The sequence below is a fragment of the Lontra canadensis genome, unplaced genomic scaffold (assembly GCF_010015895.1).
Source record: "Lontra canadensis isolate GAN:19392208 unplaced genomic scaffold, GSC_riverotter_1.0 scaffold10, whole genome shotgun sequence".
Classification (NCBI taxonomy): domain Eukaryota; kingdom Metazoa; phylum Chordata; class Mammalia; order Carnivora; family Mustelidae; genus Lontra; species Lontra canadensis.
Genome location: NW_022631004.1, coordinates 27,579,129 through 27,642,632, shown reverse-complemented (window position 1 = coordinate 27,642,632; position 63,504 = coordinate 27,579,129). Strand labels below are relative to the sequence as shown.

Below are 63,504 nucleotides of genomic sequence, written 5' to 3'. Positions count from 1 at the left end.
CCTTGTCTTTCCCTTCTGTAAAATGGGAAAAGGCATGGGATGGGTGCAGTACCCCACTTCCAGGCTCACGGACAAGTGGGAGGAGGCTTGGCTGAGCGCCAACAGATCCAGGTCTTGCAGCCCTGGGTCAGGAGATGCTTAAGCGCCCCGAAGATGCTGAGTTGACCTAGGGCGAAAGCAAGAAAAAGTAGGAGAGGGAATCTGAGGGACTCATCACCGCGCCCCACCCCCTGCCCTCTCCCCGGAGTCACCCTGAAGAGTGGGTTTAAGGAGTTGACTTCTCTCTCTAGAGCCCACCTGTTTGGGTGGGCTGACCATGATTATTTGAGAGATTCTGGACAGAGCCCCCTGCCACCACTCCCCCACCCATGCCCTTTTCACCAGAAGTTTGAAGTTCTATTCCTGTGAGTCAAGAACACAAACATCCTTGAGAGCTGAATCATATCAACAATTGCCACTTTGTAGCTAATTTTTGTGTGCAAGGTCTTGACCCTTATGAAGATCCCCTCCAACCTTATTTTTTACCATTTAGGAAATACATTCCTTCTGTGGCATTGGTTGCTGGATGATGGTGAATTCTCCACTGATCCATCTTCTGAGCACAGCCCAGGAAGGGGAGAGGGAACAGAGAAGCTCCTCTGGGGGCAGGGGTATAAGGGAAAGAAAGTGGGAGGCTCGAAGGAGAATGCAAGCTTTGTTGCTTCTAGAACTTTATACGTAGGATTGCATTCTTTGTTCTCACTTCTGCATAGTGCCCCGTTCCTCCCTCTGACAATAAGGACCATACCTCTCCACCCTGGGCAGCCACCCCCTCTGTTTCACAGAGCTGAGGTGAAGGAGACAGCAGAGTTACCCTGAGCCATGGGGATGGGAAACTTGAACAGTTATTAATTTTTATTAGAGCCATAGTTAACACCCATCATCTATGGAAAGGATGGCATAGGTAATGATGGGGGCCAGGGAAAGGAGGCTTCCTGGGAATAAATAAACACCAGGTAATGATGTAGTCTTAATTACTATCATCCATTTTATTGGTGGTGTTGGGTGTGAGAGCTAGCAGTGAAACCGACCCACAGGAGAAACTGCCCTGAGGCCTCCCTCTTCCCATCTAACCATCCCCTCACACTAGGACTCACTTCTACCTTATGTTGGAAGAACAAGAGACTGCAAGGGCCAGAGTCCCACCACCCATCTCTAGGCCCAGACAATGTGATCGAGATGAAAGTTGAGCTTAATTGAGGAGCCACATTCTTGTCTCCTGGGAGCAGAAGGATGTGAGTGACTCCTGGGGACAGCTCAGGAGGAGCAGGGGGTTGCAGAAGAGGGAAGGAAGCTCCGATCCTCAGGAGATGAGGGTGCCTGGGCTGACGGTGTGTGTGCGCACCTCTGGTCCTTTGGTACCTGCTGCACGGCCACCTCCTCCCTGGCTACCTTCCAGAGTCACCTGACCTCAGCACCTACCCCCACTTGGTGGTGAAGAGCTCTCCTGGGCCCTCTTTAAGACCATCTCCACGGGGGGCTCCTGGGTGGCTCAGTGGGTTAAAGCCTCTGCCTTTGGCTCAGGTCATGATCCCAGGGTCCTGGGATCCCAGGGTCCTGGGATCAAGCCCCGCATCGGGCTCTCTGCTCAGCAGGGAGTCTACTTCCCCTTCTCTCTCTCTGCCTGCTTCTCTGCTTACTTGTGATCTCTGTCTGTCAAATAAATAAATAAAATCTTTAAAAAAAAAAAAAAGACCATTCCCACGGGGAAGGGCTCTCACACGGAGACTCTGCACTTAGGGAATCTAAGGGACAGCAGAGGTCTGCTCCTGAGAGCAGGGCTCAGCATGGAGGGGCATGCGGCTGAGGGGTGCAGAGTGAGTGGACTCTGTTTCTCATGGCCTTTGGTCGTGAGATATTGACACAGTCATCCAGCTACCCTGGGTTGCTAGGCAACTCTCTGGACACACTGGTGACCCCCAGGGCAGGTGACCAGGCAGGCATACATCAGGCTGCATTCCCCATGTACAGAAAGCTGGGCACTCAAGGGTAGTAGGGTCTCCCACCCCTGGAGGGAGTCCCAGGGGGAGTGACAAAATGTTTATCTTTCTACCTGGCAACAGAGTACCAACGTGTCTGGGACACTCAACCTACTTCTCCTGGCAACTTCTTCCTGGCCCAGCATGAGGGTCCATTCCCCATTTGAAGAAGCAGGACAGGAATTCCCAGGACAGTGTGACTGGGGGACCTGAGGGACATCTGCTAAGCCAAGAGCACATGAACATGGTTTGAAGAGGTGGAACCCCAGACACAGCACCCATGAGGTTCCCCATGGTGAGGGGGAGCTCAGGGGCAAGCTTGGGGGTGCACCTGACACTAGAGGAGAGACAGAGGGCCAGGGGCTCTGAGACTGATGGGTGAGGAGTCCTAGTCTGCAGACAGAGTTCTCCCCAAAGATCAACCTCCTCCTTTTCCAGCAAGCACCCTTCTCTGAGCCCCTTCGGCATCTCCTAGAGTCCTAAAGACAAGTCACAGTGCTGTGTCAGACACACTATTCCAACGGCTTTCCACATATGAATGTATCATATATTTCATGCATCTAGATCTCACACTAACTCTGTCAGCCAGGTATCTTATCCACATGTCATCGATGATAAAACCAGAGATACAAATGGGCTCAATGACATGGTTGAGGCTGCCCTTGCAGCTAAGTGGCAGGATCAAGAACTGACAGCCTAAGTTTTAGTATCTACTTGACAGAGGAGAAACCGAGGGCCAGGGAAATCAGTGCACTTGCTCGAAAACTCCCACCTCAGGCAAGAGCTGGATGCAATGGAACAGAATGGAGAGGGACTGCTGAGCTTGTCTTTGGCCATGTTGGTTGGAGTTGACCTGATGGAAGGACAGACTCCAGTCTTCATGGGCCCCAAGTCTGTGATCTCCAGGAAGGAAAACTTGGGCCATGAGTCAGCCCCAGGTGGTAGAGACTAGTCACACTTGATCCGCATTTGAATGTCATCATCATCATGAACTCCTGACCCCAGCACCAGCTGACTGTGGGGTGCCCACTTGCTCCTCTGAAAGAGAGCAAGGAAGAGGGGGGTCTGAAGGCTACTGCCCCCTGAAGACAGCAGGGACAGAGAACACAGCCCTGGCTCTGTTCTGAAAGAAACAGCCACCTCCAACAGTAGCCATTGGACACCTGAGAGCCAACAATGGGGTGGGACATTTTTATTTGCAGCAGTGAAGTCATGACATTGCCCCCAAGTGCCCCTGGGCGTCCGCCACCAGTGGGCCCTCACAGAGTCTGGGCACAGGGAATTCTGCCAACCTCACCCCATGCCTTCTCCGCCAGCCTTGCAGCTCCAAGCTGCCTATTCCCAGCCTACAGCAGAGGGCAGCAGAAGCTTGGCTCCCAGGTCCTACCTCTGCGGACCCTCACCCCCCTCCACCCCTCAGCTCGCACTAAGACACAATGCTCCTGGGGCCTGCCTCTGTGGATTGGAGAGATCCTGGGATCCCCAGGATGCTCTCTAGCCCTCCTCCACTCTTGGCACTGGCCCAGTTGGCTCAGGTGCTTGCCGGGGGGCCCTGGCTCGGCCAGCGTTGGGACCCACCTTACAGAACCTACACAGCTCAAGGTCCACATCCCAAAGGCGGGGCTGAACCAGGGGGTGGTCAGAAAGCTGGGGCAGCCACGGTGAAGAAAAGCTGAAGGGCTTTTATCTGGGTGGTCTCCCATCCCCAGGTGAGCTGGATTCAAGGTCAGAGCAGGAAACTCCAGGGAGAACAGAGAGGACCCTAAGAAGAGCTCAGGGTCTGCTTTGTTATTGGTTTGGACAGAGGGGCTTTGCCCCCAGGAGATCAAGCTGGTGCCCAAAGCCTGGCACCACCATTCCCGTCCTTATCAGTTACAGGGTGGGCACATGAGGGATGAGTGAGCCGAGGAGGGCAGGGACCATGTGCCTTCTCCAAGAAGGGAGCCAAGGTGATGAAGGAGAGCCTCTTTAGGCCGCCCTGCATCTGCATGTGTGCACACAGAAGTGGGAGAATTAGCAGGGAGCGTGTGTGTAAACTGAGGGCATCCATCAGCGTCTGCGTGTATATGCCGAAGGAGCATAGCGCAGGGGACTGAGCCCCGCAGCGTGGAGGCTGCAGCCCTAGGGTGCAGTACGGACGTGAGCAGGTAAACAGAGCCCCAGAGCACCAACAGGAGAGACCAGAGAGTAGGAAAGCTAAGCTGAAAAATGGGACCGGTGGTTCTGCTCCCCCATGCCCCCTCCCCTGGGGCCAGAGCCCAGAGAAAGCAGCCGATCAAGGGGGGCAGAGTCTTAGGGCAACAATGTCCACAGAGGAGAGGGCACAGGGCCGCTGAGTTGCCTGGCACATCTCCAGGTCTCCATGCTGATGACAACTATGGTGAGTGGCTCCCCTGGGCCCACCCATAGTGTGTATCCATGCTCACAGGTGGGGGCCGGGGGGGGCGCGGGGGTGTGTGTCCATGAGGCCGTGTACACAGGTTGGTTACACGTGTCTTCACATGTGCAGGCACACGTGCTGCTCACAGAGAGACTTCCCTTCAGCCTCCCTCAGCCACCCGGACCCCAGAGGCCGGGCACCCTCTAGGCACTGAGATCCACCACGATGTGTCGGTACACGAGCGTCTGTCCCTTGAAACTGGGGGCCAGGAGCAGCTGGGCGTCGCCAGCAGGCATGTAGCAGAAGGCCCGAGGGGCCTGCACAGCCAGCTCCTGGAACCGCACGAACTTCTGGCGCCCCTCATCCCACTGGTAGATCTGCGTGAAGGAGAAGTCACTCCCCAGTGCCAGGTAGCGGCGACCGCCCACAAGGAAGGGCTGCATGGCCAGGGAGCCCCTGGAAGGCAGGGCCTGCACTTCAGAGAAGCGGGTGCCCTCCCAGCGCAGGATCTTGGAGTCGCCGATATAGCGGCTGAGACACAGATAGCTGTCGCGACCGGCACGGAAGTGTTTCACGGCCTGGGCGTCGGGCACCTGGGTCACCTCGCCCTGGGCCACAAACTGCTTCTGGGTGCGACTCCACTGGTAGATGACAGGCGCCTGGGAGCTGCTAGATACAATCAACCGTGGCTTGCCCTCGCCATCCACGAACTCCAGGTCAGTGTCACGGTGCCAGGCGTGCAGGGCCTGGTGGGAGTAGAAGCCGTTCTGGTGCCAGCGGTAGAGGCTGGTGGCGCCCGCCTTGGAGCTGTCGGCCACGGCAAAGTACCAGTCGCCATCAATGCGGAAAGCCTCGAGGTCGTTGGGCTTGCGCACGCGCTGTGGGTCGATGTCCTGCAGCTTGGTGAAGCGTGTGGTGTTGGGGTCCCAGTGGTAAATATAAGAGCCCCCAAACAGCTGGGCCACAACCATGTACAGCTGGCTGTCCACCACCATTGGCTTGCAGTGCACGGCAGAGGGGGCTGCGGGGAGGGAGAGAAGCAGCCTCAGGCAGGGTCAGGCAGCCCCGCAGGCCCCCACCCCATGCCATGCCCTTGGAAGAGGGGGGTCACTCCCCTCTGACCCTGGACCAGAACTAAGGCTCTCGGGGACAGTGGGCCTCCCACCGAACTTCACCTACTTCTCCCAGCTGATCATCTGTCTCAGCATCACTCTCCCTCCACCCTTGCCCCCAGGGTTAAAACATCAGCTGACGTGGAGCGCAAAACAGGTGTCCCTACATATTGACCGGGTGTTTATCCATAATAGTGATTATAGAATGTTTATTGTGTGAAGCCCCTGGGCTGAGTGTGAACAACTAATCATCGGAAATGGATCCTGTTATTTTGCCCATTTAACACTGACAGGAGCAGGCTCAAAGTCTAAGTGACGCCCAGAGCTCCCTGGCTGGCCGGATGCCAGGCAGTGGAAGGAGGAAGAGACTGAGCCCGTCCACAGCCAGGTCATAGAGCCAAGGTACACACCATGACACTTTGATGTTTGGATAGTTGTATACGAAAACACATTATCCTAAGAATTCCCACTTTTGCAAGGGCTGTTAGGTACAAGGATGTCTGCACCAACCTCCTTCTGTTCAACAACCAGATCGATCTGACCTCTTCTCAAGCACGTGAAGCACAGAGGGCCGCACTCTTCACCTGTCCTGGTGTCTCTGTTTATCAACTCTCCTCCTTCGCAGCGCTGCTTTACGCACCCTCCTCCTCCCCATCTCTCCCCCCAAGAAAGCCCATGCTGAACCCCAGGCCTCTGGCAGTCACCGCAAATCCCTTCGACAGCCTTGGTCCACTTGCCCAGATATTCATGACTCCCCAGCTCTCAAGTTCAGACCGCCCATGCCCATACACCCAAGAGCACCTCAAAATCCCGCTGGCCATGACTGGGCACACATCTACCCTCAAACCTGTTCCTGCTCTTCCTCCTCTATGTTCTCAATTTCCATCCGTGGCTCCACCCAGTCGCCACCTCCAGAAGCCTGGAGCCATCCCCAACACCTCCCTGTCCCTCACTCACCCACAGCCGATCAGTCCCAAGTCCTGTCAGCCCTCCCTTCTGCTTTCTAATATAGTTTGTGTAGGATTGCTGTTATTCCTTCTGTAAACATTTTCTAGAATTTACCAGGGAGACCATCTGGCCCTGGATTCTTCTTTTGGGGGAAGGGTTCCTTTTTTATAAAGACTTCAGATTCTTTCAGAGATACAGGGTAATTTAAATTTTCTGTTTCCTCTTGTGTCAGTTCACTCCTCCATCCTAAATCTCTCTCTCCATCCCCCCTACTGTCGCCCCAGTCCAAACTCCTGCCTATCCCCCTAACGGTGTGCCCACATGTCTCGCCCCATGCCAAGCCACTCTCCACACGGCATACAGAGAGACTGTTCTAAAATACCAGGTGGGGGGCGCCTGGGTGGCTCAGTGGGTTAAGCCACTGCCTTCGGCTTAGGTCATGATCTCAAGGTCCTGGGATCAAGCCCCGCATCGGGCTCTCTGCTCAGCGGGGAGCCTGCTTCTCCCTCTCTCTCTGCCTGCCTCTCTGCCTACTTGTGATCTCTGTCTGTCAAATGAATAAATAAAATCTTAAAAAAAAATTTTTTTTTAAATGCCAGGTGGTTTGTTTCACACAATCTGCTCAAAACCTGTCCGTGACCTGATCCTTACATCTCTTGGGTCTCATCTGCCTCTTTCCACCTTGAACCTTATGCTGTAGTCACATGAGCTCCTTATGGTTTACACATGCACGCACTCATGCACCAAGCTGTTGCATACCTTCTTGAATTTTCTCATACTGTTCTTGCTGCCAGAATACCCTTGCCACATTTTTCTCTGCGTTAAGTCTCCCTCAGCCTTCTAGACTCAGCTCAAACTCAGTGGATCCCAAACTGAGCTCACTAGCCACTCCTATCTCATTCTTCATTCACTGGAACCAACCAGTTACTCAAGCCAGGCACTTGGGCATCACCTCTGACTTTCCCTTACCCTTCAAGGCTCAAGTCAGGCATCCCCTCCACCAGGAAGCCCTCCTTGATTGCCCAGGGTACGCTTCTCCTTTGTGGTCCTAGAACATCATATTCATATCTCCCTCCTCATACCCACCTATTATATGGATGTTATCTGTGTATGTATTGGCCTCTCCCCAAAGACTGGAAAGTTATTATGAGCAGAGACCATGTCTCATCTATGCCTCTACCTGTAGGTACTCAATGGAGAGGAACAATGGAGCCCAGCACCTCTCTACCCCTTTAAATGTGGGCCACCAAAGCCAGCCGGGGGTAGGTACCTGGTATTCTATCATAATCTCGAAGCTGCCGTTCCACATAGTCCCACTTGAGGACAGTGCAAGCGCTGACACCTGGCTGGGCCAGAGCCAAGTAGAGGTCGCTGGAGTAAAGGAAGGGCTCGGCTGACACTGCTGGGAAGGACAGGGTCTGGTACAGCACGAAATCTGTAGGAATGAGAGGTGAGCGGTGGGAAGAAGAAGGCTCAGAGCTTGTTGGGGGGAAGTGCTGCTGGACTGGGATGGTGGAGGCTGGGGGTGCTTCTGGCAGTGCCTATGAGCGCCCCAGGGATGGGGGGAAGGGGGCACCTCCTACCAGTGGTGATGCAGTCGAACTCTCTCAGTGGCAAGTCCTGCACCTTGTGCTCCTGGAAGCGGGGCGGGCTGGCACAGTAGATGGGAGCCACAGTGGTGTTGGTGTGCGCCAGCCACTCCACAAGCCACTTGACCTTGCAGTCGCAGTTGAGCGAGTTGCCCCGCAGGTCCCTGGATCATGAGGGTGACGGAGGGAACACAGAGAGGAGCAGGCTCCCAGTGGCTCTGCGCCCCCCACACCTCCCACCCGGAGGCTCTCTGGGCTTTTGCAAGTGGGTATAATCAAGGCTGCCGCTCGCTGCTCACATGGCATCTTTGCGCAGATTAGAGAGAAGTCCCCCTTGGGCTAGATGCACCCCCATGGACCTGGGTTTGGCCAGTGGAGCCGGGGCCGAGTTTCAGTCCCTGCTGGCCTCCTGAGTGGGGTACCCTTTTGCAGTATGTAACCTGCACCACTATGTCGCATCTCAGTTCCTTCAGACCTTCCACAGTCCTGGGTTGTTGCTTTTTTTCTTGTGTAAATACTGACTGATGATTGTGGCTATACAATAGGACATTAATGTATGATCAGATCAAACATATGTTTTAAAAGCACATGTTTAAGAAGCATATACATACACACTGTGTATCCAAGTAACCTTCCAGGAGGCATCCCTGAACCCAAGCCCTCCCAGTCTCTCAAGAACTTATGATCTTCCCAATTCTAGCTCGCATGCCCCTCTCTTCAGGGACGTGCCCCTCTGTGCCATTGTCGAAAGTGGTAGGGCTCAGACTTACAAGTCACTAAGGATATCCAAGGGCCGGAAGATGTCTCGAGGCAGTGTCTGCAAGTTATTGTTGGCCAGCGATCTGCAAGAGAGACTCCTGGGTCACCTGACTGAGGCCAAAGACCACAGGAGATGCAAAGCTTTGGTCCCGTGTGTGTGTGTCTGTGATGTACTCACAGGTGTGTCAAAGACTTGAGTCCTCTGAAGGTAAACTTGGATAGTGCCCAGATGTCGTTGTTCTCAATGAAGCTGGAGACAATGAGAATTTGTTGTAGATGCCACTCAGTACCCCAGACCCCCAATCAGCTACTTCTCTCCGCCCCAGCTAGATTCCTGCCCATGGTCCTAAGGCAGGCTTCCATTCTGATTCTGGTGACATGAATGAAGACTGGAGTGACAGGGCATCTGAAAGGGGTGGTTTAGGTAGAGGGATGGATGAAATGACCGTCTGCTTGAGTCCAGCAGTCAGAGGACTCAAGGGCTCTCCCTCCCCATTGTCCCCAGCCTTCCTCATCCAAGCTGCCCTCTCAGCCCACCCAGGCTGGGGCTCCCTCCTCCTTTCTGGTTCCCATTTCCCCCACTCCTTGACACACACAGGTACTGCAGGTGTGACAGTCCTGTGAAGGCGTTGTCTCCAATCAGAGTAAACTTGTTGGAGTTGAGTAACCTGGAGAGACAGAGAGCGATTAGAGCTTCCAAGGGTGTGCCCGCTGTGCCAGCCCCCAGCCTGCCACCATACCCTGGGGCTTCCTCACAGTCCCAGGGCCCTGCTGCCCCATGTTGGCACCCCAGAGCAGCCCAGCACCAAGATCAGCCAGGAGCTTGTTCTGGGCCCACAAACTGCTTCAAGGGTAGAAACAGCCAGGGGCAGAGCTCTCCTACCAAGCTGGGTCCTTCCCCAGTGTGTCTCTCTGTCTCTGTGTCTGCGTCCGTCCTCTGTCTCCCACCCTCACCCCAGCTCACTCACTCCCTGTCAGAGTGGTGGTGAGCTTGAGGGTAACCCATGCTGAAAAGGAGCTGGGGTAACTCACAAGCACTCTCTCCTGCGACTGGGGCTTCAAACAGGAACAGCCCTTGTTAAAATTCCACACCCTCCCCCATCCCTCCCTTTTGACCCCCAGCTCCTTCTTCAGATCCTGGTTCCCGGGGTCAACTGTCTCTAAGATGAGCCCTGTCCCCTGCAGTGTCCACCTTCTGGCACCATCTCCAGCTATTGCACCCAGTTCCTTTGGTCTCCAGAGGGGGCAAGTCCATTCCTCATTGGGCCCCAAATACCCACCATTGGTTTTCACAAGCACCCCCCACCTTCCTTCTCCCCACTACTGATCCCCGCACCCTTCCTGACTCTATGCTGCTCCACCTTTTGTGGCTTTCCTAAGCAGCAGAATTTTAAGGGACACCTGCCTCTTAACCTGCAATGGCTACCTGTATTTGTTCTCCTCTCCCCAGTCCAGGATCTGTCCCCTTCCACTGCCCCACCCCGTACCCGCCCTTCCCCAAGGTCCAGCGTCCTTACAGGAACTGCAGCAGGGGCAGGTGGGAAAATGCTCCATCCTGGATCTCTGAGAAGGCGGCATTCACCAGCGTCCTGCAGGGGACACTGGAGTCAGTACTGTGGGGACTACGCAGGGACTGGGGGTAGAAGGGCACCCAAGATGAACAGGGCACTGCTTCTCCACACTCTTACCCTGGACACTCCCCATTTCACCAGGCTGGGCCCCCTACCTGGGGCTATCTTTCTTTTCCCTTCAGAAACTCATTGCCTTCCTTCATGGCTATCCTCCCCTACGGCCTCCCTGAGCACCAGTGGCCCCAGGCTGAGCTTCCCCTTCAGCCAAAAAGAAGGTTCCATTACCCACACCTTCAAGATCATCCAAATGCCTACCGTGTGCTAGGTGCTGTTGAGGGATGGGGCACTGGAATGGGGGGTGGGGGAGTTAGCCTCCTGCTCTCAAGGACCACACAGCCCATCTGGTCCCTGAGGCCACTTACTGCAAGGGAAAGGCTGGCTGGCCCAGTCCAGAGTGGATGGAAGACCAGTGCAAGGCGGTGGTCCCGTGCCAGGGCACTGTGTGGGTGTATGTCCCTTCCACCCCTCCCCCTGCTTCCACCCTCCCTCCCCCTACAAAAAGCCTTTCTGCCCTTGGAGTGACATCACAGGCAGGGGACCACATGCTCTTGTAAACAACCCCTCCCCCCCACACCCGTACCCAGAGCCCTGCACACAGTAGGTCTCATTGATGCTGATGCGGGTGATGATGCATTCTTGGCCCTAAACTCCTGTTTTCCCCAGCCATGGCTGCTGAGCCTGCATGACTACAGAACTCCCAGCAGGGCTGGTGCCTTGTTTCTCCAGTCCTAAGGACCCCTGGAGTCCTCCTGCTCCCCACACTTTGTGCAGGGGAAACAGGGGTTTTCCCCATCCACTGTCAGAAGGCTCTTGCCTTGCTCCCTCTCTCCGCTCCCCCACCTCCTGAGCCAGGGCAGGACACTCACAGAGAGATGACCTCGGAGGGCAGGCTCCTGGGCACCGCCTTAGAGTCGACGCAGAAGGCGGTGTCCCTGGTGCAGGAGCAGCTGGGCGGGCAGGGGGGCGTCTTAGGGGGCCTCTTGGCACTGACTTGCAGCATCAGGCAGAAGCCGAGCGTGGACAGCGCCAGCAGCCGGAGCCCGGAGCCCCGCCTGGCCCGCAACCCTGCCATGCTGTCTGCAAGCTCTCTCGCGGGCCACCGGCCGCAGCCCCCGCCCCGCAGCTCTCCGCCACCCAGCGCGGGCTGCCACCTCCCGGCCACCGCCGCCGGCCGCCGCTGCCGCAGCTAGGAGCCCGGCTGCCCGCTGCGGAAAGCGGACTCCTCCGGCCCTCGGGCGCCGGCTCTGTCCCCTCCCCTACTCGTTCTCGCGAGCCGGCAAGGAGAGCTGCGCGGGCCCGGAGCCGAGCGAGGGCTGACCGGCGGGGGCGCGCGCAGGGCGGGGGTGGGGGTGGAGTGGCGGCGGGGGCGGGGGGGGGGTGGCGGGGGGGAGTCCCGTGCTGGGAGTAGCCCAAGAAAGGAGTGGTTGCGGCGGTCTCCGGGCCGCTGTATGCTTGCACGTCCGGCGCCCAGAGAGACTGTCGCGAGTGCAGGTGTGTGAGGTGTGCAAGAGCATCGTCTGCTGGCATGATTGTGCACGTGTGCGCCTCTGCCTCTGCACGGGCACTTGCATGTAGGCGCCTATCCCGTCGTGGGGGCATTGCTGCATTGTGGATCCCCGTGCCTCTGTGTGCCTATCTGTCGTGACCCTCAGGGGACATAACCTCTAAACAAGAGTTCATGGGTGTGTCATAAGCCACATGTGTGTGTAGCTGTGTTCACATGTGTTTCCACGAACCAGTGAACAGAATGTGCCTTTGTGTCTCTGGGAGCTGAAAAGGGAAATGTTTGTCACTGAGTCCGAGTGGGAGTGTGTGGAATTCTGGAACAGCTCTCCCTACCCAACCACAGACTGTTGAAGCTGGGTAGAGCAGACTAGTCCCATTTCACAGCCCAACACACTAAAGGAAAGGTAGAAAGATGTTTCCCAGGCCAGCTCTTTGTCACAAATGAGGAAACGGAGGCCCAAACTAAGAGGAAAGCAGCCCAGCTTGGTGTCACATCTACTGAGTGTTGTGTACTCTGCGTGCTTAATCCTTCCAACCTTTTAAGGTAGATGATATTAATCCCCTTTTACAGATAAGAGAAGTGAAGCTGGTGGTACCAGAGGAAAGGGACAGAACAGAGATTTCAACCCACTCTGCCCCAACTCCAAAGTTCAGAGTCAGATTTCTATACCAGGGCTTTCCAAAGCGTGGTCCAGGGAGTCCAGGAGAATCTTCCGGGGAGTCACTGAGGTCAAAATAATTGTCCTAAGAATGTTAAAACTTAATTTAACTTTTTTTTTACTTTCATACTCTCACAAAAGTACCCTGGAGTTTTCCAGAGGCTACACCATGTATCTTCAACTAAGCCAGCAATTAAAGAGATTTTCAAGGGGTACCTGGGTGGCTCAGTCCACTGAGAAGCCAAAGACTTGATTTTGGCTCAGGTCATGATTTCAGGGTCCTGGAATGGAGCCCAGCGTGGGGCTCAGCACATAGGAGGTAGTCTGCTAGAGGATTCTCTCACTCTCCCTCTGTCCCTCCCTCCGCTCATGTTCTCTCTCTCTTTCTAAATAAATAAATCTTGAAAAAAATAAAGAGATTTGCAAAAATGTAAAACAACGACACTCTTATCTCTAATTTTGTTTGCTTTGTAAAATCATTTTTAAGATTTATGTTACATATGTTAAAACAGAATGGGTTTATTATTGCAATGTTTACTAATTGATTAATACTTTTAAATTTCTCAGTAAATATCAATACAGTAAATATCAATAGATATAACCCACATAAACAGAAGACCATGGGGGTCCCCAATATTTTAAGAATGTTAAGGGGTCCTGAAACCAAAATGTTTGAGAACTGCTGCTCTCCTCCGTATTGCTTCCCTGGGGGTCTCTGTGTGGGACTGATTGTGCTGAAAGTTCGCACAGGATCAGGGGAGCCTGGAAGTCAGGTGAATGGGCTGCCTGTCTGGTGTTCTTTCCATAGCAGGCTAGGAAACTGAGATTGCTGGGTTTAAGATGGGTCCCCAGCTGTGCCCAGCCTCTGCCAGCAGGGACTTCTCTGGTCAGAGCTTACGTCTGCCCATGTTCTCTCAACCAGGGATGCCCTGTCCCTTTGATGCTCACTTGCCACTGCCCATCCAGCTGCCCGTGCAGCCCTCCGCATGCCAGCTTATGGGACAACAAGCGATGGGGGTGGGGAGGGAGGCCTGGGCAGCTGGGCAGCCGTCCCCACCCGTCCCTGGCACAGCTCTGCCCAGCGCACAAAGGGCGGAGTGATTCTTGTCCCAGCCACTGCAGCAGGGGAGCTGGAAGGGGGAAAAGAGGAGGTCCACATAGGAGGGGTGGCTACCATAGAGCTCTCCATCACCCACGGTTCTCCCAGAGGAATTTAGCCCAGAGACAGACAGAAAGGGGACGACTTTGCCCTATTCTGAGCTAGGGAGAAGAGCTGTTTGGGGGATGAAATAGATGATGTTAATCATGACGATTGGATTGATGATGTCATTGGATCCTCACAACAGCTTGGAGAAGGGGACAGGACAGGCAGACTAGTCCCATTTCACAGCCCAACACACTAAAGGAAAGGCAGAAAGATGTATTTGTTCAGGGTTGCAGAGCTGGCTAGTTAAGCATCAAGAGCTCCACTATTGACCGCTCCCCTGGAGCCCCTTCATGCTTGATGACCATCTTATCCTTGCATATGATGACATGCTGGCTGTGCGCATGCTCTGTGCCCTGCAGCAGGTACAAAGAAGCCTCAGGAAACCATGGTCTCAGGGCCAGTCTCCAGGGAAGATAGGGCAATGAGAAGCTCCCGCATTGCTGATGAGAACAGCAGTGAGGGCTAAGAGGCAGGTGAAAGGGCAGCAGGAGGCCCGGAGATTTGGGGGTGGGGGGGCGTGGCAGCCTGGGTCAGCAAGGTGGCAGAGCAGAGACCATTGGCCCTTCCCTGGCCTTTGGAGCTTGATGGCACTCGGAGAGGTGGAGAGGCATTGAGGGTGGGATTTCCAGGAGGGAGAAAAGGCCTAAATAAATGCCAACATGTGAGAAGTCTGCAGCAAAGCAGAGAACTGGGGTTGGGGGAGGGTGAATGGGGGGACAGCTCCTGATGCCCAGCTAAAGGTCCCTCCCTCCTCACTTCCGGAGAAAGATCTCTACTGGGTCAGTGTCAGAGGGGTAGGTGCTAGCATCTGAACTCCCCTTATGAAACGTAAGGGCAACCTTCCTTCCCCAACCTCCAAACGGCAAAAGCAAGTGAGGGGAAAAAAACAGAAAAAGAAAAACCATAAAGCTTGTGAGAATTACAGCCTAAGGGCATCCTTCAGGGGAGATTGAGGACCTGCGAGAACAGAGGCTTCTCTCCAAGAGACTCCTTTCTCAGCCCCAGCTGATGACAGCAAGCCCTCCACGCGGTGCCTGATTAGGACAAACCCCATAGCTGGACCCTGCGGCCCCCCGAGATGCCCGCAGGGACCCCGAGATGCTTGCAGTCCTCCTTGGCTCTCCCACTGGCCTGCTGCCCACCTGGCTCCGGCCCAGTGCATGGGAGTCAGCCAATCAATCCCAGTGTTGCCAGGACAACCCAGGGGCGGGAGAGGGGCGCTGGGGGTGGGCAGGGGTGGGCACCGCAGGCAGCTGTCTCCTACATCTGGCACCTGCACACATTTGAGAAGAAGATGCCTCTCCCTCCTCTCTGGACACCGCCCCCGCACCCCCCCTCCCCAGCCACCAACACACACTGTTCCTAGGACACTTGCTGCTAGAGGTTTCAGCAAATATTTAAAGGAGCAGTTGGTGTGGGGTGGGGGGTGAGGAGGGTGGTGGGAGCAAACATTCCCTTCCCTCCCCTCTCTCCTTCCCTGAGCTTCTCAGGCACTCTCAGCTCAGATGTCATGCTGTTGTGCAACCTGGAGGCTGAAGGCTCTCCTGCTGGAGAGGAGGTCCTCATGGGGTTGGGGCAACTCGCCAGGACTAGAGAGCTGGGGGCCAAGGTGCGAGGGAGCCCCCAGCCAGGGACAGGAACTGGGGTGAAGTGTTGGAAGTAAAGTAGCAGGAACCAGAGGAGTGAGGGTGGGCCGCTGACTTAGACACTTAGAAAGTTCCAAAGGAAAGGGCACTGTAGAGACCACCTGGCCCAGCAAGTGGAGGAGAACGCAAGAGAAGGGATGCAGCCATGGGTCGATTTGGTTTAGGACAACAAAGCAACAGATGCGGCTTTGAGGAGGGAGGTGAAATAGTTGGAAGGGGGAGGGAGAAGGTCCAGAAAGGGCATCACATGGGGTGAGGAGTATTCTTGGAGGAAATTTAGGGTCAAACGGTTTAAAAAGAGGAACCTAGAGGGATAGGGTTATAGGTGACACCAAACAGATGAGATTTAAGAATGAAGAGATTGGTGGGTACCTGGGGGGTTCAGTCGGTTAAGTGTCTGCCTTCGGCTCAGGTTGTGATCCGAGGGTCCTGGGATCCAGGCCCGCATCAGGCTCCCTGCTCAGCAGGAAGCCTGCTTCTCCCTCTGCTTGTGTTCTCTCTCTCTGTGTCTGTCAAATAACTAAATGAAATCTTAAAAAAAAAAAAAAAAGAATGAAGAGATTGGGACCCCATCAGTCATCACACCCAGCCCTGTGCTGGGCTGTCTGGGCACAAAAGAGAAGTGTCAAGTGTGGAATCTGCTATCAAAAGCCTTCCGCTTGATCTCTGAAAATAGTTCACTGTTTTCTTGATGCAGAAAACCCACCAAAATCATTCACATCAAGAGGTTCAAATCTTCACGTTCATTTTAAGAACACTCATGAAACTGCACAGGTCATCAAGGGCATGTACATGCCCAAAGCCACCAAGTATCTGAAGGAGTCACTTTACAGAAGCGATGCGCGCCATTCCATCATCATAACGGTGGCGCTGGTAGGTGTGCCCAGGGCCAAACGGTGGGCTGGACACAGGACCAGTGGCCTCAAAAGAGTGCTGAATTTTTGCTGCACCTGCTTAAAAATGCAGCGAGTAATGTTGAACTTGAGGGTTTAGATGTAGATGCTCTGGTCATTGAGCACATCCTGGTGAACAGAGCCCCCAGATGAGCCGCTAAATTTACAGAGCTCATGGTCGGATCCTCCCCACACTGAGATGATCCTTCCCGAAACAGAGCAGACTGTTCCCAGCCCAGAAGAGGAGGTGGTACAGATGAGAAAGATAGCCCACAAGAAGACTGGAAAAACAACAACGTATGGCCTGGGGATAAATTCAGCCTAAAATAAATGCGAATAAAAGCAGGCGGGAAAGGCCTTTAGCTTACAAACAGGCCCATAGCAAAGACTGAAAAACCACACAGTGGTAGGTAAAAATGTATAGCCAGAGGGGATGGAGTTTTCAGAATTAGGAAAAGAATGGCTACCGGCAAGGGAGGTTAGGTACCAGATGTGTGGGAAGAGCCCAGGCAGGTGGCATACTTGAAGTGAAAATGTGAAGCTCTCTGAGAAATGGCCACATGCAAACCCCCACACGGATGCCAATGCCGAAGCCCCCATCTGCCTCCAGCAGGGCCTCCTGGGTCGGCAGGATCTGCGTCCTCACTCCCCTTCCTGGCTTATCCCTGTGACGGGGGTGGTGGGGGATTCTGCTAGGAAGTGTAGTGGACTCCACACTGGGTCAGACCCCTGGCTGCCTGTGAGGTTCAACCTGGCGGAGGAACACGGAAAGCCACAGACTGCAGGGGCAGGTGCCAGCAAGAAAGGCGGCCAACGCCAGGAAGATACCTACCGTGAGAGGCGCAGATTGCCCAAGGGCAAGTTTGCTCAGCTCACCCAGTTTGCTCTGGCTGAAGCCAAGAGGACTCATGTGCCAGGGCCAAGGGCCCTCAGGGGCTCTTGCAGCTGGCTTATCGGGACCTCAGTTCTGGAGGGCCAGGAACAAACAGGCTTCAGAGTCAAGGGCTTGGCTGGCAGAAGGGGGCCGGATCCTTCACCTCTGTCCGCTCTCCCTACTGGCACATATAAGACCCTATTTGCACTTGTGGGATGAGAGGGTAAGGTGCCTGCAGCAAGATGGATGTGGGCAGCAAGGAGGTCTTGATTGAGAACCCGCCGGTGAGTATGACTGTGTGGGGACATGCGTGTGAGCTGGGCTCCGCCTCATCCAAGCTCTTCGAGCTGGTCTCTTCACCTAGCTTCATTCACTGAGTTAACGAGGACCGTGCTAAGTCAGGTCAGGGACACCAACCATTAAGGGAGAGTCCCTTGGGGAGAGGGACATGGCAACCAATCATTCCAGCATGAGGAGCCGAGAGCCACCCTAATGGTCAGTGGAAAGGGTTGCAGAGGGCACTGTGTAAGCAGCCACTATGCGGGGATTCACAGGAAGCTTCACAGAGAAAATGACATTTGAGCTGGCTTCAGAAGAATAGGTAGGAGCTCACTAGGTGGAGAAGGCAGGCACTGCAGGAAGAAGGGGTAGTATGTGTAAAGGCAGGGAGGTGTGAGAGAGCACACCCCATGGTCAGATCCTCCCCCACACTGAGATGATCCTTCCTAAAACAGAGCAGATTGGGGGAATTGTTCTGGGGAACAGAAAGGGATGGGGAGGGCTGGGGTGCCGGGGTACAGAGGAAACAGCAGGAGATGAGACTGGCTCTAGACTTCACATCTAAGCATTTCTGTTGGAATCCAGGCCACCTCCTCCAAGAAGCCTTCTCTGATCTCAGCCCTCCTCTGCACGTCCATAGCATTGGTGTCATGCTGTGGGAGGGTGTCTAGCTTGTGCAGGGAGAAGAGGCACCCTCTTCATGACCTCATACCTGTCTCTTTCCCTGTCCCACCATGCCAGGACTACTCGGCAGCTCCCCAGGGCCGTTTCGGCCTCCCCTGCTTCCCTTCGAGTCTCAAGCGCCTTCTCATCATAGTGGTGGTGATAGTCCTTGTGGTTGTGGTGATTGTAGGGGCCCTGCTAATGGGTCTTCACATGAGCCAGAAACACACTGAGATGGTGAGCAGACCCAGAACGGGGTAGGCAGTGGGTAGAGGACCCGCCAAAAAGGGGGGCTGGGTGGGCTGGGCAGAGAGTGAACTGTTCGAGGGGGATGGAGGGGAGGAGGTAAAGGGTGCCTCAAGAAAGAACAGAAGCAGGCACAGGGTGGCAACCCCGGCTTTGGCTTTTCCACCAGGCCTGTCGTTGGCCTGTCGCTGGCCTGGCAGCCTGTTCCTTCTAGCATCTGGTCCCACCCAACCACTCTGGGCTCTCAGCAAAGAAGGGACTGCATTTTAGTAAAGAGGGCTGAGGGTGGACATGGGGACCAAAGGGATGAGTGGAGAAAGAGAAATACCAGGCCACCCTGTGCCTTCCCCCAGGTCCTAGAGATGAGCCTTGGGGGCCCAGAAGCCCAGCAGCGCCTTGCCCTGCAGGAGCGTGCAGGCACCACTGCCACCTTCTCCATTGGCTCCACTGGCATCGTAGTGTATGACTACCAGCGGGTGGGTATCCCTGAGCCCCTGACCCTGGGGAGATGGCCCTATGACAAGACTGCTAGACCACGCAGCTGTGCCACTCCATGCACATCCATCTCTCCCCAGCCCCTAGCCCTTTCCTCCCCAGGCTGAGCCCCAGATTCCAACAGGTCTCCCTCTGGGGCCTAACCTAGAGGGAGATGGCCCCGGATCAGGGTTAGGGAGTAAGCAAGGCAGGGCCTTCCTGAATGCACTCTGGGGTTCCTGTGTTCAGCTCCTGATTGCCTATAAGCCAGCCCCGGGAACCTGTTGCTACATCATGAAGATGGCTCCGGAGAACATCCCAAGTCTCGAGGCTCTCACTAGAAAGTTCCAGAACTTCCAGGTAGGTGTGTTGGTGAGGAGGAGGGGGTTGTCCTCCTCCCAGGGCTGCTGGGAGGAGCATTTGAGATGGCAGCTGTTTGTCACCTGTAAAGTGCTACTCCCTGGGGACTGCCAGGTGTGTGCCCTTCTCTAAACTCACCTGTGCCACACCTTCCCTACCTGTTCCCCAGCTCTTCTCTGATGCCAAGCTGCTGGCCTCAGCTGAACCTCACCACCTGGGGGCTTCTGACTCCAGCACAGCCCCCTCTTCACTGGTGAGGAAAGTAAGACTTTTAGGAGGCTCAGAAAGATGGCCTGACACGCCAGAGGTCCCACAAGAAGAGCCACAGGCAAGACAGAAACTCAGGTCCAGGGCTCCAAATCATGTGTTCTTCCCAGGTCAAGCCTGCAGTGTCTACCTCTAAGCTGGGCCAGGAAGAGGGCCACGATGCTGGCTCAGCATCCCCTGGGGACCTGGACTTCCTGGGCACCACAGTGAGCACCCTATGTGGCGAGGTGCCCCTCTACTATATCTAGGACTCCGCAGGTGAGCAGGTGTGACCCGCAGGGCTTTGAGCAGCAGTGGCCCAGGAAGGCTGACGCCACCTTGACATGTCAGCTGACCAGGAATTGGGGAATCCACTGAGCTGGGTCATCTAGGGAGCTGGGTGTGGGGGAAGGTTCATAGATGGCCCCCTCCCAGTCTCTCTCCCTGACGTAATAAAGTGTTTCTTTGCTTCCTAGGACCTGTGGAAGCCCCAAGTGAAGAGGAAAGAGCCATGCGCTAAGGCTCTTCTGCAGAGAGGCAGAAAGCTGCTCCTACCCACACCCCAGACACTGGAGCTGGAGAAATGGGAGCTGTGGGGAGAGGTGGGAGCGGGCAGAGGAGATGCGGCTCCTAGGGCCAAGGGGTTCCTAGCACGAAAGAATAAAGCAGCCTGACTGAAAAACAAAGGATGCGCCTCTTCCATCCTCCCACACCCCCTCAGTCCTGCTCTTGGTGGGGCCAGTTAGGAGACGGATAGGTCCCTGGGGGAACGACGGGGCTTTCCCTCTTCCCCCCTCAGTCAGGGCGTGATGGGGGACAGGGGTTAGTGGCGAGGGGACGAGGCAATCCACGGGCTTTAGGCGCCCTCCAGTGGTGTCTCCCGAGAGGACGAGAGACAGAGACAGAGACCGACAGAACTCGAGAGACAGGGACCGCGATGGGAGAGTGCGAGGGTCCGAGAGAGGCAGAGACCGACAGACGCCGGCGGGGAAACGCTGTCGGAGACCGAGGGGCGGAGGCGCGCCGAAGCCGCGGAGCGACCTGACAGCGTGCCCCGCTGCCCGGGACGGGGCTCGGGCCCGGCGCCCGCGGTACGAGCCGCCGCTAGAGGGCACCTCGCGGGAGCGGCCGTCGGCCGGGCACCCCGGGGCCCGGCGCCCCCTCCCCGTCCCCGCCGGCCCGCGCGCCGGGCCGCCCGAGCCCCCTCCCGGGGCGGGCCCGCTCCGCGCCGTCCCCGCCCCCGGCTGGCGCACCGCCCGGCCCGGCCGAGCGCTGTCCCGAACCGGAGGGGGGCCGAGCTCCCGGCGAAAACCCGCCCTCCAGCGAGCTCATTTCCCTAAAAAGGGGGGGGGGAGGAGAGAAGGAAAGAGGAAAAGAAGGGAAGGGAGCAGAGAAGGCTGGAGGCGCAGGGAGAGGGCCGAGGAGCCGGGCCGGAGAGGGGGCGGGAGACAGGAAGGAGGGGGGCGAGGACAGGGGAGGGGGAGAGGTAGAGACGCGCGAGGGGGGGCAGCGCGGGGAGGGAGCGCGCGGGCGAGCGGAGGGGAGCGCCCTCCCCTCGCCGCCAGTCCTCCGCTTCCCCTCTCTCCGGCTCCCGCGTCCGGGCGCGACCCGCCGCCGCCGCCGCCGCCGCCACCGCGCCCGCCGCCGCCACCGCCGCCGCCGCCGCCGCGCCCTCCAGCATGCCCGGCGTGGCCCGCCTGCCGCTGCCGCTGCTGCTCTGGCTGCTGCTGCTCCCGCGCCCGGGCCGGCCTCTGGACTTGGCCGACTACACCTATGACCTGGGGGAGGAGGACGATTCGGAGCCCGTCAACTACAAAGACCCCTGCAAGGCGGGTAGGCGCCCCCCACCCTGCCGACCGGCCGCGGGGCGCAGGGGCCGGAGCGCGGGCAGGCCCGGCGGGGAGGCGCGGGCTGCTTAGGGTTCGGGGTTGGGGGAGGACAGTCCAGTGTGGGAAGCCGGGAGCTGCCTGGTTGGCAATGCAGTGGGGAACAAAAGAAAGAGGGAGAGAGGGAGGGGGAACTTTGGGGGACTTTTAGGACTGAAGTTTTGAGGCTATTCGTGGAAGCTGCTGCCGCTGCCTTCTCTTCCCAGAGGATTCCTGGGGAAAGCTCCTTGGGTCCCGGGAGAAACCTGCGGCCAAGGAGGCTTTTCCTCCTGCAGGAAACTTTTCTGGCCAAACTCCTCTGTGTGTGTGTGTGTGTGTGTGTGTGTGTGTGTGTGTGTGTGTACACGCGCGCACTTTTCCCTTCTCCCCCAGCTCGGGCTCCAGGACGTTGCTGTTTTCCAGCCTGTCTGGGCTGCCCCCCAGCCAGCACATCTGTCTGCCCAGGCGGTGCGGGAGGCCTGCATCTCCGAGGAGCAAGTCTCCTGAGGCCCCCCACCCAGCCCAAATGAAGGAAGAAAGTTTTTCAAGGGATCCTTTGATGTCATGCTCCTGGGGTATCCCTTGGTCCCTCCACCAAACAAGGCTTCTGGGACAGAGGAAACAGCTGTCAAAGTTAGAGAAGCCAGCCATGGAGGGGGGGATTACCTCTGCCCTTAGGTGCCAGAGGTACCTACCAAGGCCAAGTTGAGGTGGAAAGGGGAAAACCACAGAAAACTCAAATACTGTGTATCAGTTCTCTTAGTCCAAGACACTGGAGGCTAATTAGCTGAGGTCAGAGCCCTGGAGTGTGTGTTTGTCTGTGTGTGTGTGTTTTTTGTCCATGAAGACCCCATGTAACCCCATCACTCTTGCTGGACCCAGAGGGGTCTTGCCCCTGGAGTGATCAGATGGCCAGGCACTCAGGCCATTTGCCTAATCAGATGACGCTGAACAGGGCTGCCTGGAGCAAGAGAACACACAGGCCATAAGATACCATCAAAATCTTTCCTCAATTTCCTGCCTCTGATTTTGGCCTGTCTCCAAATAGCTAGGACCGGGGTAGTGGCCTGGTCCACTAGAGTGGACTTCTAGAGTTCTAGAAGTGCCTGTATGTGGCATAAGGGGTTGGGTCCCTTTATTTTTGACCCTGGGCTCCCTACTTTGGGTGGATGGATCACAGCCAGCTACAGAAGAGGTAGACCCTTCCTCCAGTGGGAGGAGGAGAAGCCAAATCTCTCAGCCCTTCTCCACCCTTGCTGGGCTGTGGGTAAACCAGACTCTAGCCATCATCTTTCTCCCTGGGCTTGGAGTGGGCATGAGGCTAAGCGGATGGAACTTGGGCTTTGGAGGCTGGCAGAACTAAGCTGTCAATCCTGGACCCACAACTCATTAGCTCTACCGCCTGGGGAATGTTAATTATCATCTCTGAACTTTGCTTTTCTCACCTGTAAAATGGAACTGATCCTATGTCTCTCTGTAGAGTTGGTGGTAAAGATTAAATATGAGAACATATATAAAACACTTATTAGAGATTAACACACAGTAAGCACTTAATAAATGTGTGCTGCCTACTCCCCTGTTTTCTATGCCTCACACTCCCACTTCTTCTTCTTTTTTTTTTTTTTTTTTTTTCTGAAGGAATGGGCTGGGTTTGCAGGAAAAGGGAGTGTCTCCCTGTCCCTGTCCTTGTGTCACTTATTCATTCAGCTGATCAACGTGGACTGAATGCTAATAATATGTGTCAGGCCCTGGGCTTGATGTTGGGGGAGAAAGAGAAAAGTGTAAGACATGTCCCCTGCCCTCAAAGGGCTTCCAGTCCGGGAGGGCACAAGATGGATGAGGATGTAATCAACTGCACCAACCAAGATGCGTTCCGTGCCACCTTGGAAGGACAAGGCTTAAAGGCTCAAGGAGCCTCTTCCCCCACTGCAGTCCTGGCGACGGTGGTGGTGGCAGAGAACCAGGGGTCACGGGAGGCTGGGAAGGTTTGGGGGTTCTTCATGGAGGAGGGAAGACCTCGAAGAATGGGAAGGAAGTCAATCTGACGTATCTCACTCCTGGAGGGTTTTGGAGTGATTCTTGGGAGGAGGCAGCTGGAGGCTGAGGGCTCTATCCCCAGTCTCAGATTTCATGCTAGGGTGGAGCTGGCTGACTTGGAACTTCAAACAAGGGCTCTGGAGAAGGCTCTGCCCCAGGGTGAAGTGAGGCTGGTGGGGAGCTGGGCCAGGCCTGGGGGTGGCCGAGAGGGCCCGAGAGCCTGACAAGGCCAAGAGTCAGGGTCAGATCAGGCCTCCCTCCTGGGCGTGACTGCTGCAGCCTTGCCTACCTCCGCCCTGACTCCCTAAGACCCCACACCAACAGCTTCATGCCTCAGGTCCCTAGGCTTTTATCTCTGTTCGTGTTGCTGTGTCCTCTTGCCCCCTCTGAGCCTCGCCGTCCGGGTGCTAGACGTGATGGTGGTGGAAGCACCCAGCTTTATGGCCTTCGGATGTCCCTGATAGGCCCACTTACGTCTGCTCCCTTGAGCCTTTCCGGCTCTCGCCTCTGGCCCTCCTTGCACACGAGGACTATTCCCAGTCCTGAAAGCCCTAGTGACTCCCCTGGATCACCTCTCAGGATAACCAGGCCCCTTCTTGTGAGATTACCTCCTTGCACTTACTGTCAGAGCTAGGGCAAAATTGAGGCCAGCAAGGCAAAATTAAGACCCTTGATACCCTGGAGAGTTTCCTGGATCTTGTGGGCAACACTAGAACAGTAAGTGGGAAGCTGCATTGGTCTGTGTGTGTGCTGAGAGCTGGTTCCACCAAGCTCACGCTCTGGTGTGTAAGCTCTCACGTGCACATATGAACTCTCTGTCTTCTCTCCTTCTTTCTCCCTTGCCCAGAGAGATTGTGAGCCTGATTTCTTGCATGGTAGGATGCCAAACCATCCGGGGGAACTTCCCTGAGATTCCCAGCTCTTGGGAGTGAACCTCGGGGCTCTGGGAGAGACCCAGGAGGCAGGAATTGGGACACAGTTGCTCCCATAGGCAGAGAAGCACACGGGGACTGCCCTGAGCCAGTGAGGACCTGACTTCAGCCCCTGATGCAGCTCACAGGTTTGCTCTTAGAAGAGGAGGTGGGGGAGTAGCTCACCAACCCTCATCACTGTCCCTACCCTACGGGCCTTCTGCCCCAGGTTTGGACTTCAAGGGCCCTCAGTCATAAGCTCTGGAGGTTGAGAAGCGATCCCTTCTCTTGCCGGACCACATTCCCCCTCCAGACACTCGGAATGAGTCACCCACCCACCTGTGCCCCTGCTCCCTGAGTCACCTTCTCTTTTAGGTGCCCCAAGGGAGGAAGAAAAGACTTAGAATCTCCCTGGGCTCCAGATGGAGGGGGACCAATGGGACTCCCCCAGAAAGAAGGAACTCTCAAGAATTCTAGTTTCTCCAGAGGTTTTGGGAGAAGATGTTGGGGGAGGATGGGGAGGGTGTAGAATGTGTCTCTCAGGCCACTAAGAGCCGCCTAAGGATATCAGGAGGAATCAGCTCATCTCTCTATGTCTCTCTCTCTCCACCCCCATTCATTTCTAAGGGTGCCCTTCTCCCTTCGGGGGTATGGGATGTGAAATGTATACATGGAATTAGCTGTGTGTTTGAATATATGAGGGCTTGCACAAGGAAGTAGTCAAGAGAGTGTTTGGGCACATTTGTGGGTGTCCCCCTGTTTTCTGGGCAAGTCCCTTCAACTGTGCACATGGGTACTCCGAGTGCACATCAGGAGGCGTGCAAATACGCGCCTGTGTTGCAGCACACAGCTGTGATTAAGTACACGCGCGAGTCTGTGGGAGCTTGAGAACGTTCTCCTCCAGCCAGAAGCTGCATTTGTGTGATGGGACATGCGTATGCCCTATGCACGTGGCATTGGGGCGCCATCACACTGGCGAGCTCCTCTCCCTCTCCCCCAGACGGTGATGCCTTGCCGCATCCCTGGGGAGGAGACTCCGCAGTCAAGAGGCCCGCCTAGAGGATGGGCACATGAAGTCCACCTTACTCTTCTCTTTCCTCGCCTGCTCCCAGCCTGGCTATGGAGTGACCACGAGGGCTCCTGGCTGGTTTACAGCCAGAAAACAAAACAAACTTTTGATCCTGTGTTGAAAACAGCTACTACTCTGACCCTGACCCCAGGGCTTCCTTCCGGGTAAGGGGGTGGGGGGTTGTCCTGGACTCTCAGCCATCCAGATTCCCAAGAGCTTCCCTGTGGGGGAATCCCAAATGGGCAGAGCCTTCAGACTCAATGCCTGCCCACCCCATGTATCCCCACCCCCACTCTGTTCCCACACATTCTTCAGCCATGACATTCCCCACCACAGGACGCCCGCTCCGCAGAAGGGCTCTGCGGCCGGCGGAGGGCCTGTCCCGCCTTCCACTTGCCCTGCCCCCCAGACTGCTCTGGTCTCACAGGCCAGCACGGTTCCGTGTGTTCTGTGCTTGGAATTCAAGGTTCTGCTTCTGAGCACTCTGGGGCTTCACTCAACCAGGAGCCCAATGAGGGTGAACCAATATGCCTTTAGGAAGTAGAGAGCTGATCTTGAGCTTACGGGGCTGTTTTGGGGTTAAGATTAATAGGAACCATTTAGTGGGTGCTTACTGTGCTCCAGGCTCTGTGCTAGGGGCTTTATTCACATGCTTATTTCATTCCATCATCCTGGGAGACGGATTCTATTGTTAGCTCCTTTTTATGTAGGAGAAAATTGAGGTTTAGAAGAGTTTATGTGACTTGTCAGCTAATAGGGGCCAAGCTGGGATTCAAAGACAGGTCTGTCTGCCTACAAAGACTTTGCTTTTTGCTGCGATGTCCAAAGATGAATCTGAATGTCCAGCTACACGTGTATATGATGATGCCCATAGGTGTGGGCACGTGAGCCTGGAGATGCCAGTGTCTGTGCAAAGCGTGTAAAGATGTGAGGGTATTTGTGTGGCGTGCGTGTGCTTTTGTGAATGTTGGCCTTGCCTTCTCGGAGTGTACCTCTCATCCTGCGAGCTTTGCGGGTCAGCTGAGAAACATCTCCTGTTGCTGTCCCATCAGTTGCCGAGCCAAGGCCCCCAAAGATGACGTTTTACAGAAAAGAATCTTTCTCCTGTGGTGGAATAGATTCTGGGCCACTTACCAGCTGGTGACCTTGGGCAAGTCATTTCCCTTCTTAGGCCCAAGGGTTGTGATTTCTGAAGTCAGGGAGGTGGGGCAGAATCTAGCCATGAGGTTTTCTCTCAAAGAGTCTGTAACTGTACACTCCTGGGCAAATGGACAGGTGGAGTATGATTTAATGGGCATGGCCTGAGTGGGCCAGGGTCAAGTGAATTCATTAATGGGAAAGCACTTTGTCCGCTGGGAAGCACAATGTAGACTTCAGCCTTTACATAGAGTGTCCTTATGGCTACCATGACCAGCTTCCTGGGTCTGGAGCTTGCAGTTCGTCTATGGACCTTGGAGCTTGTGCACATACGTGTTTTAGAACCGTCTATGACTGTATTTTGTGTGTGTGTGGTTGTGTGTGTCTGCGTGTCTATTTCTGTGTGTATTTACAATATGGGTTCTACAGCAATAATGAACTTGAATACAATGAGTGCTAGACTGGGAATCAGAAGGCCCGAGTTATGCATCCAGCCTCCCCAATGACGAGCAGTTGGGAGACCATTTCCCTTTCAGGCCTCAGTTTCCATATCTGTAAAATGGAATGTGGCCTGGATAACTGCTAGAGGGACTCTCACGTTCTGTCAATCCAGGTCTAGGTTGCATCAGAGTATGTGTTTGCAGGCCCAAAGAATATCGACGTGATGCCCCACTCGAACAAACATTCTGGAGTGCCTTCCACCCGCAGGGGCGGTGCGGGGCAGTGCGGGTGCTGCTTGGGGCAGGCGGGAGGTAGGGAGCACGTCTCTGTGACTTACGCAGCTTTGTGTTTGAGGGCATGGTTGTGGATGTCACCGTGTGTCTGATTCTGCATAGGATGAAGTGTTTGTGTGTGTGTGTGTGTCCACCCAGCGGGCCATCTGGGGTGGAGAAACCTGTGTGCAAGGCCTCAAGGTTAAAACAATTTGTGTAATGCCGCCGCCAGGCCTGTGTAGCACTCGGGATGAGAAGCAGATGTTGCCATGGGTGGAGCTTCAGGGAAGCGGCTCTGTGCTCCAGCTCCATCCAGTTCAGCCTCCCGCCTCCCCCAGCCCAGCATGAAGCTGCTCCCGAGCTCCTTCCAGAGCACTCAGCACCACAGCGTCCTCCTGCTCCCTGCTCCCGACTTCTCAAAAGACAGGCAAATTGTTTAGCCCATCTCTCCAAACACATCTCTCCCCAGGTCCAGAGATCAAAATGGCCTATTCAAGGGGCTCTGTCCCCCACCACCACCCACCCTTCTTGCTCCAGAGAAGGGACCCTGAGACTCAGAATAGGAGTCCCTTGAGAACGGTTCAACTTCCTCCTAGCTGGGCAGCTCCCGCTCTGTGTCCTGCTTTCCCTGATGCATCTCTCTGCTCTGTCCTTATTCACATCCTCTCCTCCGTCTAACTGAAACTGCATTTGCTGAGTGGATACCGTGGGCTCAGCACAGCGCCAAGGGTCTGGGCCCACCGAGTAGACACTGTTATCTGACCACCTTCTGCTTTCTCCATGGCACCCATCACCGCTCTTGAGTTCAGTGTTTGTTTCCTTGCGTATTGTCGAAGGTTAGCTCTCCACAAACAGGGCCCTTTTCTACCTGGTTCATCACTTGAGTGGTGCCTGGCGCACGGAAGGTGCTTATTAAGTATTCGCTACAGAGTGATGGGCAAAGTGACATGACTGTGTCTTCCTCTGGTAGGGCGTGGGTATCAGCTTTGCTGGATTCCCAACTCCAGAGTGAGCATGAGTCTCCTGAGGGAGCCTCAAAGCCAGTCCCCCACAGCCTTCTTCCTCAGAAGGCATTTGAGGACGAAAGTTGCTATAAGGGAGCCCTGGGGTGGAGGCTGTCAGTGCTGGGTAGAAGGATTAACTCCCCCTGGCCTCTTCTTTTCTCTCTAGCTGCCTTCCTTGGGGACATCGCCCTGGATGAGGAGGACCTCAGGGCTTTCCAGGCACAGCAGGCTGTGGATCTTAGGCAGCGGGCAACCCACAGGTCTTCCGTCAAAACTGCAGGTATGCTGGGTATAGGCTGGCCCTCCTATGTCCCAGAAATGGGTTCCAGAATTGGAGAAACAAGGAACCTCCCTGTTTCCCAGCCAGGGTCTCTCAGGACAGAGGCTATGAGCTTGAAGCCAGCATAATGGCTTGTCTTCCCTTGGGATAGCTTCATCCCTTCCCCAGAGGAACAGCAAGTGTAGACAAACCTGGGAGCTAGACCTGACATTCTTTTTGCTTACAGTTGACAAAGGACTTTCAAAAGCATTATCTAACTTAGCTGTCCCCAGCCACCTGCGCAGGTAGGCGTCAGGACAAGCCCTGCCTTGCAGATACAGAAACTAAGGCTCACGGGGGTAACGTGGCTTGCTCACGATCACAGAGCTGGTCAGTGGCAGAGCTGGGACAGGAACCCAAGCCTTCTCACCCCAAATCTGAGGCTCTTTCGCTCAACACCCCAACCCCTTCTGGCTTCTCGTGCTCCCTTTTTGCAAGCCTTTACGCATCTTTCCAAGCCCATCTCCAGAGCTTCGCTGGGTAAACCTTCCCTGATCATCCCTCTACTCTCTGTTGACCATGTCAGTGAACCATATTTCAATAGTTTTTTTTTTTTTTAATATGTCTATCTTCCCTGCTGGACTCAAAGCTTTTCAAGGTCAGGGATGAGTCCTTTTCACCCTTGAGTGTGGCCCAAGCAGCTAGCAACCCACGTGGCCCTTGGGAATGGGTGAGAGAAGAGGAGGAGTCAGGGCACAGGCTGCTTCCATTCTGTCCAGCCTTGTCACTGCTCTGGAACATGGTGCTGTCTCCAGGGAGCTCTCCGCCTGCCAGAGATGGGGATTCTCACTTGGAGCCCATTCAGCTTACACTCTGCGGGGCTCAGGCAGTTGCCCTCTCCCCATGAGGGAGGATTGTGGCATGGGCAGCTGTACAGAGCTGGCCCTGGAGGGTGACATGGTGGCCTGATAACTGGAAAGGCTTCCTGGGCCTGAGAGAGGACCGGCAGACAGTACAGGCAGAAGGGAGGGGTTGGAGTGCCAGGGCCCATCACGAACCCACCAGGTGACTTTGGGCAAATCTTTGGCATCAGTTTCCTCATCTGTCCAGTATACATAGTGACTTGCCCAGTTCACCCCAGAAAGCTACTATGTCACAGGAGAACGTGCATTTGGGAACACTTAGAGACATCAAGTTCCATATGCTTCACAAGGAGGAAGTCTTATTAGGTGAGAAGGAAGCATTTCCTAGTCCCAAGCCCCCTGCAGTTCCTAGGAAATTAGTACACCATGGTTTTCCTTTTCAGTTATGCTCAATCCTCGCTCTCCGTGGTAGTTATGAATAGAGCTATTGGACAACCTTGCTCCATAAAGTCACTGTGAACACTGAATTCGCGACCCTAAGCCATTCGTCACTCCTAGGAGAAACGCAGTGTTCGCTTCCTGCCAACCTCTTGTCATATGATTTTCATCAACTGATCGGTTTGTGACGCCGTCTTACGTGTACGTGTGTTTCTGTTTAAAGACCCCTGATTTAGGGCGCCTGGGTGGCTCAGTTGGTAAAGCGACTGCCTTCGGCTCGGGTCATGATCTTGGGAGTCCCAGGACTGAGTCCTACATTGGGCTCCCTGCTTGGCAGGGAGTCTGTTTCTCCCGCTGACCTCTCTCCTCTCATGCTTTCTCTCTCTCATTCTCTCTCTCTCTCTCTCTCTCAAATAAATAAATAAAATCTTAAAAAAAAAAAAAAGACCCCTGGTTTAACACATAGTGGATTCATTAACATGGAGCCATGGCTACAGCCCTCTGACTCATGACCGAATGAAGGTTCTGTAACACACATGTATGTTCTCCATAAAGCACATGAAATCCTTCTAGCACTCGGGACACCAGACGGCATGACAGTGCTTCAGCACCATCAGGGTGGACGGAAGTCATTTTAAACAGCGAAGTCACTGACAAAAAGCCCCCAAATGCAAGGAAAAAAAAAAAAAGAGTGGCACTAAAAAGACTCTAAAAAGGATACTTATTGACAGCGTCACCTTATTCCACCTGAGCTGGGCATGTGGGTGACTCATGCTTTTCTGCCCGGCTCTGCACAGGTCGGCGAATAACCATGAGAAAGCGGACAGTATTGATTTGGGGATTACAAATAAGTTTTAGTGAGTGGGCGAATATGGAATCCCCCCAAAATGAGGATAGATTATATAATTTGTCTCCCCCACCACCCCTTCATTCACTTGCTACCAACGTCTCTGTCTTCCAACCCCAGGAAATTCCTCTGCCTTCGACTGCCAGAGCACTGGTGGGCAGCTGCAGAGGAGAAGCCGTGGGAGATGGAGGGGCAGGTCCCGGAGCCGGCGGGCGGCCACATCCAGACCAGAGCGAGTGTGGCCAGATGGGGTCATCCCCTTTGTCATTGGGGGAAACTTCACTGGTGAGTGTGATTATGGGGGACGGAGGAGGGAGGAAGCCTGCGTCTGGACCTGACCGTGGGGCAGCCGGGTCACGTGTAGGGATAGGAGTAGTACCTTCTGTGTACCTGTCCAACAACAGGCTGACACTCTAATAGTGCATGGGCCCAGCTGGACCCTGTGATCCCCTTCATCCTGGCAGGTAGCCAGAGGGCAGTCTTCCGGCAAGCCATGAGGCACTGGGAGAAACATACCTGTGTCACCTTCCTGGAGCGCACTGATGAGGACAGCTACATCGTATTCACCTACAGACCCTGCGGGTGAGCAGGGGCCCCTGGGCGCTGCACCCTCGGCCGTCATCCCAACCTATATTCTGCCCCAGGCACTGCTGCTGCCCCAACGGGACCTGACACTGCGTCACCTGTCTCCCCCCACCACCCCTGCCCTGGGACATCTCCCTAGGAGCCGCCCAGGGATGTGGCTATGACCCCTGCACACAGCCTGGGAATCCCGCGCTCAGGCCCCTCCCCCGCGCCTCGCTCCCCCGCCCCCCTGGCAGCCTCGCCCGGCCCCTGAGTGGATGCACTCCCCCAGCTCGGGACCGCCCCCCTGAGCTGGCCCCGCCCCCCAGGTGCTGCTCCTACGTGGGTCGCCGTGGCGGAGGCCCACAGGCCATCTCTATCGGCAAGAACTGTGACAAGTTCGGCATCGTTGTCCATGAACTGGGCCATGTCATCGGCTTCTGGCATGAACACACGAGGCCAGACCGGGACCGCCACGTCTCCATCGTGCGGGAAAACATCCAGCCAGGTAGCGCCTTGACCTTGGTGCCTAGCTGTGTGCCGCAGCAGCCCCGGGGGGCCCCACGCTCCAGGGCCTCTGGTGGGGGTGAGAGCTGCTGCCTGGAGCCATCGCTTTTGGTCAGCTTAGTGGGCAGCCCCTGTCCAGGGCCCAGGTTTGTCCAGACCCCAGCCCTGAGGCTTCTGCTCCCTGCCAGGAGCAGCTCTGACACTGTTGATCAGTTATAGAGCTGCTTGGGGGCTGGGAGAGATCCTGGTTCTGGACGAGAGGCCATCGGGCAAGCCAGAGCCCAGCTGCCCTGGGGTGGCGGGGATTTGGTGGAGGGAATTGGCACATCCCCCATGCCATCTCAGCCTTTCTCTTCACTTTTCCTCAGCCTTCTGCCCTTTGCCTAGTCTCTCCTCTAAGGGTTTTTTCTTTCTTGTTTCTCCAGGCTACCTCCCTCCCCTCCCATCCTGCTTCCTTCCTCCTTCCCAGGCCTCCTCCACTCTTCCCGGCTTTCATCTCCCTGTGGTTCTAGAAATGAGTGCTTCCTTCCCATACTCCCTGAGCCTTCCCTCCAGCCAGTCCTCGTTGACCCTGCCCCTCTGCTGGACAGACTCTTCTAGAGACCTACCCTTACCCCCAGACTTCCCTTGGCCACTCCCCGGACCCCCAAGTAGGGGGCCTCTCTCAAATGCAGGGAGAACCCCACCCCTGCAAATGTGGCACTGCACCCCACACAGACCCACCCCGCCAACCCCCCCTCCCACACCTTTTTCCTGGTCTTCGCAGGGCAGGAGTATAACTTCTTGAAGATGGAGCTCCAGGAGGTGGAGTCCCTGGGGGAGACCTATGATTTTGACAGTATCATGCACTATGCCCGGAACACGTTCTCCAGGTGAGAGATGGGGCCTGGCCTCCTCTGGGGCAGCCCAGTCCCGCCCCCTGTAGGCCATTCTCTTTAGGCCTCTCATTTTGCACTAGGCTGCCCGACTGGGGCAGTCCCCAGTGACAAGCATGGACTTCCTGGTGGCTGCAGCCCCCAAGCAGAGGACCCGTGGGAGCTACCTGCCCTGCTGTCCTCCTCCATGCTGGGTCCATGGCCCGGCCGGGACTCACAAAGCCTAGTACCATGTAACTGAGGGCACCTGGCCTAGCAGGCTGAAAATCCAGCCACTCTACTGGCCGCCTAGATAAATGCCGTCGCCCCAGAGCTGTATCAGCGCAAGGGAGCTGAGCTTTTCCCTCATCTTTCAGCCAAAAGAGGCACATTTTTCTCACTGGGGTCATCCTTTCTAATCAGTCTGCCTTTTTGTAACTGGCTAATTTGTACAAAGGCTTCCTCCTGCCCTGAACTAGCCTCTCTCTCCTGCTCACAAGTGCATGCATACTTACTCCTTTTCCTGGACCCACATTCCCAGAAATCACAGCCAGAACCCCCTGAGGTAGTGGCCCAGCCTCTGGCCCCCACAGCTTCTCCTTAGCAAAGTGTGGGAAAAGGCCCCTCCCGCCTCCTCCTCAGGCTCCCCTTCCCGGCCTGGCCTTTCCCATGCCTGGCTCTTTCCTCATCCTCTGTCTGCTCTCCTGTTCTGTCCCAGCCCCTCCTCAGTCTCCCTGTCTCCAGACCTGAGGGAACAGAGACAGGAGGAAGGGTGGTGAGGTCATCCACCACCCCCACCATGGCCACAGACCTCCCCTGGACATTTCCCACCACATCCCACCCTCCCCCCTGCCGAGTTCCACCCAACTGGGTGTGAGTCAAGGACCCTGGGGAGGTGGAGGGCCGCCTGCTTCCTTCGCCCTGCTCCTCCCAGATGGCAACACCCAGGACTTAGCAGGCAGGAAGTCAGGGGGGACAGGAGGCACTGATGGATCGGGAGTCATGGGGCTTTCCCCAGGGTCTGGTCTGGCCAGGGCGGAACTTGTCAAGAGCAGCCTGTAGCAGCAGGATGAGTGCGGGCCCTGGCAGTCCCAAGAGAGGGTTAGCACGAGGGGCTACGGAGCAAGGACTGGGAGAGGCTGGCCACATGATCAGCAGGAGTCCGTAGATCTCCTGATGCTGGGCACTGCACCCAGACTGAGCCAGAGCACCAATAGGTCCCCAAGGCATGTGGAACCTGCGTCCCTGAACTCCCAGAGTATTCCTGGGGCTCCCCCAGGCTCCAGCCGTGTGGCTGCCACGGAGCAGGGTGGCTGCTGGTCAGTGGGCAGCATAATGACAGGGTGAGATATTTCCACCCGTCCCTGACCCTACGGAGGAATGTCTGGGCTCTGGCAGGGTCGTGACCTGGGTGCACACAGGCACACCACCCATCCTTCCATCAGACTCTCACCCAGGTCGGGCTTTTCCTCCTCAGGGGCATCTTCCTGGACACCATTGTTCCCAAGTACGAGGTCAATGGGGTGAAACCTCCCATCGGCCAAAGGACCCGGCTCAGCAAGGGGGACATCGCCCAGGCCCGCAAGCTCTACAAGTGCCCAGGTCGGGGCGGGGAGGGACGGGCCAGGGAGGGGTGGAGGACAGAGCCCCGAGGCAGCCAGTGGCCAGGGCCTGGGGCTGAGGAGGCTAAAGCCATAAGTCTTAGGGAAGGCCAGAGGCTGCCTGGTGTTGGGGCTGGGAACACCCAGGCAGGGGCACTGTTCAAGATAAGGAACCAAACAGGGGATTGGGTGGTGCCCCACCTTCTGGGGCTCTGGGAGAATAGGGCAGTCGGAGCAGTAAAGAGGGCTAGCAGCGCAATTCTCAGGAGTGAGGTAGAGCGAGGCCCACCAAAGGAACTGGACCTTTACTCTGGAAACCCTGTTGCCTTGACAACAGGGCATCCTGCAGCACTAGGCTGAAGAGGTCAGACCTGTGAGCTTATATGTGAGGAGCAGGGAGTGGATCTTAAAGGAACAGGACCACCCCGGACTTCCTCCCCTTCTCAGACGTTCTTCTCCCCGTCAAAGGATGCCAGAGCTCAGGGTGGGAAGCCAGAAGGCTGGGGGGGATTGCGCATCTGCAGCCAGCAGTTCAGTCATTTCCTTTCCTTGACAGCCTGCGGAGAGACCCTACAAGACAGCACAGGCAACTTCTCCTCCCCCGAGTACCCCAATGGCTACTCCGCCCACATGCACTGCGTATGGCGTATCTCAGTCACACCCGGGGAGAAGGTAACCGAGCGTCTCCTCCTCTGCCAGGACCCCAGAGTAGGAGAGCATAGTCCATTGTGGCTGTGAATGACCTACCTGGGAGATGTAGACCCATTCATCCCATAAAAAAAGGAGCACTGCCTCGAGGAGGGGCTTCTAGCCATCCTTGTAAGGGAAGGCTGGATCACAGAGAGCCCTTGCTACACAAGAGGCACTTTTCTGAGGGCTTCTCAGGCTCACCCACAGGGTTTTCCCGTGGAATCTGGACCCTTCACCCACCCCTGCACTTCCCATGTCCTTCCATGCATTTTGACTGTTTCCAAAAGTCAGCGTTAAAACTTTATTTCCCTTGATTGGAACATGACACTTAATGTACTTGTACAGTATGGAGCCCAGCTAGATTTCGTTCCTGGTCCTGTTGTCCAGTCCAGCAGCTCTCAGGACCATGTGGAATCCTCCATTCAGCAGGTAGCCGTCCCTCGTACTCTGTCCGGAATTGTCGATGAGCATGTCTTCTGGGTCTTTGGAACCTGGTCTTTGACTGAAACACTGAACATGGCACGAATCGAGGCAGATCCAAGATCCTTTTCTGAGCTGACATGGTTCATTGGCACTTTGGGCAGAGTTATTCCATTGGCTATGACACCCCTTAATATCACTACCAACCAGCCATGAGTCACTGCCTTGTTGACTGAGAAGTGAGCTTCTCAGACCGTGCTTTTGTCATCTTCATATTCCTGGTACAGGAAGTAGTTGCCGAACACTGACTAGGTAGACAGACTGCCTTACCAAATCAAATCTACCGGTAGTAGATGGTAAAACGCCTTTTAAAATGGAAGTGATATTTGTCTGATACTTTGTTTCAAGTGAACCTGAACTGGTTCCTAGGATTCAAGTGTCTCCTTTCTAAATGGTGGCAGACTGTCTGTTTAACTGTGGATTGACATTCAACTCAGTGGTTTGCAATTCCCAGAATTCACTCCAAACCCTCCTTCTAACACAGGCACGCATGCGCGCGTACACACCCCCCTTTTGAAAATTGGCAAAGCTTTTGTTCTGAGCTCTCAAGATTACAGACACTGATCACATCTGTAAGTTATTTGAGTGTCCTCTGATGTCATTTTTGAGCCTAGAGGCAAAAGCTAGTTTAAAGAGGTGCTCCCCGACTCTCCTCCAATATGAATCGGTTTCCATTTCCTTTCCAAACTGCTTATTTTATTTTTCGCAATTGAAAGATCATTCTCATTTGTGCTAAACTTCTGTTGAGAGTTGAGTAATTCCATCACCTCTCTCAGTTAAAATTCTGTCACCCGCCTTGAAAAGTCAACCCATCCCCTCCTTGTTGTTATTATTATTTTTTAAATTCTGAATTGAACTTAAAATATTGCTGTCCTTTTTGCTGCCTCGTTTGGAGCATGCCCTGGCTTCCTTGATCCTTCTGCTAGAGGTCTCCACTGCTGCAGCCTTTGGAGATCTCACAGCGGATAACAATAAAAACAACTAATGGTTATTGACTGCAGGATGGGCTGGGCATGTGTTAAATTCTTTATGTGTTATGTCTTGTAATTAACACAGTGACATTCTCGGCTGGTGCTCATGTCATTCCCGTTTTGCATATGAGAGAACAGACGGGAAAATCAAGGAGCTGGCCCAAGAAACTGGATTACGACACAAAAATCCATGATTACAGTAGTGGGTATTCTAAAGCCTTGCCCCGTATCAACAATTGCTAAAGTGTCCTTCCCCAGACCCTTGTGCACACTGCTCGCCCAGCACAGGGGGACGGAAAGAGGCACGAGGTAGGCCTGGCTCCTGGAACATAGAGTAGGGTAGAATATTGCCGTCTTTCCTGTTCAGAAGATTTGCTCAGTCAGCAAGGATATGACAACTTGGTCAGGATCCGTCTCCTTCCCTGCGGTTCTGAGCTGGCATGGGCTGGCCCAAGTCTCCAGTAGACACATGGCTGGGCCGCAGGAGCCTCTCTGTGCCTGGAGCCTCTTCCCTCCACAACTCCCCAGAGACTCTCCAGCCCTTTTCAGAGGGCTGCCTGGGCCTCCAGGGAGAGAAGAAGGCTACAGAGAAAAATTCCAGATTCATCAGTGCGTGGTTGCAGAGAGATCAAAAGTAAAACTCGCTCCCAGTCCTGGATGCAGTTGTAGAGTCGTAAGTGAGCCAGAGATGGACCCCCGGGGGACAGGCGCCCTTGAAGGGCTCTTGGAGGCTGGGGAGCTAGGGAGGATGGCATCGTGACGCCGCAGCTGCCATTCCTCGCTGCGCGTCCGCTATATGCCAGGCAGAGTAGTAGGCATCTCGTGTGCATGACCTCGTTATTCCTCTCATCTGTTTCGTGGCGCAGGGGCTGTCATCTCTCAGGTATGGATGAGGGAGTTGGGGCTCAGAGTGCAGAACTCTGCCCAGGTTTACACAGGCAGTTGTGGTGGAACCAGCCTTCAGTTCCAGGACTGCCCGACTCCAAAGTCTATGCTCTTTCAACAGTCACTCTGGGATAAACCTGCCGCCGTTCAGGGGTGGACTTTGATGTCTCTCCTGGGCTGAGAGGTTGTTTTCACTCGCTCTCCACTTCTCTGCTTATTGCCAAAAGTACGCGTGATATGTGCATTTTATCTTATATGGTTATGCAAGTCAGGGATATGTCAGTCAGAGAAGAAAGAGCCCTGTTGGAAGCCTTCTTTCAGAACCCCCAAGTGTCCACACTGTGCGTCATTAGCAGCTGCTCCAAAGAGGACTGACAGTGTCTCTCAAACCACGAACCCAGCTCCTTCTGAGCGGGAAAGTGGTTTTAGGAGATCACGGTTTACTGTCGCAAAGAAGCCGAGAAGATAAGAACTGAAAATGTCTTTTGGATTTGGCGGTAGTGTCCACCCCCATTCCCATCCCTGCCTTGTGATAACCTTCCCGTTCTTCAAGTTCCCACTCAGATTCCACCTCCTCTGTCATGTCTTCTCTGATCCCCACCTCCCGTCCCCCAGCTGGGAGAGGGGAGCCCTCCATCCTCTGGCAAGGCCCGTGCGGGACCCTCCCCTGAGCTCCTGCTTCCCCGTGCTGAAGGGCGTGGGGCTCTGAAGGCGAAGGCCAAGCTGACCCTCATTCTTGGCGCAACTGTTCGGCCAAATCGAGCGCGGGCCTGGGGAGGCCACATGGAGTGGTGGTTCAGGGTGTGGGTTGAAGAGCCAGAGTTGAAGAGTGTCTGGGTCTGACTCCGGTCTGCTGTGCTGTTTACTGGATATATGATCTCGGGGAAGTTGCTTAACCACTCTGGGCTTTGTTTCCCCGTTTGTAACATGGCCTGGTGGTAGTGCCTCCATCAGGGGGCTGATGATACAAGGATTAAACAAGTTCATGTACGTGAAGTGCTTAGAGCAGCGCCTAGCACGTGGTGGGGGTTCAATCGAGGCTAGCTGTTATTATCATTCTGTTAACGGAGAAATCCCTGGTCAACCTCCCCAGGTTCCACATCCCCCATCTGCCTCCCTCTACTTCCAGTTTCTGGAATGAACCCATTTCAAAGTTCAAAATCTTAGGCAAACCCAGCTCCAGTAGTGAAATTAACTTTTTTTGAGTGACGTACACTGTAGTATATATGTGTGGCCTGTATGTACGTTGTATGTGTGACTCTTACATGCGTCAGTGTTACAAACCTTACGTATATTAGCTCCCTGAGTCCTGTGAGGTAGGTCTATGACTGTTGCCATCCTACAAAGAAGGGAATGGAGGCGCAGAGGTGTGAAATGATGGACCTCAGTGGTTCAGCAACGCAGACAGAAGCCAGGCCGTGGGTCCCTAGGAGTCGACATATTGTCCCAGTTGCTCCCTGACAGCAGCCCACAAACGTGATGCGTACCTCCCATGTGCAGGGTGCACTTGGAGACCCCACACGCTGTATCTCATTTAATCCCCCAGCTCCTCAGGCTCGCCTCCACATTTTAGACAAAGACACCGAGGCACAAAGAAATCAGGCCACGGGCCCAGAGTCACCAGCAGGAAGTGGTGGAGCAGGCCAGGTTTTCTTTGGCCAAGGGCAGTGCCCCTGCCACCAGAACACAGCTGTTTCCACATGACAGAAGCTGTTACGACACTTAATTAGACAGCTCTGGTCTCAATATAGCCATGGCCGTGCCTCCCTGGAGGGTGACCCTAACCGCCAGCACAGGTCTCTTCCTCCTGAGTGAGGCGACCGCGGGTTCCTCCTGCCCCGTGGGAGGTCTCGGGTGGGCCCTTTGGGGCAGTGCTGGCTGGGCGTGGTCTCCTCAGAGGCTGTGAATTTATCCGCCCCAAACAGAGCCAGAGTTGTTCCCGAGGATGACGGGAAAGTTGCTGCTGTTCTTAGCCCAGCTGCTGACCAAATTGATTGGCAGACCCAGGGAGGCCACATGGAATCATGGTGAGGGGTGTAAGCTGAGGAGCCAGAGCTCTCTCCCTGGGCCCTCTGCTTTCCTTCTTCCGTCCAGCAACTTCTTAAAAGAGAGTTTTGTTATTTGTCAGATAGAAGGATGATGTATCCATGCTGTAAGAATTTTGAAAAATAGAAGAATTCCTAAGGTAAAAAGTGGATATTCTCCCCTGGATTCTCCTTCAAATCCCACTCTTCAGAGGCAACTAGGCATGAGTAATACTTGCTAGGTCCTTTCAGACCCTTTCGAGTATGTTTGTGTGCATGTGTGTATGGATATATGGTCTCAGGTACCTTCTTTTCACTCAGCAGTTAATTGTGGTCAGAGTTCTGTGTCCACAAATCAACTTCTACCTCAGGCATGTTCATGGCTGCTTCGCATGCTGTCATCCCCGTTTCTCTTCACTGCTCGGCCATCCCCTGTAGGTCTCCACTGTTGGATGTTTCATTTTAGCTTTTTATAAGTTTCTAGTATTAACAAAAATCACTACAGTAAATATCTCAAGATTTAGATCTTTATGCACTGGGGCAAACGTATCTGTAAAATAGGTTCCTAAAAGCAAAATTCTATTCAAGAAGTATTTATGAAGCAACTCCTACATGCCACGCACCAAAGATTCTGTAGTGAATTAAAATTCTTGGCCTTGAAGGGTTTACGGTTTGGCAGGGTTGGGGGACAGGCAAGCAAATAAAAAGTAAACGCAGTAAGTTAGATGGTGATCGATGTCATGAAGGAAAGCAGCAGAGGAGATAAAGGAGCGAAGTGGGGATTACTATTGCATGTGGGAAGGCCCCATTCACATCAGGTGAGTTGGAGGAGAAATGGACAGGAAATGAGGGAACACTTTGGGCAGATAGCTGGGAAGAGCTTCTAGGCAGCAAATGCAAAGGCCCTGAGGCAGGAGCAGGCTTGGTATGTTTGAGGACCAGTGGGGCCAATGTGGCCACAGCCAAGTAAGCAAGGAGGGCATTGTGGGGAGAGATAGCGGGGCATTAGACCACAGATGGCCTTAGAGGACATGGAGAAGACTTTGGATTTTACTCTGAATAACATGCATTAAAGGATTTTGAGCAGTGGGGAGATAAGATCAGTTTCATCATGAAAGGCCTGCTGTGGTAAGAGGTAGTATCAAGAGTAGGGACTACTGAACTAATCTTGGAAAAAGTTGATGGCAGGGCCAGGACCGCGAGTCAAGAAGGGGAACGGGTGGTTTGAGGAGAGAAGGGGAGGCTATAAAAGGTGGGCCTGGCAGCTCGAAGGGCCAGTCAGTCTCACATTTCAAGGGAGACAGTCAATGTGCTTGTATTTTCTCTAGCCACTACATTTGACCATCTGGGAAGAGGCACAGAGTAGGTAGAAGTCGGATTTAATCAGGGATTTTCAGGAAGAGGAGAAAGTTGAGGTCCTTTGCAAGGAGGTAATGATAAAGTTAGACCATGGATTTGCCAGTCTTTGCCACTTCCTCTGTGTCCTATTTCAGGCATTTTCTAGAAAGATAAAATGTTGGGCACACTGTCTCCAGAGCAAGAGCCAGATTTTCAACATCAGTTTTTTCAAAATATGAGGACTTCTATCTGGATAATAACAATAGCTTTCATGATGACTGGTAACAATCATCGAGAGTAATATAGGCACTTTTCCAGACCTGGGCTTGTTTGGTTACATCCCAGAGAACCACAATTAAGAAACACTTCCCCAAACACAAACACATTTCAGCCCATGTTACGAATCAAAAGAAGAGAAGTAGGATGGGTGTGGGTCCCAAGCTAGGCAAGGAGAGATGTGAGTACGTGAAGGTAGAAGGCAGGAAAACCCCATAGGCTCTGGCTGACGGTCCTGGTGAATTGGAAGGGTTGTTGGACTCCGTAGAGAGTGGTGAGCGAGGACAGATGGGGGCACGTGGCCTGATGGTGGGCTCCTCGAAGCTGAGCTTCTGTGGGAGGAGGCACAGTTACTGGTGAGAACAAGGTCTAGGGCATGATGTGCCATGTGTGAAGAAGAGGTGGGGAGAGGAGGTCATGGCGGAGAGGCCAGGAAATGGGAAGCATCATCTAGGTGGATGTGGAAATCACCGAACATTCTGAAGGGGTCCGTGTCAGGGAGTGACAGCGAGCCAGAGCTCTTCCCTGAACCTCGACCATCACAGCTTTGAGGACAGGCTATGGACCACAGTCACCAGTGCCTGCTTTGGGATCATTTTCATTCTCACCTCTGCTCTGCCTGCCTCTAACTCAGCCATGTGCCAAAGGGGAGACAGATCTCCTTATTTTCTTTTCCTCCAGCAGGGAAGCCAGCTAGATCTAACATGTGGGCCCGGTGGGCACGGGACACACCCCTTAGGTCACAGCAAACCGTTCCCTGGAGTTCCCTGCTTGTTGGACTCTAAAGAAACAAGAGGCTTTGGGGCACATTCTGGAAGCTACTAAAGCAATTTCCCTCTGGTCAGTGTGCTTCTCTACCTATTAGTATGTGTACCTGCTGGAGAGAGTTGAACATTACCAAAGTGTCAAACGTCCCTCCAGTGTGACATGACCAGCTGGAGTTCATGCTCAGGAGGCGCTCAGGGCAGTGGCGATGAGCTCCCATGTCAGGGTGACGTGCTCTTTCCTCTGATCATGCTCGGGGCCACTGAGGTCAGAGAGCTTGGGTGATTTACCCAAGGACTCACATCGGGAAATGCAGAGGTGATATCCCAGCTCAGGCCCATGTGTGTGGAGTCTGAGTTTTTTAACTAAGTGAGATTTTCAGATGTATATGTCCTTCTGAATCCTAAGCCCCTTGACAGGGACAGACCTGAAACCCGTTCACAGGAAGCATTCGGACCCGGTATTCCCCTCAGCCGCTAGGATGGCCCCCTGCCTGGGATCGTTGTTCAATATATATGTGACCACAGTGACTCAGCCCTTCTTCTCTGCCTCTCCTCTCTGGACCCTTCATTCCCATTTCAGAGTCCCCGATACCCACACGCCTCCCACTGAGGCGGCATCCCTCTAAAGGTGCTGGATTCGTGTTACTGAACTTGACCGGGAAGAGAGCTGGGTCGAGGCGGAAGCAATGGCTCCTCTCGAAGGGAATAAGAAAAATGAGACATTTTACTTATTAGATTCCACAAGGCTACATATATTGAGAACCAGGATGTCTGAGAAGGATGCTGGCCGTCATTGGCAGACAGCTGGGGAGAGGAGGGACGTTTCTGTGCCCGGAGCTCATTTTTGGGACCTCTTCACTATTCACAGAGGGGAAGGCAGGCCCCCACCATGGGCTGGCAGGCGAGGCTGGTGAGGCGTAGGGGGCTGCGTAACTCTCCTCCTCTTCCCATGTCCCCTAGATCATTCTGAACTTCACGTCCATGGATCTGTATCGCAGCCGCCTGTGCTGGTATGACTACGTGGAGGTCCGGGACGGCTTCTGGAGGAAGGCGCCCCTCCGAGGTAACGCAGGAGCCCACCCCCTCCCCCGCCTCCTCTGTGGCTGTGGCAGTGTATGGTTTGCAAATATCATCTCCCATTCAGTGAATTGCTTTTTTGTCTTCTTGACAGTTTCCCTCACTATGCAAAAGCTTTCGGTTTGATGTGGCTAATTCCTTCTTAAGAACTACTTAAATCACAGTCTCTTCATCCTCTGCTGAAACCCAAAGCCTGGCCAAGGGTGATCTGGCCACCCTGGTGTGGGAGCCAAGAGTCCTGGCAGAACTAGTGCCTTCTAGCTCTATCACTAAGTCCCTTTCCCAATCTGGACCTCAGAGTCCTTGGTACGGGCTTCTGGGCCTCCTGCCAGGGTAAAGCTCAGTGTGTGGGTCGCGGGAGTCATACAAGTGGACACAGGGAGACAGACAGGCACAACTCCCCAGCTCTAGGCTCTCCTCCTCATCTGGGCACTTTCAGAGGCTCCATTTTCTCTCTCTGCAAGGTCTGGCTTAAGGGTGCCCACAGGGTAGCCTGGCACACTCTGGGGGCTCCCCACCTGGAATAGTGGCCCCCACTTGTTTACACAAGATACTTTGTCCATTGTTGGTGAGGGGAGTGGTGAGTAAGCAGGGGGTGAGTATTCAGAAGCACAGGACAGAAGATGCTTTAATGGCATGGAGTTAGGGCTAAGAGAGGCTTTTCCTTCAAGCCTGAGGAGCTGTGTGAATTCTCCTCCAATTGGGACATACTCCTAAATTGCCCAGGACTGCTCATTAGCGTTAGAACCTTTGTTCCACAGCCCGGCCTGAAGCAGGCTGATGAATCATTGCTATCCATCTCTTTATGATATTCGAATACTTCCTATTAGTCACCCAAAGCAGCTGTCATTACAACACTTCCTCCTGCAGATGTGGAAGTGTTTCCAAGATTCCACTTACTTTCTCGTAACTTGCATTCCTAGGTCAGCACCCTCTGTCCCTTGCCGAAGGTTGGGCAACACCCAATCTTATTTGGAACACGCAGGTCATCCCTCGTTGATTCTTGACTACCAAGAATTCCACAAATGGCCAGCCCCATCTGCTGACACGGATTCTTGTCAGGGTTTATTTCAAAGGGGACATTTTCTGACCCAGTCCCTGGATTCTAGGATTTCCTTGGGGTCCTCTGACATCTCTTGCATTTGGTCAGATGAAAACATTAGTAATGTCCAAAGAAAACTGTGTTCATTCTTGGTGATTACTTGTTTGCATGGAGATCAAATGAGAACAGTAATGGCGGTAATATGTTCCTTTAAAAAAAGTAAATAAAACACAGATACAGCTGGTTATCGTGAGGAGCCCCTTTCCTCCCTGAACTCATATTCCATCCCACAGGTGCACAGAACCCTCTAGAAGTCTAGTACTCTCTGGCTCTTCAAGGCCATGCTAGGTCCATGCTAGGCCCTGGACCAGACTCAGACCAGCTGCAGGGTCTTGGGAATTCGTGCCAAGTGCAGAGCAGGGCCAGAGTCCCTGAGCCCCCTGCAGCAGCAGAACTGGCTTCCTGGAGCAGGGAGGTGAGAATGACCTGCATTAGGCCTCATTGCCCTCTGTCCACACTGTCTGCACAGGCCGCTTCTGTGGGGGCAAACTACCCGAGCCCATTGTCTCCACTGACAGCCGCCTCTGGGTGGAGTTCCGCAGCAGCAGCAACTGGGTCGGGAAGGGCTTCTTTGCCGTCTATGAAGGTACTGAGGAAGAGTGACAGGAGGAGTCAGATATGGGGTCCCCGGGCATCCCAGAACCGCTTGCTCCTGGCACCCCAGGGGCAAGGTTGAGGGCCCATGAGGGAGGAAGCAGAGATCCTGGTGGGATTGGCCAGGCCCCGGGGGCACTGAGAATCGGGGAGGCCTGTGGGAAGGTCTGGAGGAGGAGGAGAGAGGGGCTCTTGAGTTGGGCAGAGCATCCTAACTGACCTCGCTCTGTGTCCCCGAAGCCATCTGTGGGGGAGATGTGAAAAAGGACAATGGCCACATCCAGTCGCCCAATTACCCTGATGACTACCGGCCCAGCAAAGTCTGCATCTGGCGGATCCAGGTGTCTGAAGGCTTCCACGTGGGCCTCACCTTCCAGTCCTTCGAGGTAGGTCAGGCACACCTCTTTGTGGGCTTCCAGGTGTTGGGCCTGGCAACCGCCCCTCCCCCTGCTGACCGAGCCCCAACCCTCAGATTGAGCGCCACGACAGCTGTGCCTATGACTACCTGGAGGTGCGTGATGGGCACAGCGAGAGCAGCGCCCTCATCGGACGCTACTGTGGCTACGAGAAGCCAGACGACATCAAGAGCACGTCCAGCCGCCTCTGGCTCAAGTTCGTCTCTGACGGATCCATTAACAAAGCCGGTTTTGCTGTCAACTTCTTCAAAGGTGCTCCCTCCCGTTCGCCACGCAGCCCACCCCCCGCGGCGGATCCAGCCCCTTCATTCCTTTTGCTAGTGTTTAAAATTGTCTGGTGTTGTGTGGTCAGAAGCCTTCGCGTGAGATCTGTCCTGTGTCCACAGGTCAAAACGTGCTCAACAGCTTGCTCATCTTGCTTGACTGACCCTTTATGCGGGTTGATCAGCAACTCCCATCTCCCCCTCCCCCAGCCCCTGGCAACATCATTCCACTCTATCTCTGCGTACTTATTTCTTGGACTTGACTATTTTAGACAGCTCATGTAAGTGGAATCCTGCAGTTCTCTGTCTGCCACTGGCTTCTTTTACTCAACAGAATGTCCTTACGGGGCGCCTGGGTGGCTCAGTGGGGTAGGCGTCTGTCTCTTGATTTTGGCTCCGGTCCTGGGACAAGCCCCGAGTCAATGTGGAGTCTCCTTGAGATTCTCTCTCACCCCCTCCCTCCGCCCTTTCCCCCACTCGTGCTCTCTCTCTTTCTCTCTCTTTCAAATAATCTTAAAAAAAGATAATGTCCTTAAGATTCATCCATACTGCATATGGCAGAATTTCCTTCTTTTATAAGGCTGAATAGTATTCCACAGTGTGTCCAGAACACATTTTTTAAATTGAAGGATACTATGGTGAGTGCTGTGAAGTGCATAAACCTGGTGATTCACAGACCTGTACCCCTGGGGCTAATAATTTTTAATAAAAAATTTAAAAATTTTTAAAAATTAAAAAAAAAGAAATTGAAGGATAATTGACATACCATATCCTATTAGTTTCAAGCATTCAAGCATAGTGATTCAACATTTATGTACATTACAAAATGGTCACCATAGTGAGTCTAGTTACCATCTGTCCCCTTACAAAGTCGTTACCATCTTATGGACTATACCCTACACTGTACGTTACATCCCCCGTCTTCGTTTATTTTATAGCTGGAAAACTGTATGTCTTAATCCCCTTCACCTGTCTTGTTCATCTCTCCAGTCCCTCCCCTCTGGCACCCATCGGTTTGTTCTCTGTGTCTATGAGTCTGTCCCTGTTTGTGTTGTTTGTTCATTTGTTTTGTTTTTAGGTTGCACGTCTAAGTGGAAACATATGGCATTTGTCTTTCTCTGTCTAGCTTATTTCACCTAGTATGAATTCACTTATTCCATGGTGTCAGAAATGGCAAGGTCTCATCCTTCCCATGGCTGAACGATATTCCCCTGAATGGCTCTCCTCCATCTTCTTTATCCATTGATCTATCATTGGACCCTGCAGGTGTTTCCATAGCTTTGCTGTTGTAAATCACGTCGCAGTGGGCAGGGGGGTTCGTGTATCTCTTCGAATCTCTGTTTCATCTTCTGTGGATAAATACCCAAAAGTGGAATTGCAGGATCATATGGTATTTCTATTTTTAACTGCTTGAGGAACCTCCATACTGTTTTCCACAGTGGCTGCACCAATTTGCATTCCCACCCACAGTGCAGAAGGGTTCCCGTTTCTCCACTCCTCCACCAACACTTGTTATTCTTATCGTTCTGATACTACCCATTCTGACAGGCGTGAGGTGGTAGAGCTCACTGTGGTCTTGATCTGCATTTCCCTGACGATGAGTGATGTTGAGCATCTTTCCATGTGTCTCTTGGCCATCTGGATGTCTTCTTTGGAGAAATATCTGTGCAGATCTTCTGACCATTTTTCAATCAACAGTTTTTTTTTTTAATATTGGGTTTTATGAGTTCTTTATATATTTTGGATATGAACCACTTATTACATATGACATTGGTAAATATCTTCTCCCATTAAGCTGCCTTCTCATTTTATTGAAGGTTACTTTCACTGTGCAAAAGCCTTCTAGTTTGACATCATCGCATTTGTTTATTTTGCTTTCATTGTCCTTACCTGAAGAGACAGAGCCCCCCAAAATATCACTATGACCAGTGTCTGAGAGCTTGCTGCCTGTGTTCTCTTCTAGGAGTTTTATGGTTTCAGGACTTACATTTAAGTCTTTAACCCATTTTTAGTTTCTTTCTGTGTATAGTGTAAGTGTCCAGTTGCATTCTTTGGCATGTAGGTGTCCAGTCTGTCTATTTATTAAAGAGACTCTCAGGGGGCGCCTGGGTGGCTCAATGGGTTAAGCCCCTGCCTTAGGCTCAGGTCATGATCTCAGGGTCCTGGGATCAAGCCCCGCATCGGGCTCACTGCTCAGCAAGGAGCCTGCCTCCCCCTCCCTCTGACTGACTCTCTGCCTACTTGTGATCTCTCTCTCTCTATCTCAAATAAATAAATAAATAAATAAATCTTTAAAAAGAGAGAGAGAGAGAGACTCTCGGGGTGCCTGGGTGGCTAAGTCGGTTAGGCATCTACCTTCAGCTCTGGTCATGAGCCCGGGGTCCTGGGATCGAGTGTCACATCAGGTTCCCTGCTCAGTGAGGAGCCTGCTTCTTCCTCTCCCTCTGCCTGCCACTCTCCCTGCTTGTGCTCTCTCTCACTCAGTCTCTCAAATGAATAAACCAAATCTTTAAAAAATAAAAAGAGAGAGAGAGAGACTGTCTTTTCCCCATTGTATATTCTTGCCTCCTTTGTCATAGGTTAACTGACCATATAATCATGGGTTGTTGTTTTTTTTTCCTGGACACTCTATTCTCTTCCATTGATCTAGTTTTCTATTTTTGTGCCAGTACCATACTGTTTTGATTGATTGATTTTTTTTTTTTAGGGTTGATTGATTTGTTTTTGATTATAGCTTTGTAGCACAGTTTGGATTATGGGAGCATGCTACCTCCAGCTTTGTTCTTTCTCAAGATTTCTTTGGCTGTTCAGAATCTTTTGTGGTTCCGAACAGATTTCAGGATCATATGTTATGCTCTGTGAAAAATGGCATATTGATGGGGATTGCATCAGATCTGTAGATTGCTTTGAGTGGTATGGATGTTGCAACAGTGTTAATTCTTCCCATCCCCTACAACATTTTCTTTATCCGTATCTGTCTGTGGACATTTAGCCTGTTTCTACATTTTGGCTCTTATGATATTGCTGCGGTGACTTCACACGTTCTTTATTCAGCCATTCGACAACAGGCTCTAGGAGGGGTGCATAGACCCTGGTGCCCAGACCTTGAACTTAGGGCCTAACTGGGGAGAAAATGTGAATTCCACTGAAAAACTGCGTATCTCATTGAGTAAACGACAAAGTTATGTAAAAGTAGTTGACACATGGTAGGTGCTGAGCTATGAACTGAAGTAATAACTCAAGAGTGGCCCTAAAGTCCAGAAGTTTGTGTGGAAGACATGCCAATGAGGCCCAGAGGCAGGGAGTGATGTAGAAGCTTGGGGAGGAAGCCAGACAGTGTGGAGATGTCTTTCCCGGTGTCACAGGGGCCGGTAATCCATCTGAACCTCATTTCCTCATCTGTAAAATGGGGATAGTAAGAGCCCCTCCATCACAGCTCATGTCAGGATTAAAGGAGAAAGGAGGAAATAGCACTTACCCAGGGAATGGCACACAAGAGGAACCAGTCCATGGTGGCAGCCACCAGCCCAGCCACTGTGGAAGGCTCTGGGGGGTCCACCTGTCCCCTCTTTAGGTCACTACCTGTTCCTTCGGGGCTCTCAGGAGTAGGATCACCTGGGGACTGGGTGGGTGCTGGGTGGGGCAGGGAGGCCCACAGCCTCAGAGCTCTGAGTGGTCCACAGACTGCTGCCATCCCCTACAATGGGGCTGGAGGTGGTCGCAGGAAGCCTGAGGGAACCCAGACTTGACTCACAAGCAGAGGGCAGGAGAAGAGACTCAGGCCCCAGCCTGGCAGTCATTGTCCCCCTTTCCTTCCAAACGGCAGAGGTGGACGAATGCTCGCGCCCCAACCGTGGGGGCTGTGAGCAGCGGTGTCTCAACACATTGGGCAGCTATAAGTGTAGCTGTGACCCTGGGTACGAGCTAGCTCCGGACAAGCGCCGCTGTGAGGGTGAGTGTCCCCTCCCCCACCCACGCGAAACTGCCCCTATGACCTGAGCCCTCTAGCCAAGATCTCTCCTGCTCTTTGACACTCCCCTCCCCTGCAAAGCTAGAACTCCCTAGCACGTTCTTCACTACCCGTGGACAAGGAAGTCCCCCAGAACACACTTACTAAGTGGATGCACTCTGGGTTGTTCTTCTTTTTTTTTTTTCTTTTTTCTCATTTTTATTGCCTTAAAATGCTGATCTTGACTGGCTGACTGATTTTGTCACCCTCCAGAAGGTCACGATCCCCAGTTTGGAAACCACTGTCCTCAGACACGCACTGATTTTTTTTTTTTTTTTTTTTTTTTGGCCGATACCCTGCCTAGGTGAAAGCTGGTGAAAGCACTCCTGGCCAGCTGCCTCCAGCTCCACTTGGTCCTGCTGGGCGGGCTTTTCCCTGAGCCCCTCACCCCCCTCCTCCTTCTCAGCAGATGTCCTGGCCATTCTGTTGCTGAGAAGGTAGAAGTGTTCACACACAGCTCCTCAGTTCCTCATACTCTGAAGATACCCTCCTTACCCTGCCTGCTTCCCTCCCACTCCTGACAGAAGAGACAGAGATGAGCCCCAGGGCTGCAGGGAATCCAAGATCCCCAGCTCCCTCACCTGTCTCTGGCCCCGACCTAGAGTGGGGGCTCCTGGCGGGTGATGGCACCTCTCTTGTCCGCCCCCCCAGCTGCCTGTGGTGGATTTCTCACCAAGCTCAATGGCTCCATCACCAGCCCGGGCTGGCCCAAGGAGTACCCCCCTAACAAAAACTGCATCTGGCAACTGGTGGCCCCCACCCAGTACCGCATCTCCCTGCAGTTCGACTTCTTCGAGACAGAGGGCAATGACGTAAGTGCCCACTGGGCTGAGGAGATGCAGGAAGGTCTGAGACGTGGGAGCCAGCTTCTGTCCCCATAAAAGAAATACCCAAAGAATGTAGAGGAGGAGGGACTGCTCCCAATTCTAGGAAGCGGGGGAGGCTGGAGGAGGAGGGCTTGAAGGCCAGGGGCACACACGTGGTGGTGTGGAGTGAGGCAAGACTTGTGGCTTGCGTGGAGAGCACGAGAGGATCCAGTGGGGCTGACTTCGCACCCTCTTTGAGTTATTAGATTCTGTAAAGTGGGTGACTGAAGACAAAAGGACCCTCAGAACAGGGAGCCTTCCCAGGTAGGGGTGGTCAGGAGAGACTTCCTGAAGGAGGTAGACCTGGAGCTGCACTGCCCTGCAGGTGTGCAAGTACGACTTTGTGGAAGTGCGTAGTGGGCTCACAGCTGACTCCAAGCTACATGGCAAGTTCTGCGGCTCCGAGAAGCCCGAGGTCATCACCTCCCAGTACAACAACATGCGCGTGGAGTTCAAGTCCGACAACACAGTTTCCAAAAAGGGCTTCAAGGCCCACTTCTTCTCAGGTAACCCGGACTCCCCAGCTCTGAGCCCGCCCCCCCGTCCCTGCCACTGTACCCCTGCATTTTCTAGCCCTCCCAGTTGCCAGGTCAGCAGGCTTTGTCCCCTGCTCCCCCCACTAGCCCTCCACCACCAGGCCAGCCCTTCCATTCCGGAACCCTATTACTCCCAAATCCTCTGGGATTTGGAGCCAGCCTGAGGATGGGCAAGACATAGGCATGCAGAAATGAAAGGAGAGGGCTTTCCAGGAATCAGGAGCCATCATGCCGAGGCCCCAGAGATGGCAGGCCCTAGGAACAGGGAGTTCATTGTGGCCAGAGAACACGGGGTACATCTAGAGGAGAAAGGTCTTTGACTTGGACTGTGTGGGGCAGGTGATCTGGGGGCGACCACATCTCTAATCAGAACCTACACATGCCAAAAGGGTTCATGCCGGGACCTTCAGAAAAGATGAGGAGCCTCCCTCTCTTCCAGGTCAAAGCCTTCCCACTCGTACTCAGCCCTCGGGTGGGGGACTCAGATCCAACCGACATACATTTACTAAAAGCTGTCCCACATAAGGCTTGAGATTAGGTCCCTTTGATGGCTTCATCTTTGGGTGGCCAGAAAGGTAGTCTCTGAGCAAGGCCTCCAGGGGTCCCAAGGGACCCTTCCCCTGCTTTACTCATCTCTCTGTGCTTCATCCTGGGGTGAGGGTGGTGGTCTTTCAGAGGCAGTTGGGCCTGGGACATTGACAGTGTGGGGTGGGGACTCCATGAAATTGAGTAGGGGGAGTGGGAGGCAGAGGGAGTGGCTCGAGCGGCTGGTTTTCTGCGGGAGTGGCCCAGGGATCCTGATCCCCAGCAGGCCTGGTGGGCCGGGCATGGGTGGCAGGAAGGCAGGAAGCCCCTGGCCGAGTCCATGCTGCCTTCCTTCTCCCCTCCTTTGCCCAGGGTCCTGCATCCTCGAGCCCCCTACATTGTGGTCCTTCACCCCTGCCTGCCCCACCTGGATGCCATGCCCTGCCCCTGTGCCCTGGTCCCTGCTTTGGCACTGCCAGCCATCCTGCTCTGCTTACCAGCCCCAGCCCCTGCCCCACTGCTTGCTCAGACCCCTCCCCATGCAACAAGAATCCTTTTCTTCCCTGTGCCCACCTGGAAATCCTACAGGGTGCTCACCTGAGGGCTGAGGGGATGTAACACCTACTCAGGGATGGGCTTGGTCCTGGGGAGACCATTACCTGCTTACTCTCGTCTCTTCCTGCCCTTCTGTCGCTCTGGTCTTAGAAGGGGGAGGGGGACCAACACCAGCACATCCGTCAGGCCTAGAGCCCAGGGCTCTCCACCCCCGGGTACTGCCCTACCCTGGCATGACACTGGGCCAGCCGCCCCTCAGCCCCGCACGGACACACGCGCATACACACACACCTGCACACCCGCGCACACATGTGATGCCCTGCGGCACAAGAAACCTGCAGAAGACCCGCACTGGTGGGATCAAGGTTGAGCCCTCAGGGCGTGGGGCATCTGACTCTGGCTCCCCAGGAGGGGGGCTCTTTGGACTTTTGGGACACCCAGCGAGGAGACCCTAAGCCAAGAAGGAGAAGAAAGAGCCTGAAGACCTTCAGTCTGACCCCAGCCACCTTCCGGGGCATTTGGCACTGGAGGGTGAGTGCCCTCTCCTTGTCCGGGCCCGTGTCCACCCCCGCCCCCTGCTCCTGCCCCTCCTGCACCCTGCTCCCCAAGCTCCAAGGGAGGCTGCCACACCCACTCCCACCAGCGTCCAAGCCCCAGCCCAGGACACTGCGGCAGGCCTCCTCGGGACTCACTTTTCTATCACTTGTCTGTTCAACCACCCATTTACCCACGCAGTCATTCATGGGCAAGTATTTCTTCTACCCCTCCTGTGTGCCAGGCACTGTACTAGGTAGGCATTTAAGGTGCACATATGAGGAAGGCGTGCAGATCAAGACGTTTCTGAGAAATCTTTGCTCAGTTCGTAAGCTGGGAGACCTGAAGCTCCCAGCATAGTCACAGGCAAACCCCCAAAACAAGTCGTAGGGTGCCCCTCCCCACCACCTTCCTGCGGGAGGGGTGGGGTGTGCCCCAAAGGCAGCTTCCACAGGACCTTCAGCCGGGGTCGCTGGTGAGGTTCTGAGGCAGAGCTCTGGGAGGGACTTGTGGACTCCACCTCTTGACCCTGAGTTCCCACGGGCCCCAGGGGTCTGGCCTACATGAGAATGGAGTGCAGAAACAGGGCGCTGGTCCTCAGCCCCTCTGCTGATGGAGACCAGGAACAAGGCTCCCTTTGTCAAGGACCCCATTTGAATGGTAGGGGGCATCTTTCTACCTCGCAGTTCCCCTCTGGAATTCTGGGTGTCCATCCAGTCTACACACCTTCCCCGAATGCCTGCCTCTGTGCCAGGCACACAGTCCCCAGAGTGAGCTCAAACAGACTGGAGAATATGTGGGTGCCCGGAACCAGGTGTTTCTCTGTGTGTCAGTGTGTGTGGGTGTGCGTGTGGTGGAGCGCGTGTGGGGGTTGACCTGAGCTTGAGAAGCTGCGTGTGTGAGAGAACTTGAGACTCCCCCCATCTGCCAAAGAGCCTGTGGTCTCTGCACGTGTGTCTTTGCACCCATGTGCTGGCCCCTGAGTGCCCGCGTCCACACCTGTGCCTCTGTGTCGGCGCGCGTGCATGCCTCCTCACACAGGTGGGTCAGTGAGGAGTGAGGTGGACGGCTGGTGATGTGCGTGCACTGGGTAGCCGTGTCTGCCGGTGTATCCTGGGCCCTTGTGCGTGTCCCCGCGGGTCTGTCTCTGCTGCCGTCTAGGGACAAAAGCACATCCCTGGGGGCATCCTGCGTCTGGGAGCACGTGGGTGTGAGTGTGCACAAGGCAAGCTGCAGGGGCTAGAATGAGATGGCAGGGCTCTAGGCCAGGCGCCCCCTTTCTGTGGGTGGCTCCCCTCTAGCGGAGATCTGTCTCTTTCCTCCCCCAATCTGTGGCCCCAACCACTGGGGACCCAAACCACTTGATACTCCTGGATCTGTCCTTCACCAGCTCCCCCTCTCACCTCCTCCACAACGGCCCCAAGCCCCTCCAGGCCATCTTCCTGCCACAGGCTTTCTCCCACTCTGTCCCCTGTCGCTGTGCCCCTTCCCACCTGCTGCTCCTCCTTGAGCTGGCTGCCCGGACATGGCTGTCCCGCATGCATCTCCCACTGCCATCCCGCAACGCCCTGTGACTCCATCTCTGAGGCCGGGCTGCTGTTCACGGCTCGCCCTCCCTGGTCCCTGCCCTCCACCCCCACCCCTTGGTCCCTTTTCTCCTTCTCTCTCTCGTTTCAGAAAAGAGGCCAGCTCTGCAGCCCCCTCGGGGACGCCCCCACCAGCTCAAATTCCGAGTGCAGAAAAGAAACCGGACCCCCCAGTGAGGCCTGCCAGGCCTCCCGGACCCTTTGTTACTCAGGAACCTCACCTTGGACGGAATGGGATGGGGGCTTCAGTGCCCTCCCACCCCCCACCTCCACTCGGCCATTCCGGCCTGCCCTCCTTCTGGCCGGACAGAACTGGTGCTCTCCTCTCCCCCTGTCCCCCCTCCCATGGACAGGGGACCTTCCCTGCCCCCACCCCTCCCATTTTGATGGTGTCTGTGACATTTCCTGTTGTGAAGTAAAAGAGGGACCCCTGCGTCCTGCTCCTTTCTCTTGCAGTCTGCTTGTCCGTGTGTCTGTTTTTTCACTTGTCCGTCTGTCCAGTAAGCAGGTAATGGTAGAGGGTGCCCACGTTGGTCAGCTCCAGCCCCCAGCCCTCCATCCACCCCACTTCTACTTTCTCTCCCCACAGCTGGGCCGCTCTGCTGGCTCTGCTGGAGGCACCGCCTGGGACCCTGCCACCACCACCACCGCCATCGCCACCATGGCCTGGGCACCCTGGGGGGAGGAAGCCCAGCCAGCCTCCCGCTGCCCCTGGGGCAACCACCCGGCCCTTGGCCCTGCACAGACCTGGGCCCCGCCTTGTTTGCTCCCCTGCAGACAAGGACGAGTGCTCCAAGGATAACGGTGGCTGCCAGCAAGACTGCGTCAACACGTTCGGCAGCTACGAGTGCCAGTGTCGCAGTGGCTTCGTCCTCCACGACAACAAGCACGACTGCAAGGAAGGTGAGCACTGCTGGGGCAGCCCCCCCAGAGCCCCCAGGGCAGGGCCCACCTAGAGCCGCAGGGACTGGAGGCCGGGGCCCAGGAGGCTGGGGGTGCCACCACCATCTGGCTCCGGTCGACCAAGGACATGAGTGTGGCCTCTGAGGTCACCTTGTTCGGCCTCCCACCAGGTCCGAAGACCCCCCACACACACTTCCATCTCTCCTTGTGCCCAACAGGAGGGGAGGCGCTCACGCCCATCCCCGACCTCCATCCTGAGAGTGATCTGGTTGTTGGTTCTTAAAATCCATGTCCCAGATGGCATGGCAGTTAAGGGCATGGACTGCCTGGCCCAGCCCTGCCGCTTGGCCAGCCGCACACCCTCAAGGGCCTCCCTTTGCTCCCGTGGGACAGGTAGGTGGTCACAGAGCCACTTCCTCAGGGCACGGAGCTCACAGCAAGCACAACTACATATGTCAACCATATGGGTCACGCTTCAGACCCCCCGGGGACACTCAGAACAGGGTCACTGCTTCCCAGACACTGAAGCCCTGCAGATATTTGAAAACAGCTCTCATATCCTCACCAATATCATCCAGTACTTCTGTGGCCACGACATAGCATTGGCCTTCCAAGTCATTAATTCTGTTGTGTCCCCTGCCTGCTGGGGACACTATCCCAGCAGCACAATGCAGACTCGGCTCTGCCACTGAATGTCTGCGTGACTCTCGGTGAGTCACTTCTCTCTGAGCTTCAGGTTCCTTATTCATGAGATGATCAAACAGTGGGCCCTACCTTGGCGCATGCTATGTTTTATAGATCTCGCTTGAGTACCTAGCCCAATGCCTGGCAAATGCCTCTTCTCACTGTCAACCAAGGTACAGACAAATAAACTTCTGGCTAAGACAAACAGAACTGAAGCACTTCACAGTGACACAATGGGCGTTCCAGAGCTTCCAACCCCATCCCTTCGGGCTCTCCAAATACGGAGCTCCTGACGCATAGGGCCTCTACATCTTTTAACTGGAGGGGACCTTATTTCAAGGCTGCCCAAAGTGCACTCCCTCCCCCCATCTTTCTGTACTGTGTGAAAAAGAGTACATCAACACCAACACGGTAGCTGGGAGATGGTTTACGCTTCTGGGCGGATAGCCTGGACCTCATGCTGAGTCACTTCAGAAGCACTCAGCCTTACTGACGTGCTAGGCAAGTTACAGGTCAGTAGTTCCTGAGTGCTGTGCAGAGTTTGGCAGGGGGCTCAAGGGGTGTCCCTCTGCCCCCGAGGAGGTTGCAGTCTAGCTGGGGGAGAGGTGGGCCTGCACACAGAAGTTGGAAGGCAGGCTAGTGTAGAAATGGGGGATGGCAGTGAGTGTGGCGGTGGGGAACCACAGAAGGCTGACGGGGGCTCCACCTGCCTCCATGAGGGCCTCTGCACAGCCCGCCCACTGCTCCCAGAGCCTCGTGGCTATGCATCCGTCCCGAGAGCTGCTGACCGTAGGCCCTGCCTGTCCTTTTCTCCTCTCCAGCCCGCCGTGCGCCGGCTGCCCGTTTTCCCCGGGGGGACCTGTCAGATTGTATGATAATAAATAACGAGCACCAGCTCTTCCATTTGTTGGGGAGGATGCTCTCAGAGGCAGACGGCAGATTGCAATGGATGGAGCAGCCATAAGTAGTGAGAAGGGGGTGGTGACAGCAAGTGTTCTTGAAGGTCGACTGACAAGAAGAGGAGAGAGGATAGGCAGCAGCTGGAGGGGATCGTAGGGCCATAGGAGAGCTGTTTCTGGGTGGGGCAAAGCTTTAGGAAGGTCCACGGCCTGGCAGAGCTGGCACAGGGAGTGAGGGTGGGTAATCTGCAGTATAAGCTTTCCCAGCTGGTGGGTAGCAGTGAGCCCCAGTTCACAGAAGGAGAGACACCTTCTTAGAGATGAGGAAAAGGGAAGGTGAGTTTGCAGGTAGGGGCCAGGAAGTTGAAGTGGTTCCTATCTGAGACCCTGATTTTCTCCAGGAGACAGGAGGTGAGCTGGTCGTCCAGGTGGAAGGGGCTGGGGGTTGAGAGGGCTGAGGGTTTGGAGCCGCTGTTGAGGAGGTGAGAAGGTGAGAGGCAGAGCTGGTGAAGGACAGCTCCAAGAGTACCAAGTGGTTTGGGTCTCCAGTGGTTGGGCCACAGTTGAGGTTCTCCAAGATGATATAGTAGGGCAGCCAGGGTGATCGGCCCCATGGTCCAGCCAGATAGGGAAGTAAATTAAGTCAACCAAGGAGGAAATATTGGGAGAATCCAGAAGGATAGAGGTCATGGAGTGTTCTCTTAAAGCTGAAGAAGCAGTGAAGGGACAGTGAAGGCCTGAGCACCCTAGAAGAACAGGGGGTAGTCACAGAGAGATAATATTTGTAGCACGAGGAGATGGTGGGTAATGGCAAGGCCCAGGGTAAGGTCATAAGCAAGCCCCCCTTGAGAGGAAGAAGATAAGCACCAGGAGAGCTGAGGAGATCAGGGACAGAGAGGCCAGCCCTAGGATGGCCTCAGGAGTGGGTAGAGAACTGAGTCAGGTACCAATGTCTTCTGTGGTTGTGGAGGTGTGGCAAGCCAGAGGATGGCAGCGTCACAGAGGGCAGAGGGGGTGTGGCCGATGGCCTCCGAGACCCAGGGATCTGCACAGGGGCAGCTGTGAGGGTGGCTTCTATGGGTGCTGCCAGGCAGGGCCCCGCATGGAAACAAGCAGCTTATTTCTCCAGCTGTAGGTACCAGAACAGAAAAGAAGTCATGTGAGCCTTCCATCCAGGGGCAGATGAGGGACAAGAGAAAGAAGCAAAGAGGGCAGGAGGTAGGGCTTTGTTTCTTCCTTCACAGGAGGCATTGGAGCCCTGGGGTCCTTGCTGATCCTGTTCCTCTCACTTCCCCATAGCCGGCTGTGACCACAAGGTGACATCCACCAGTGGCACCATCACCAGCCCCAACTGGCCTGACAAATACCCCAGCAAGAAGGAGTGCACTTGGGCTATCTCCAGCACCCCCGGCCACCGGGTCAAGTTGGTAAGGCAGCTACACCCCAGCCTGCACAGACACCCCTGCTCCTGCGTGCCATCCTGCCGCCGCCTGTTTCCTGTCGGTTCCAAAACCCTGGGTGACTCAGAGTGACGCAGACTGCAGGCTGTTGGCCTGGCTGAGCCCACAGGCTGTCACCCCTCTGAGGATCCTAGTGAGACCCCTGTCGGGTCTGGACATAGGCCCTGTCTTCCATTGCCCCCCGACCCGGGTCCTCCTTCCTTGCTTCCAGCCGTGCCACCAGCAGTGACCACGTCCCCAGTCTCCAGGAGCTAGGGTCCAGAGGCCTAGATATGGGGCCCCCTTGCTTCTGCCCTCAGCCACATTCTGAATTTGCTATCCTCCCTCATGCCCTCCAGACCTTCGTAGAAATGGACATCGAGTCCCAGCCCGAGTGTGCCTATGACCATCTGGAGGTTTACGATGGGCGGGATGCCAAGGCCCCCGTCCTGGGCCGTTTCTGTGGGAGCAAGAAGCCCGAGCCGGTCTTGGCCACAGGCAGCCGCATGTTCCTGCGCTTCTACTCGGACAACTCCGTCCAGAGAAAGGGCTTCCAGGTGTCACACTCCACAGGTGAGGCCGCCACAGGCCAGGGCACCGGGCAGCCAGTGCCCACATGTTGTCGTGTTCAGCAAGCATCTGCTGGTGCTGGTCCCAAAGGCAGGCCCAGGCTCGGGAGGCTCAAGGTGGCGGGGGGGGGGGGGCGGGGGGGGGGGGGGGGGGGGGGTGATAAAGAGCATGTGAAGGCACAGCTGGACCAAGCCTGCGGCCTGGGTGGGGAAAGGCTGTGTTCCAGGGGCCGGGCCGGGGAGCAGAGAGGGAGCATTAAAAGGAGAGTGGGGGAGGTCCCGATTAGGGGCCATGAAGTTGGAAAACAGAGGGCAGTGACTGCAGTGGGTGGGGAAGCCAGAGATAGGGAGGGAAGCCCCAGAGTCCCCAGCGGTAGGACGCCTGACCATGCAGCAGCCCACCCACATTCCAACCCCAGAAGTCACCCATTCATTCATCCTACAGATATTTATTAACACATAACATGTTTGAGGCAGTGCTGTAGGTGCTGGTCCCCAAAATGAAGCAAACATCTCGGCCCTGGAGGGGTTTCCTTCCTGATCCCTTGTCTGTTTATTCAGCAACCCTTTACTGAGCTGTGGCCCCACTGCGAGCCTCTGAGGGGCACAGGGCGGTGAATCAGGCAGGAACCCTTCCCCCACCCTCAGCCCGGGAACTCCCAGTCCAGAGGTGAGCCGGTCAGTGCACAGATAAAGAGAGCACGAGACAAAACATGATAAGCTCGAGCCGCGAGTGGGAGTCGGCAGGGTCATTCCAGCGGGGGGAGGAGCCCAGGCACAGCGGCAACCCCAGGATAACTCGGGGTATGTACAGGTGGCCAGAGGTCCTCTCATTTGGCCTGAGCAACAGCTGTGTGAGGAGAGGCGCGAGGTGGAAACGGAGCAGCGGCAGAGATCGTTCCGGAGCCCAGGCTGGGGAGGCCTGGAACATCAGAGCAAGGGTGTCCAGCGCAGGCTTCACAGGCTTCTTGTGGGTCTTGAGCCCCCTGTTGGGGCATCCCCAGGACCAATGGGTGCACAGCCTCCCCTCCACCCTTGCAATTCAGTTCTTGCTCTGGAGCCCGTCCCACCCCCTCCCCACCCCTCCAGGGAAGCATAAGCACCGGGCCTCCTAGAGGCCAGAGGGCTTCCTGGGGAGAATGGACATCACCGTCCCTGCCAAGCATGCTCTCCTTTGCCCCTCCCAGCAAAGGGTCACAGACTGGAGGCCCGGAACTCTCTCTGGCCCTCAGACCTGCTCTGTTTGGCCCACACTGTGTTTTTTAACAATGTGAGCCAACATTTAAAAAATCAAGAGTTTTCACCGAATATCCAGATGTAGCTCTTCTCTCTGAAGAATGGAAGCTCTGGCAACTAGGGCCCACATTCTTCCACAGCGGCTGTCAGATGGAGCAAATTAGCAACGTCCTCTTCTGACAAGCATGCCCTCCCCAAGCAGCCCAGTGTGTCCCCGGGCCTCTGTGGGCGTCGATCCAGAGGTGGAGCCCCAGAGCACTTGTCCTGGGCCGAGTCCTAGGCCAGGTCCACACCCGCCCACCACCGGCCACGTGGCCCTCCCTGCGGGGTCTCCATCCAGCCGTGCGGGTTCAGCGTGGTAAGGTGCAGCACCTGGCCCTCAGCTGGGCTCGGGCACTGGTGGCTGATCTTGCTGTCCTCCCACAGAGTGTGGAGGCCAGGTGCGGGCAGAGGTGAAGACAAAGGATCTTTACTCCCACGCCCAGTTTGGTGACAACAACTACCCTGGGGGGGTGGACTGCGAGTGGGTCATCGTGGCGGAGGAAGGCTATGGCGTGGAGCTGGTGTTCCAGACCTTCGAGGTGGAGGAGGAGACAGACTGTGGCTATGACTACATGGAGCTCTTCGATGGTTATGACAGCACAGCCCCCAGACTGGGACGCTACTGCGGCTCAGGGGTGAGACCCCACCCCCCTCCACCCCCGTGCCCCCAACCACCCCCCAGCGCCCATGCAGCCTCAGCAGTTGTGGGATACCGGAATGGGTGGTAGCACAGGCCCGGCCCTCTGCAGGAGCCTGGAGACCAGGCCTGGTGGGTGGCTGCTCACGGAGGCCTGCCCTGCCCTGGGCCATCCCCACCCAGGAAATTTGGTCCTTTTTTGGCCAACACTGTGGTTTCTGCAGCCTCTGGGACGGGCCCTGCCCTGACCCAAGCCGGCTCAGGACTGTTTCGTTGGACCTACGGGGTAGCTTGCATCTGGAGAGGAGGCTGGAATTCCCTCTGCCTAACCCCCCCCCCCCATCCCTTGTTTCAGTCCCAAGGCAGCTTACCAGGGCCTGGGGTCAGGGGCAAAGGTTTGGGGCAAGAGCCAGGAACCTGAGGCCCGAGCCGAGCTGTGTTCACCAGTCATTCTGGCTGGCCCGTAAAAACACCCTCATCTCTTCCACTGCCAGTTTCTCCCCTTGGTGGGAGGCCAGCTGGTCCCGGAGCCGTCGGTGCTATTGTCCAAGCAGATGCTGCGCATTGCTTCCTGGGCCATAAAAATGGCACTTGCAGAGGCAGTGGGCAAAAGCTTGCTCAATGGGATTTTAACCGAGGCCACGGGAAAACCACAAAGGTGGATTTATTTTCCCCTCAGTCAGAGCTGGTGGCTTCTTTCGTTTTTTTCTTTTGTTTTTGTGAATCCTTTCCCCCTTCAGAGAACATCATCTTCCCTCTCCATTACACACGGGTGAACACATGGGCACACGCACCCACCATTACAGGCACATGCATGCACCACATACACACACACACACCCCATTACACACGGGTCCACAAACACATACCATTACACATGGGCACATGCACTTACCACACACAACCCATTACACATGGGTGCACACAAAACCCATTACACACAGGTGCACACACACCATTACACAGGTGTGCACACACACCATTACACATGGGCATATGCACACACCACATACATTACACACAGGTACACACGCACACCATTACACATGGGTACATGCACACACCACACACACACACACCATTATACATGGGCACATCCACGCACCACACACGCACCATTACACATGGGTGCACACATGGACACACACACACCATTACACACGGGTGCACGCACAGGCACACACACACACCATTATACACAGGCACGTGCGCATGTGCACACACGCGCACGCACAGACACATACACACACACCCTCCCTCCTGTAACCTCCCTGGTCCCTCCCCTCTTTCCTGGCCATGCTCCAGGGCAGCCTGGGCACCAGAGGAAGGGTTAAACTTCCCAGAGCTGCAGCACCCACTGGTTCCAGCATTAGCCAGCTGAATGTGCTCTTAGGACAGAGCTTCAGCCTCAGTAGGGCTGGGACAGGGTGAGGAGGTGGGGAGGTGGGGCAGGAGCAGGGCACACAAACCGCCCGCCCCCCACCTGCCTGGCTCACTGCTCTGGAGTCCCCTGGCTGCCAAACCAGCACCCCCTCCCCACTTTGCCCTCTGTAACTCCCTTGATCTGGCACATCCACTGAGCCACACATCAAATCCGGCGTCCCTAGGTGGCTTCTTCCAGAGACTTCCACCAGGCTGCAGCCAACGGGAGGGAACCTGGGGAAGGAACTCAAGCCCGTCAGGGCTTCCTGGCAAGGTTGTTGGAAATGTCCCCAAGGTTCTCGAAAATGACGCTTTCTATGCCCTGAGAGCCAGGGCATCTGTGTTGATGCTCTGCCGGTAGCTCTTGCTCCGCTCCGAAGGCCCGCAATGGAGGGGAGGAGGGGCTTGCAGGAGCCTGGGAAGTTGACCATGGCCAGAACTAGGAGAGGACAGGAGGGGAATGGCCACATCCACGGCTGGGGACACAGCTGTCCCATATTGTCCAGGAGACAGCTGAGACAGTGAGAAGACAGCCTCTCAGAGGACCCACTCCCTTTACAAAACGCTTTCACAACCCTCCTCTCGTTTGCTCCCCACCCTGAACTACCCCGCCTGATGGGGGGGGGGCAGGGGGCGGGGGCACCCTTCTAAGCTTGGAGAGCAGGGAGCTTTTCTCCCATTTGCCCTTGAGGGAAGTGAGGCCCAGAGAGGGCCAGCACCTTGCCTAAGACTTCACAACTAGCTAGTTCATAGCAGCGCTGGGTTTAGAATACATGTGAGTCTGAACTGAAAGACAAGTTCCCCTGTCCCCTGCTTTCTTCCCTCCTCCAGGAAGCCCCTTAAACTCCCGGTAGCAATAGTCTTCCTCCTTCTTGTCAGTGGGGCTGGGGGAATCTGGTGAATGTCTGGGAGCGCCCACCTTCCTTAGAGCAGGGGATCCCAGGGAGGAAAAAAACAGCAGCCTCAGCCTCATGCCCATCCCTTTCCTCTGTCAGCCTCCTGAGGAGGTGTACTCAGCGGGAGACTCTGTCCTGGTGAAATTCCACTCAGATGACACCATCACCAAAAAAGGCTTTCACCTGCGGTACACCAGCACCAAGTTCCAGGACACACTGCACAGCAGGAAATGACCACTGCCCTCCCGTGGGGGTGGGGACGGGAGGCCTGCTGCCCTCAGTCACCTGGACTGCACAGTGGGAGGTGGGCACCCCGTCCCTGTCCCCCAGGAGTCCCCCAGGCGCCAAGACCAAGGTCCAGGTGAGGCTGTCCTCAGGAGGTGGGGGAACTGGACTCCTTCATGGTCCCTTCCTCCCTGCCCCCACCAGAGCAAGGGGGCCAGAGCCAGGGAGCCAGAGCTTTCACTGAGACACTTGAAGTGGCCATTCCTCTCTGGGGGCCTGGCCTGGTGGGGAGAGCGTCTGTCAGCCCAGCCGCCCATCTTCCCATCTTCCCTGCCCTCTCTGCGCGCTGGCTGCATTGCCTAGAGCCGGTGGTGTATCTTCATTGTAATGTACGTTTCCCACCCCTCCTCCAAACTCCCTTTGGTTTTTTGAAGCCCCCACTTCCCCACTTCCTGGGGCGTGAGTGTCCACAGGAGTCCCACAGGAGCCACAGTGGGGAAACGCAGAGGAGGGGGTGGGGAAACAAGACAGGGCTTCTCTCGGGCCCAGCGGCTGGTCAGCCACACCAGGGCACCCAGACAATAAACTGAAAGTGTTACAGCCAGGATCTTGTGCCAGATGCCGTCTGGGACATGGCGGGGCGGGGGAGGGGGACGGGGGAGGGGGGGCTGTCTCATTCCAGATGTGCAGGCTTGCTGCGTCTGGGACCAGCCGATGGCCAGGACACCTGGCCTCGCTGGCTGCCCGTCCATCCCTGAGGGTGTGATTTCACACTCAGGCACACACAAACACAGCCGCCTCGCACACTTCAGCCTGTAGGCGTACAGCATACACGCAGTGCTCATAGCCCTCCCACACAGCGTGAGGAGTGGAACATTCTGTAAAGAGGCTGTGTGGGG

At 55.1% G+C, this 63,504-nt stretch overlaps 3 protein-coding genes across 5 annotated transcripts; 2 read left to right on the top strand and 1 right to left on the bottom strand.

The window, feature by feature from the left end:
- Positions 1–4,461: 4,461 nt before the first annotated feature.
- LGI3 (leucine rich repeat LGI family member 3) lies at positions 4,462–11,729 on the bottom strand. The gene is made up of 8 exons (XM_032855864.1): positions 11,304–11,729; positions 10,324–10,395; positions 9,403–9,474; positions 8,985–9,056; positions 8,818–8,889; positions 8,042–8,211; positions 7,729–7,893; positions 4,462–5,419 (listed from the first exon to the last, which is right to left on the bottom strand). Exons 1-8 carry the CDS (start codon positions 11,507–11,509, stop codon positions 4,602–4,604), a joined length of 1,647 nt encoding a protein of 548 aa, XP_032711755.1. The 5' UTR covers positions 11,510–11,729; the 3' UTR covers positions 4,462–4,601.
- Positions 11,730–17,437: 5,708 nt separating this feature from the next.
- On the top strand, positions 17,438–20,176 carry SFTPC (surfactant protein C). The gene is made up of 6 exons (XM_032855863.1): positions 17,438–17,506; positions 18,243–18,401; positions 18,764–18,886; positions 19,134–19,244; positions 19,622–19,769; positions 19,967–20,176. The coding sequence occupies exons 1-5, from the start codon at positions 17,465–17,467 to the stop codon at positions 19,757–19,759; spliced, it is 573 nt and encodes a 190-aa protein (XP_032711754.1). The 5' UTR covers positions 17,438–17,464; the 3' UTR covers positions 19,760–19,769; positions 19,967–20,176.
- Positions 20,177–21,136: 960 nt separating this feature from the next.
- BMP1 (bone morphogenetic protein 1) lies at positions 21,137–62,726 on the top strand. Of its 3 annotated transcripts, XM_032855860.1 has the most exons (20): positions 21,138–21,323; positions 28,393–28,506; positions 30,754–30,918; positions 31,098–31,215; positions 31,527–31,705; positions 32,471–32,576; positions 34,036–34,160; positions 34,716–34,831; positions 42,551–42,653; positions 44,239–44,355; positions 44,604–44,749; positions 44,836–45,031; positions 48,869–48,994; positions 49,703–49,863; positions 50,243–50,423; positions 54,431–54,556; positions 57,439–57,566; positions 57,938–58,151; positions 59,810–60,060; positions 62,480–62,726. In XM_032855860.1, the coding sequence occupies exons 1-20, from the start codon at positions 21,170–21,172 to the stop codon at positions 62,612–62,614; spliced, it is 2,961 nt and encodes a 986-aa protein (XP_032711751.1). In that variant the 5' UTR covers positions 21,138–21,169; the 3' UTR covers positions 62,615–62,726. The 3 variants fall into 3 exon arrangements, with proteins under 3 accessions (XP_032711753.1, XP_032711751.1, XP_032711752.1); XM_032855861.1 differs by lacking the exons at positions 21,138–21,323; positions 28,393–28,506 and having other exon boundaries at positions 30,801–30,918; positions 31,490–31,705; XM_032855862.1 differs by lacking the exons at positions 54,431–54,556; positions 57,439–57,566; positions 57,938–58,151; positions 59,810–60,060; positions 62,480–62,726 and adding an exon at positions 53,745–53,935 and having other exon boundaries at positions 21,137–21,323.
- The last annotated feature ends 778 nt before the right edge of the window (positions 62,727–63,504 follow it).

Coding starts and splice junctions, on each gene's coding strand:
- BMP1 (XM_032855860.1), top strand. CDS start 21,170: ATGCCCGGCGTGGCCCGCCTGCCGCTGCCGCTGCTGCTCTGGCTGCTG. Junction 34,161..34,715: donor CAAGCTCTACAAGTGCCCAG/GTCGGGGCGGGG, acceptor TTTCCTTGACAG/CCTGCGGAGAGACCCTACAA. Junction 42,654..44,238: donor GAGGAAGGCGCCCCTCCGAG/GTAACGCAGGAG, acceptor CTGTCTGCACAG/GCCGCTTCTGTGGGGGCAAA.
- LGI3 (XM_032855864.1), bottom strand. CDS start 11,509: ATGGCAGGGTTGCGGGCCAGGCGGGGCTCCGGGCTCCGGCTGCTGGCG. Junction 9,057..9,402: donor CTGTCACACCTGCAGTACCT/GTGTGTGTCAAG, acceptor CATTGTCTCCAG/CTTCATTGAGAACAACGACA. Junction 5,420..7,728: donor AGATTATGATAGAATACCAG/GTACCTACCCCC, acceptor CCCTCCCCGCAG/CCCCCTCTGCCGTGCACTGC.
- SFTPC (XM_032855863.1), top strand. CDS start 17,465: ATGGATGTGGGCAGCAAGGAGGTCTTGATTGAGAACCCGCCG. Junction 18,402..18,763: donor GCCAGAAACACACTGAGATG/GTGAGCAGACCC, acceptor GCCTTCCCCCAG/GTCCTAGAGATGAGCCTTGG. Junction 18,887..19,133: donor TAGTGTATGACTACCAGCGG/GTGGGTATCCCT, acceptor TCCTGTGTTCAG/CTCCTGATTGCCTATAAGCC.